This window comes from Phalacrocorax carbo, chromosome 6, assembly GCF_963921805.1.
Source record: "Phalacrocorax carbo chromosome 6, bPhaCar2.1, whole genome shotgun sequence".
NCBI lineage: Eukaryota > Metazoa > Chordata > Aves > Suliformes > Phalacrocoracidae > Phalacrocorax > Phalacrocorax carbo.
In genome coordinates, this window is record NC_087518.1 from 26,856,934 (window position 1) to 26,929,022 (window position 72,089).

Sequence of the window (72,089 nt, forward strand, 5' to 3'; positions counted from 1 at the left end):
GAACCTTTGCTGCAGATGGGATCCTGAGAATCATTTAATTTTCCTGCAAAATGGCATGTCAGAGGAATAGAACCCTGGACTGAAAAGTTGCTGTGCAGGCTGGCAACATAAGCATGCTCTACGGGTAGGATTAATTTGCCTTAGCACAGGTGTCCAATGGTATCTGAGACTGCCTATGGTATTCAAGACTTTCAAATGGGTCTAACAAAGGACTTGTGGGATAGCCTCAGCTTTTCACCCGTGAAGCAGTGTTTGGAGGGCAGGTGGGATTCCTGAGTATGCAAAATGTCATTAGTTGTAAGTATTCAGACATCAGTATTCAGGCAATGGACTCCTCCCACCTTAAGTTTCTTCCATGTTGGTGTCCCTATGTTTGTTCAGTGCCCAAGTTCTGATCTTCTGATCCCCCAACTATCTGGGGGAGTGCTGATCAACACAGACACTGAGGCCAAGAGAGTCTTTCAGGTCACTTTAGAGGAGACCTGCATTTAATCAGATTAATTGCTCTGCCGGCTTAATTGACTTCACTAAGTGGATCTGCACTGACTGTTTCAGGTGTTGAGACACCCAACTCACAGATACAAAGCTTCACTGTATATGCCTAAATCCAGATGTATGCATCTGCAGCTGATTCCCACCTCTGCAACTTAAGATGACTTACCTCAGTGCTTCATGTCCCTGTTACCCCCATTGGCTGATCTTTACCAGCAGCATAATTTAAAAAAAAATGGTACTTAAGATGGAGCCAGGAATTACTACTCCAAGAGTGGCATAAACCTTCCTAAGTTTTTTGTAATCTCTGGCTTTTACTTCTAAGTTACAGCTGTTTGCTCCATGCATGGCCAAAAAGGATCTATGGAATGTGATTTATTTTTCTTAAGACTGATGGCTAAAATTATTGTATAAATCACCCCTTGGAGGGATCATTACTCCTCTCTTCACTGAAGACAATTCCTGAACCACTACCTTGGATTTATACTGTCTACTGATATGAATCCTGTCCTCAATCATAGAATCATAGAATCGTTAAGGTTGGAAAAGACCTTTAAGATCAAGTCCAACCGCTAACCTATCACTGCCAAGTCTACCACTAAACCATATCCTCAAGCACCACGTCTACCCTTCTTTTAAATACCTCCAGGGATGGAGGCTTAACCACTTCCCTGGGCAGCCTGTTCCAATGCCTGACAACCCTTTCGGTGAAGAATTTTTTTCTAATAGCCAACCTAAACTTCCCCATGAGCAGCTTGAGGCCATTTCCTCTCATCCTATTGCTTGTTACTAGGGAGAAGAGACCGATCCCTGCTGTGCTGGTTTTGGCTGAGAAGGGGTTAATTCTCCTCACCATGAGGGGTCGGCTGCCTTTCCGGCTTCCCGTGCTCTGCCATGTGGCGGGGGGCTGGGAGGGGCAGGGCCATGGTGAGGGCAGCTGACCCCAACTGGCCAATGGCATGTTCATTCCATACCATGTGACACCATGACCAGTATATTAAGGGGGGGCAGTTTGCGGCTCAGGAGCGGCGCGGCATTGGGTTGGTGGGCGGTGGGCGGCTGTGACGCGTGCGGTTTTTTTCGGCGGTTCGTTCCCCTCCCCCCTCCCTTACTCCCCCCACTTCCCCCCGCCCGGGGTTTTGCGCCTCTCATTGTTCTCCTTTACATTGCATTTCTGTTGTTGTTGTTTTTAATTTTATTAGACTGTTCTTATCCCAACCCACGAGCGTTACCCTTCTGATTCTCTCCCCCATCTACCGGTGGGGGAGTGAGCGAGCGACTGTGTGGTGCTGAGCTGCCAGCTAAACTGTGATACCTGCCTCGCTACTACCTCCTTTCAGGTAGTTGTAGAGAGCAATAAGATCTCCCCTCAGCCTCCTCTTCTCCAAACCCCAGCTCCCTCAGCTGCTCCTCATAAGACTTGTTCTCTAGACCCTTCACCAACTTTGTTGCCCTTCTTTGGACACACTCCAGCAACTCAATGTCCTTCTTGTAGTGAGGGGCCCAAAACTGAACACAGTACTTGAGGTGCAGCCTTACCAGTGCTGAGTACAAGGGCATGATCACTTCCCTACTCCTGCTGGCCACACTATTCCTGATACAAGCCAGGATGATGTTGGCCTTCTTGGCCACCTGGGCACACTGCTGGCTCATGTCCAGGTGGCTGTCAACCAGCACCCCTAGGTCCTTCTCTGCTGGGCAGCTTTCCAGCCACTCTTCCCCAAGACTGTAGCATTGCATGGGGTTGTTGTGACTGAAGTGCAGGACCTGGCACTTGACCTTGTTAAACTTCATACAATTGACCTCAGCCCATTTATCCAGCCTGTCCAGGTCCCTCTGTAGGGCCTTCTTGCCCTCCAGCAGAGCGACACTCCCACTCAGCTTGGTGTCACCTGCAGACTTACTGAGGGTGCACTCAATCCCCTCATCCAGATCATCAATGAAGATATTGAACAGGACCAGCCCCAACACTGAGCCCTGGGGAATACCACTTGTGACTGGCCACCAACCAGATTTGTCTCCATTCACCACCACTCTCTGGGCTCGGCCATCCAGCCAGTTTTTAACCCAGCACAGAGTGCACTTGTCCAAGCCATGAGCAGCCAGCTTCTCCAGGAGAATGCTGTGAGAGACAGTGTCAAAGGCCTTACTAAAGTCCAAGTATACAATGTCCACAGCCTTCCCCTCATCCACTAAGCATGTCACCTTATCATAGAAGGAGACCAGGTTAGTGAGGCAGGATGTCCCTTTCATAAACCCATGCTTGCTGAGCCTGAACCCCTGGTAGTCCCGCGCATGCCTCGCAATGGCATTCAAGATGATCTGCTCCATGAATCCTGTCCTTACTTTGCAGCTCATGCAACTGCTGGACTTGACAACATAGGTAATATGGAAGATACCTTGGGACTTTGACAGAAATCTTTGAACCCTTCTGAAACTGCAGAAGAAGCCTGGATACCCTAACGTATAAATTGCCATTAGGCAGCTATGTGTAGGGAAGTGAATCAAAGCTCCACAGTGTTGATATTAAAGATAGGTAAGATAAATCATATCCACTGCTGTCTAAACTTTTTACCAAAAGGAAAGAATCATAATCCCAGTCAACTGAACAAGCCAAGAAAGAAGGCATTTCTGTGACAAACAATTACACTACTAGAAGACCACAAAGGATCTTCCTAGGGAAATCATCACATGTCATCTTGGGAAGGGAGAAAACTAGAATAATCCAAATTAAATAGCACAGGTGTAACCACTCACACAGCAAAAGATCTGAGAAAAGGCTAGGCCAGCATCTTTTAAAGTAATTGCTAAGTGGAAGCAATGTTAATGGCACTAAATTAGCATTTTTTTTTTCTCCTTCAGGGTAGTTAGCGTTGAACCTTTTAGTAATATATAATCTACTTGGAAAGGCAGGTTATACATGCATATAACCAGCATACAGGCAACAGATCTTTTTGCTAGGTACAGGTTAGTTTAAAAAAAGGCTACATACTTGAAATGTTAGAAAATAAGATGTGGTTTTGTTACTTATGAGACTGGTCACTGTGACCTGTTGCATTGGGTCTGCCTGGGATGAAGATAATTTTCCCCATAGCAGCCCTCATAGTGCTGTGTTTTGTATTTGTAGCTAGAAAGGTGTTGGTGACACACGGGTGTTTTGTCTAGTGCTAAGCAGTGCTCACACAACATTAAGGCTATCTCTCCAACCCACCCCACTCCAAAGGCCAGTAGGCTGCATGTGGGCAAGAGACTGGGAGGGGACATAGCCAGAACAGCTAACCCAATCTGACCAAAGAGATTCCGTACCATACCGCAGCCAGCCAAGGTCAACACACCACACCTGTGCATAAGAAAACCTCCTCAAAAGAGAATACATCTCAAAAGGAGGAGTCTTTGGCTAAAAGGTGATTTATAGGGATTAGTTGACAGAACAATAATCAGCTGATGTGATCTGAAAGATGTTTCTGAGGGTTTGTAAAACACAAGGTCTTTCTCTCAGGAATATTTTTCTCAATCTGCATGGTGAATACTTCTCTCTTCTTTTAGATCATTACAAAGATGATCTGAAGTGTGGCATATGACCCAACCCTCTGACTTCCTGAAGGGGATGAAAATGTGTCTATTAAGACAAAATATATTGTCTTCTCCCCAGAAGAAGAGGTTTTCTAGCCCTTGAAATCTTCTCTAAATGTGCTGTCCGATTAAATTACTAGAAATAGTCACTTTATAAATTTAAATTTTCTATATTATTGCTATGGCTGCTTAAAGTAAGATTTGGTGATAGATTCATGTCAGGACTCCTGTTAACTTTTAGTAGTAATTCATACTTTTTCCATTGTAATAATAATAAATCTGAGTATTTTCATCAAAATCATAGCACAAGAGTCCAAGGAGTATTCATCTCTAGAAGTAAGAGATCTAAATTTGAGTAAGTACTTTAAGCTCTGTGTATTGTCAGTAGAAAGAGCAAGAAAGGTCCACGAGGTGATTTTCAGACTTCCCTTCATTACCTGCTTAAGATGAAGATGGATTATGCCTACCAATCCTTATTGTCATCAACTGATTAGAAAAACCTGCTGTGACTTGCACATGTTTAAGGCACCTCATTTAGGGTGTCTGGCCACATTAAATGCCTGATTTGGTTGCATACATACAGGTGTCTTGTTCCTTTTGAAATGTCTCAGGGTAACCTGATCAGGTTCTCATTGTGGCTCAAGAAGATCAGATACAAAAGGAGAAGAAGGAAGGATCACTGCTTCGTACTCAAGAACCTCTCCTACAGTGTGGATTCATTTGCCTTTACTTGCTTATCACTGAGTTTGAGTATTATCCAGAAAGGCATTGTAGACTTCATCTTAGAAACCAGTGGAGAGGGGTAGCAGGCAATTTGGAGTGGAGATTTACTGAGCCTTGATGAATCCTCTTCTTTGGAAGAACACCCAGTAAAAAGGGAACACTGGCTGATTTCAGGAGCAAGGGTTTGGAGACTCTCACTCATTACTTTTTAGGGGTTTTCTGTGGTGTGGTATTATCTTCCTTTAAAACATTTTTGTCTGTTTATAGATAAGCTACAGATGGAGATTCAAACAACAGTGATGGAGTTCATCCTCTTGGGTGTTGCTGATGACGATCAACTTCAATATGTGCTGTTTACCATCCTGTTAGTCACCTACATCTTGACTTTAACAGGTAACATTCTCATCATCACAATCACCCCGATAAACCATCCTCTTCAGACTCCCATGTACTTCTTCCTCAGGAGCTTCTCCTGGCTTTAGGCAACAAAACAATTTCTTGAAGGTGTTGTCTCACTCAAACTTTTCTCTACTTCGTGCTAAGTACCACTGAGTTTCTCCTGTTAGCTGTAATATCCTTTGATAGGTGTGTGGCCACCTGCTAACCTCTAGGCTATGTAAACATTATGTATTCACAAGTCTGCAGCCTGCTGGTGATTACTGCCTGGATTGGTGGGGCTGTCCTCATTCTTTCTCTATCAGTGGTATATTTCCAGTTGTCATTCTGTGGTTCAAACCTCAGTAGTCACTTTTATTGTGATAGCACACCAATGACTGAGCTTAAATGAGAAATACCAAGGCCCTAGAGTGCATGAATTTCTTATTAGCAGTGTTCACTCTGCTGGGTAGCCTAGCTATTACAGCTGTATCCTACATCAACATCATTACTGCTGTTGTCAAAATCCCTTCCATGGCTGGCAGATAGAAAGCCTTTCTACCTGTGCCTCTTAACTCACTGTGGTGTCTATGATGCATGGCAACTGCATCTTCATGTACCTCACACCCACCCCAGCCAACAGACTGGACCTCAGCAAGGTGGTATCTTGAACACTGGTGCTATCTCTTCTGCTCAATCCATCATCTGTAGCTTGAGAAGTGCACAGCTTCAGGAGGCCTTAAGGGAGAACATCACATGGAGTATAGTTATTTCTAAACACCCAGGAATTTGAGGTGGTGATGAATGTGGATGCAATGGAGAACATGAAAGAAAATAATTTAATAACATTCCTGTCTCTCTGTAGACATCCATCCATGTACCTATTCCTATCTATCCATCCAGCCATGCATTCATCAGTCCATCTACAAGCAATTGTCAATAAACTTGTAAATTACTGAAATCTAAATATGCTTTCTGTTCGTTCTCCTCCTTTTTTCTTCCCACAAAATTTCTGGTTATCTTTTCTCCATGTTGAATGATTTAGGATAGTGATGGCTAGTCCACAAAACACTGTCTTACTAGGTAGTCCACCTCCACGTGAAGAACGAAGGGAAATACAAAGGGCTTTATGCAAACAACGTCACCATGCAATTCAAGGAGCTGTTTGTACAAATAGAACAGTTCCTTCCTTCACGGAATGGAATCAGAGAGCATGGAAAGGTATGGGTCAGAAGGAAAAATAATGTCATCAGCTACATATGAACAAATGCCTGAGCCTTCTATCCTCATGAGTTTCAGTGATAGGTAGCGTGTGATAGATTGGCCTCTGCCATATGCCTAAGAGCCTCAGTGGTTAAAGGGTATTGGCTACCACTATGATCCAGTGAGGGAAGATGGCAAGAATGCTAGATGTTTTCTGAAATAAGCTGTATTTTTTTTTTGTTAACTGATGAAGGAACCAGTGTTCACTTTGTAACATTTGTAGGTTTTAGTAGTTCATGTCATGCTTGCTGGAACCCATCTTATATAACGTTTAGGAAACTGCAATGGGAATAATCTTACCTAACATCAGTGACTGGATTCAGCACCTGATTTGGACCTATGTATAGGAATCTAAAAATAGGCATTAGGGTATGTGTTAAGATGGCCACCATTCCTGGCCTATGCTGAGAAGACAACAACAGGAGTAATTAGAAGGCATTGCAGACAGCAAAAGGGGTGTAATGTGTGTATATAGTTTGACCTGACTCAGGGCACTATGAGAAATGATAGGACACTATTGATATTGATAACAAATGGGGAATATGAGCTTAACAGAACTAATCAGCAAGGTAGAAATTACCAGAGCAACCATATCATAAGTATCAAAGAAGTCTTTAAAGGTAGAAAAACCTAGGCTAATGAGGAAAAGGTAAGCAGGGGTAGGCATTTTATTTGAGAAGGGTAGCTAGTGGTAAATGGGAAGAACTTGGTAGGGGAAAAGAACATCAGGTGAAGCAACTCATGTGATGGTGACTGTTCAGTACATCTGTCAAGCAACTCTGCTCCTGATCAGTAGAGTTTGGAACAAGAGAAGAAACCTGCTGCTAGCATGACCATCCTTGTGTCTGACACCTTCCTGGTTGAGAGACTGTCGTGGTTTAGCCCCAGTCAGCAGCCAAGCACCACGCAGCCGCTCGCTCACTCCCCCCTGGTGGGACAGGGGAGAGAATCAGAAGAGTAACAGTGAAGTAACTTATGGTTTGAGATAAAGACAGTTTAATAGGTAAAGCAAAAGCTGCATGTAGAAGCAAAGCAAACCAAGGAATTCATTCACTACTTCCCATGGGCAGGCAGGTGTTCAGCCATCTCCAGGAAAGCAGGGCTCCATCATGCGTAACGGTTACTTGGGAAAACAACCGCCATCACTCCCAGTGTCCCCCCTTCCTTCTTCTTCCCCCAGCTTTATATACTGAACATGATGTCATATGGCATGGAATATCCCATTGGTCAGTCGGGGTCAGCTGTCCCGTCTGTGTCCCCTCCCAGCTTCTTGTGCACCCCGCAGAGCATGGGGAGCTGAAAAAGTCCTTGACCAGTGTAAGTGCTACTTAGCAACAACTAAAACATCTCCGCATCACCACTGTTTCCAGCAAAACTCCAAAACATAGCCCCATACTAGCTACTACGAAGAAATTTAACTCTATCCCAGCTGAAACCAGGACAGAGACCTGGTGTCTTTTTCTTAAATTTAGTGAGGGAACACCTGGGGGACGGGAAAGGCATTCTGACTTCCTAGTGAAGAACTCTCTACTGTCATCTTGTGCTACTTTAGATGCTCTGGACTACAACCTGAACAGGGCTAGCAGATTCGGCTTAGGGGCTCTGCAAGATTCAGCTCCTGTACAGTAGGAGCTGCAAGCCAAGCTGAACATATCAGAACATCTCCTTCTGAGTTTCAAATATGAGTTTCAGACATCGCCCTTCTGAGTTTCAAATACAGGTTCAATAGAAGTGCTTTAGGGTGTTAGAGTCATTGTCATAGTTTGGGTGATACAACACAGGATGCACCATATACCTTCTGGAACAGCAGCTGGAGACAAAATGGAATAGCCTGGGACATCTAAAAAGGTAGTAATTCCCCAGGCAAAAATATTGCCCCATACTCTTCAAACAAACCATCCACCAGTTAGTTCTTGAGTAATAAAGAGAAGTAAGCACATTCAAGGCATTTTTCATCTGAAAGATAGTTTGCTTAGCATCTAGGGATTCATGCCATATAATTGCTAAGAGGATGTCAGAAATGGCTGTATCTCCCCCCTAATACCAAAGCACCTTAGGCCGCTTGTCTAGGATTTGCAAAATTAATTCCTCTCTCCTTTCTGTTCAGTAACTTTTGGTGGATTTTTGTCCCTTGGATTTGCTAATCATACTTTGTGTCCTTTGGAACTTTTGTTATTAACAGCAGCTCAGGGAAACACGAATGAATAGCTTGCTTTTATTTGGCATCCTGTACATTAAAGACCACAATATCCTGCTAGTATCTGCTCACTACAACATTGCATTGAGACTATCTGTTTAGATATCATACTGCTGGGTGCACATTACATAAAATTAGTGTTAAAATTTTAACATTAAGGGTTTTTTTAACATGTAGGGTCATCAAGATGGTATTGTGACAATTCCCAGCACTTGGGATCAGGTGACGTTTCTCCCACAACCAGGACAAGAAGTCTTCCAGGAGCCAACATTCAGCCTGAGATGCAGTGTCACCCTCCAGAAGAGTGTTCCCTCTCCCTCTGCCCCACATAACCCTGGGATTTTGGGGGAGAGCCTACCCCACGGTATCCTAGTGGAAGAGTTTCTAGACTAGCCCATGGCAGCCTGCACTGTGTCAGCAGGAGGATGCACGTACAGACTTACAGCCCAGGCATCTTTGGTAACCCATAGACCTCTCTGCTCCTAAGTGTACCCAGACACTGAAGATGATCCTGTCCAACTCAGATCCTCCTGTCTTCTACAGAACCAAGGTGTTTGGTCCCATAGTCCTCACTGCCCTCCGCCCACCTGGAAATTTAGAGGTCTGTAACCCAGCAATCCCACTGTGTCTTTAGAACACTGTTTATTTGGACTCGCACTGCTCTACCCCACCTCCTTCACACTGAAACCTCTCCTCCCTTTGCTTTGAACCTGTGGTCCCCCTGTTTTACTTTTAGAAAGCCCAAGCATCCAGGTTGCCCTTCTGTCCATCCATAGACTCAATATAATAATCTCTGTCCTGCCTTCACAGGTCTGTGGACACCTTCTGGGCCATTGTGGAGTAGGACTTGTGAACCAGGGCAAGGGGGTGGGCTGAGAAAGGGAAAGGACTAGAGCACAGTATTAGCTTATGAACAGGGAAATTTGAAGAGAATTTTTTGTAGCTACAGGAAGGGTGGGGGGCAAGTGCTGGCTCTGTGGCTTTTTCTGTTGTCTCCAGGTGGATAACACGGTCCCTTCTTCTCTTCTCTGGTCTTCACACCTCTCAACTCATGCAAAGATGAGGCTATGTAGCCTTCTGACAAAATGCAGCAAGCTCAGCAAGCTGAAAGGTGGATGAGAAGAGTGATCTATGCCTGGCCAATACAATCCCCCTCTCCCACCCACTGTCCCCACAGGCCCTCTACTAGGAAGTGGATAGGCCGAGCAAATGCCAAAGTCCCTGCAGAGGACACTCCTGTGGCCCACATGGCATAGCAGGCATGGTGGGGAAGGAGGTCAATGTGACCACTGCAGACTCTGTGGCGGGGCATCTCAATGGCCATTAAGGATCCTTTCCGTGTTCCTGGTGAGGAGGGGGTGCAGACACTGTCACCCATCTCACAGTGACAGTGACAATTTTTTTCCCTCATTTCTTATATCTTTACCTAGGCAGGTCAGCTCTCTTGCTAATCTCTCCCTCCTCAACATTCGCATTGCCATGCTGCCAGATCTTGTTGATCAGGGTAGTTCACAGCTTCAGAATACATACGGAGTGCTTCTACCCAGCACTTGTAGAATAATACAGGAAAGCAGCCTGTGGAGGCCATGTTCATCTTCCACATAACCACTAATGCTGCTTACTACTCCTTCCATGCTCACATGGCACACACAGAAGACTGCATTTGAGAGAAGGTGGTGCTGGTCCTAGAAAGGGATATTGTAGGGTGGAATTTGGGTGGAAGGGGATGTTATGGGGTATGAGAGCAAAGCCACTGGGGTGCAGAACTGGATGCAAAGCCTGGGAGTGATGTCTAAGACTGTGAGCAGCCCTTGGTCCCTTCTGGCCATGATTTTTTTTTCCCATGACAGGCCCAGGAATTGAGTGGCATTTGACCAGAAATACATGTTAGTGCTTGGGATGAGTGAGGGGAAGGCTTGAGAATTTTTACGATGTAGTTGGACATCCTATAGCCTCCTGTACTCATACATAGCAATTTTGGATGTTACTTGTTCCATACTATGAAAGAAGGGAGCCAAGTACTTGGAGTGAAACAGGAGGACTTAGAAAGGAGGTGTGTTTCTACAGCTACAGTGGAGCCTCTGGGGCGGTTTCTGTCCTTGTACAGGTATGTACATGTGTATTCCTGTAGCTGAGTGGGGTAATGCAGTGCTTTTGAGTACCAGCAGGGTCTTAGCTGTTTCCTCTACTAAGCACAATGCTGATGAATGTGTGCTTAACCACACACAGCTCTGCAGTGATAAAGGGAGGGATGTGAGACCCATTGTTTGTCAGAACTGGTGTCTTCCCAAGAGAACAGGTTCTTTCACAAAGGTTCATGTAAGAAGCAGAGTTTGTCTAAAATAACAGTTCAGATTCAATACACTCTTTTTCTTCTGGCCAGCCAGTCAACAAGTCTTGCACAAGTTGTCAGTGTGGTCTCTCAGCAATACCGCTTTTTCATTTTCTATCTCTGAATTTTTCTATCCTGTCACCACTCCACAAAAGCACATCCTTGCCCAGCCATGTCCTGCTCAGATGATCCAATATGCGAAAAATCTCCATATTTCAACATCCTAAAGCATTTTACAGCTGCAAAGCAAACACTTTGCTGAGGCTTGAGAGGACAGAAAGGGTGTGAAAAGGCGGGCTGGATTTAAAACCTGTCTAAGGATCCTGAGGTGGCTCCCGGTTGGTACTGGAAACGCACAGGATCTCCGCTTGGATGAGGTAATGCCTTTCTTCCTGAAAGAGTGGGTAAGTCATTTGGAAAGGCAGTTGTATCTACATGCTGATTTCACAGGAAGAAACAAAGGAAGATGGGGGATAGCACTGCTAGCCAGGAGGGATTGCATGCCCCATGGGCCCTTCACCTGGAACACCAGGTTCATGTGGAAATGATGGCACCTACAGCTGAGCTGGACTACCCAGAGCTATGAAGGAGGAGCAGCATCTTCTCTCTGTCTGTAGCCCAACACAGTGCATAACCAAATCTCTGGTTGGCCACAGGCAGAAATGGTCCGCTGATATTTTTCCAGCATAGTGTCTTTCTGAGTGAATGAGTTGAGTTGGTGGGAGTATGGATAAGGACACTTCATATCACCCTGACATCAGCATCTGAAGGTGCCCCCCCTCCCCAACTGTGTTACTTCCTTTTGCCATCAAACAGCCACCTGTGTTTCCACCTACTCCTCTACCTGTTTGTCCTTCCACTCTCCATCCATCCATCCATCCATCCATCCATCCATCCATCCATCCATCCATCCATCCATCCATCCATCATGCATCAGGGACAACTCTGTAATTCTGCTTTCTGCCCTTATCTGTCAGTGAACTTTTGTGCCCTGTCCACATCCATTGTGATACACTCTGAAGACTCCTGTTCCTGCCCCAGCCACCATCTTGCTCATCCTGTCCCAGAGAGTGTCATCTCCTCATTCTCGTGCTCAGGTGTTCCATCCTGTTCCCAAGGAGGCTACACACACAAACGAGTTTGAACATGTTTTTATTGGTGTCCAGAAAACAGAGCAGGAGGTAGCACTGTCGGGCAGCAGTGGGAAGAAGTGAATAATGTGGACCTGTGTGTACTTGGGACCTGCGTTTTTACCTTGCCATGGAGACATTCTTCAGCACAGAAGCCTGTGCCTATGCTGTGAGGGCATCTCTGACTCCTTTTCAGCTGCCCCTGGAAGCCTCTGAGCATTAGCAGATGTTTGATGCATTGTGGAAAAGGGGCGCTGAGCATTTTAGTCAGAGGAGGGAGAGACAGGGAGGTCTTGGAGGACAAACTTCCTCAGCTCTTCACGCATCCAAGACAAGAGATTCCTGAGAATGCTTCAGGGAAGATGCAACATTTGTGTCCATAAGAAACAATGCCTTCCCACTGCAGACTAATGGGTCACCAGAATCACCCTGTAAGGTAAAAGGAGTGAGAGGGGTCACACATGTCAGAATACAGCTCCCCCTGCGCTAAGGAAGAAACTGGCCCTCTTGCCTCCCTCCATGTAAAGAACATCTTCTTTCAACCACCTCCCTCCAGACCCAGCTCTGCAGGGCTTGTAGATGCCTTACTACTCCTCTAAGCCAATCCATGAAGCAATTCACTCCTGGAGGCCATCTGAGATTCAGAAACTGCCTTCATATCCCTGAAAAGAAGAATCTAGTCCTACTTTAGACATGTGGGAATATTTGAGCCATCCCACTGTGTCAGGACATTATAACAAAGGATTTACATGAGATCTGGAGTCTGCTGGAGCAGTGGCTAGGCTGGGTAGAACAACCCCAGGTGTGTAAAAAGGCACACAATGCTGACAGTTGGGCAGTGCACCCCAGTTCAGGGAGTATGTCAGCTTCAGAGTTCCTAAGAGGAGCCTCAACATATCATCCTGAAGAACCTAGTTAATTTTAATCCCCTTTGTCCCCCACCTGAGTCCCAACCTCATGCCAAGCTTGGGGCCCAAAGCAACACTTACACGGAAAATCGATTTTTTGCCATTCTCATCACCAGCACAGATCATGGGCACAGGTTGATAGTGTTTCAAAGGCATCTCACACATTTCCTCACGCGCTACATCTTCAGGTCCATCTCCATCAGCACATTAGTTGTTTTCCCTGTTATTGATGTTTCACCCCAGCCAGTCACTTTGCACATAGTTCCTGGTAGCACATCCTCATTGTGATAGGGCAAGGTGATAAAACTCACTTTCTTATTCAACTTGGCATTGGGCTGCAGCTGCCAAGCAGAGAGAGCATAGGAATGGGAACAAGTTCATGGGGTTGGGGAAGTGAGCAGGGGGAGATCCCTCAGGTGGCAAGCATGTGTGGGAGTATACCTTCAGCAGCATGATGTCATTTACAAGGGTATCTCCTGAAGAGCTGGGATGGATGACCCAGTGGCCAATGTGGAATGCCTGCTGGCTCGGCTCTTTCTTATTTATGTTGTGGGCTCTCAGAGGGACAGTGATATTCACTTTCCTGCGAGAAAATACCACCACGTTCCAGCTGCACTGATCACAGCCACACAGTCCCCATGTCAGGTGGTTTGAGGGAGGTAGAATCATACAATCATTAAGGTTGGAAAAGACCTCTAGGATCATCAAGTCTAACCATCAACCCAACACTACCATGCCTCCCAAACCATGTCCTGAAGTGCCACATTTACACGTCTTTTAAATACCTCCACGGATGGTAACTCTACCACCTCTATAGGCAGCGTGTTTCAATGTCTGACCACTCTTTCAGTAAAGAAGTTTTTCCTAATATCCAGTCTAAACCTCCCCTATAGAACCATAGAATCAAGGTAGTCGTGGGCTGTGCCTCCCCAGAGATTAATTCTCAGCAAGTTGCCCTCTGTAACCTGGGTTCCTTCCATGTGCAGATGAACGTCCCCTACCCCATGCTGACATAAGTCTGAGATGGCCCATTCTGAAGATAAAAGGGAAGCTGGGAACGGGAGACAACAGCCTCTCTTCTCTAACAGTAGCTCTGAGCCATGATAGAACTGTAGACATGGAGACCACTGCTGAGGACTCCTGTGCCCAGTGGCACACAGCCCCAAGCAGACAATTCCTCCAACTCACAGGGGATGGCTTGGCTCACAGAGAGCCATGGTGTGCCTAGAGAGACACAGAGCACTCTTTCACCCCAGACCAGGACTGTGGCTCTTCATGACTGTGTGAGACTTGAAAAAATCCCATGTACAAGAAAGACAGGGCCTTACGTTTTTTGAGCCACACAATGAGCTGCTGAGAGCACTGCATCCTGGTGAAACAGGAATGCTCCACATCAGATTCATCTGACACATTTTGAATTAAGAAATGAGCCATGCAGGGCCTGGAGTGGGCCTTAGCTTCCAATCTGCCAATGATCCTTCCTGGAAGAGAAATGAGAAGTGTTAATATCACATATACCTCTATTTCCTATCAAGTTTGGAGCTGCATGAGGGGAGAGGATCATCCTCTGATGTCATATGCAAATGATGCTAATAACTCTCCTTCCTTGGGCTGTCCACAGCATTGTTTATGCACAATGGGGAATAAAATGAGCAACACTTCTGGGGGATGAATGACCACACCTGACTCTGGCTGTCTGAAAAGCTATCAATGGGCATTACACTAGTACCTGTAATGTGCCACTGGTTTCAGGCACAGTGTGAGCTGAGAGATATGACTAAAGCAGACAGTAGAGATATAAGAAGAGGCAAGGCAGGTACGAGACAGTTTTCCTACTCAGTGCCCATTTCTACCCTTGCATGTCCTCGTCTAAATCTCATCTCTTTGTACTCATGAGCCCCAACCCATGGCACAAGAAGAAAAGCACTTGCAAGCAGAAGGAGAAGCAACATCTTCTGCCACTGTCCTGAAGAGCCAAAAGATTTGTTATGGCCAGGCAGGAGACATGTACAGAAAGGCAAACTATACGTACAAAGTTTGGAGCTGCAACAGGAAACCTCAGCTTGTTGTTTGCTGTGTTTGTTCTTACAAACCCCAAGCTGTGGTTTGGTGCAGGGTTCATGTCACAATCATGTCACCAAAACATGATGACATGCTTTTGTCACCGTCCTCTCCAAAATTTGGAGAGATCTGGGCTTGTTCAGAACACCCAGAGTGCTCAGTACTCAGGCAGCAGTGGGAGGAGTGGGATATGTCCGATTGAGTGCATATCTCATTGGAGACCCTTGGCAAGAGCCTCCTTGGAGCCTAGGTATGGGTTGGGTGGTTTTGTTTTGGTTTTGGGTTTTTTTCTTTTTTTTTTTTCCCTGTCTTCTGTTAGGAACAGTGAGAGCTGAACCAAGCAGGTGACCTGGTTCTTACTGGAGCAGCTGACTGCCATCAGAGGTACCCTTGGGATATCAGAAATCACTTGTCAGAGTAACTAAGGCACAGGACCTACTGGAGACTCATAGCCTCCAGCACTAGTCTTCTAGATAATCAGACAAGTCCACAGCAGTGAGGAAAGTCTGAGGTCAAGCTTGGAAGTCAGTCCATGGACCAAGGTCCAGGTCAGCAGGTTACATGACCAGGCACAAGCATGGCTGAGACACAGCTGGAGCTGGAGCTCAGGTGGTGACCAGAGTTGGACTCTCCTCTTCAAAGCAGCTTCCATGAGAAGGGGAGCAGCCCTGGATGAGGCCTCTCTGACGTTCTCCCTGGGAGCACTGGCTCCAGTGTTACTAGAGGGAAGGGACAGAGCCCTCAGTTGCGCTGGCTCTAATTTGGCCATGAGCCTAGACAGTCAAACCTCCAGGATGGGGGATGCACTTAAGACACTGACACTGAGGATGGAGACTGGACAGCCTCACCAGGCAACTGATTCCAATGCTTCGCTGTTCTCATGGTGAAAAAAAGTTTTTCTTACACGTAGCCTGAACCTCTTTTATTTAACTATTTATTTCTTAATGTCTACCCATTATCTTTATCTCTCAATCTCCCACCATTTGCTGCTGTGAAGATCCTGGTTCCGTCTTCCTGATGGTTGCTTGCAGGTATTGGAAAGCTGCTGTGAGGTCCCCCCAAGTTTTCCTCTTCTGTCTGAACAAGTCCACTTCCCTCAACCTCTCCTCAGTGTAGACCTCTGTGGTACTCCACTTGTTACAGGTCTCCAGGTAAAGTATGGCCTACTAAGCAGCACCACCACTCTCTGAGCCTGATCATCCAACTTGTTTTTACCCATCCAGTTGTCCACACACTCAGATCATAGCATCCTAGCCTGGATAGAATTTATCCTGGGAAACAATGTCAAAAGCCTTGATAAAGTCAAGATAAACAACAATCACTGCTTCCCCCCATCAATAACTCCAGTCATTTTATTACAGAAGGGAACCATGTTGGTCAGGTCTGGATTACCCTTAGCAAATGCTTGCTGACTGTTTCAACCCCCTTCCTCTCTTTCATATGCACTGACATGCATTATAAGAGGACATGCTCCCTGATTTTTCCAGAGTTCTTAGAAAACCTCTGCTTCTCCTGTTTACTAGATTTCACCTTTCACATTTTATTCTTCCAGAGCCTGCCAGCATGACATCTAATCTGAGTTAATCTCCTTCCTGGAACTTTTTTAACTGTCTGATTTCCATCCCACCGAGAGATAAAGCAGATAGCTGCAACCACTTTGCCTTCTGTGATGTATGAGATATTGTGTTATCAGAGGAACGCAGACTCAAACTGAGGAGACATTTCAGACAACACCAGGCTGTAGAACTAAATGATAATAAACATTTGAGCAATCTCCCACCCCTCTTCAGTATTCTGATGTTTCCAGGAAAGGGTTGGTGCTTTCAGCAGTTCCTCTTTTGGCTGGTAACTCACAACAACTGTAAAGTAAGAGACTGAGTCTTCTCTGTGCCCATGAGGAGCTTTTCTGAGTATAAGACAAAGTAATTCTTTTACAACCACCCCAGCATAGCTTTGCATCCTAGAACTCTTGGGAAACACCTGAAATCACAACCCCAAGTTTCCCTTCTCTGGCTGCTTGGAAAAATCTCAAACGCTAGTGAGATAGTAACACCATAAAGGTGTTGGAGCCAAGCAGAGACAAACAGAACTGTGACATAAGGGAGCATGAGCGGAATGCCAGGGTGGTGCATCAGGAAATCAGAGTCTTTAATATCACTGACAATAAAATCAAACATTCCAAGCCAGAAGATACTGTGCAAGGCCTATGACCTCTTGAACTGGCCCATGCAATCACACTACTGAGCCCATGGGCTGGGGCATTGTGTGAGGGATTTTAGATGGTGGTCTGTGTAGGGCCATGGAAAAATTACAAACCTTTGTGTCCTTTGTGTTGGGCAGGGCTTGGTCAGTGGAGTGCACAGCTGCACTAAGGGTACGCTGTCCTGTGTATGGGGCGGGGGGGGAGGGCAAGGAGCCCTCAGCCATTGGAGTTTTGACTCCCCATGATAGAGGCAGCATGTTGGCGTGTCCTTTGTGTTGGGTGTTGTCATGCTCTTGTTACTGCTCAGTGCTGTTTGTGTGGCTGTAAACTTATTCCAGCTGATTTATCTTTATGCTATAGTTTAGTGTTCTGGTGCAGGTTGACCTCATTGGAACAATTGATACATCCAGTTTGGTATTGTGGTCATCTGAGGTGCAGCTTTAATTTGTAAGATGTTTAAACGGAAAGAAACAGGGGGTGTAAAGAACCCCTCCAGTTGATAGACCTGGCTGGACAACAGAGCCTTGGTGTACTTTGTGGGATAAATTAGAGACATGTACTCATGCGGGACCCAAACCATGGGGGCTTTGGAAGCTATGGAGGTGTTAAAGCACTGGGGGGATGTTTGGAGTGATGGCACTTGTCTTCCCAAGTAACCATTCACAACGGGTTTGAGATAACAACAGCTTTGATTGGAATGTGCTAGACTGAATTTCTAGCTGTTATTGCTGTTTAGCTATTAATCGGCAGGCTTCTGTGTTTGCTATGGGGCTTGCCTGCCTTACTGTATATATATACACACTGTATGCCTTAAAGTCTAGTGCTCATTAGTGGCTGCTTTTTGCTTTTTCTGCTTGCTGTACTGTTGTACTGCTTATCACCTTACTCTGCTGTGCCTGGGAATCTTATGATAACAGCAATGGCCAGGTGCCTGGGCTGGCAGATGGCCAGGGCCCAGCTGGCCCTGTGCTGCTGTACTGGACAGACTGGAACTCCAGTGTGGACTTGAGTTAAAGGGACTGTGACCTGTGGATGAGTCCATGTGGGAGCAGGACACCCTGGAGAGTCTGCGGCCGTGGCTAATAGATATGTAGATATGCAAATGCTTATACTACTATTCTCTGTCTGGACACAATTGAAACACACTATGGAACACCAAATGAAATACTATCAGATAACGGTTCTCATTTAAAAAAACAATAATGAAGTAGAAAAATAGGCTGCTGAGAGAGATATACAGTGGGTGTGACATTTACCTTCCCACCCACAGGGTGCAGGATTGGTGGAATGCCTTAATGGCCTATTGAAACAACAACTGCATAGATTAGGAGGAACAAAGGACATGGGATGGCTAGATCATCTTCCTACCTCCATGAGTGTGCTGAATAACAACGTGGTGGCAGGAGATAAAACACCCCTCTTATTGATGAAAAATTACCAAGCCAGCATAATAAAAGTACCACTCACTCTGGTGCAATATGATAGTGGCACTCAATTTACATTAACCACCAAGCAGGGATTTTTATCTCTTCATTCTGCACAGACATTAACGGTTGCTGGCGGACAACTCCAGTGGTTCCCTCTGGACATAAAAATAACTGTACAAGCAGAACAGACAGGGTTTGTGTTGTGGTTTAGCGGCAGCTCAGCCCCACACAGTCGCTCGCTCACTCCCCACCGGTAGATGGGGGAGAGAATCAGAAGGGTAACGCTCGTGGGTTGGGATAAGAACAGTTTAATAATTAAAATTAAAAGAAAACAACAGTAGAAATGCAATGTAAAGGAGAACAACGAGAGGCGCAAAGCCCCGGGGGGGGGGGGGGGGAAGGGAGGGGAGAGGGGGAACGAACCGCCGGAACAAACTGCCCGCGCCGCAGCCGCGCGCCGCCCGCCGACCCGACGCCGCGCCGCCTCCGTGCTGGCGCTGCAGCTGCCCCCACCTCAATATATTGGTCATGGTGTCACATGGTATGGAATGAACCTGCCATTGGCCAGTCGGGGTCAGCCGTCCCCACCATGGCCCTGCCCCTCCCAGTCCCCCCGCCACGCGGCAGAGCGCGGGAAGCTGGAAAGGTAGCTGACCCCCACAGTGAGGAGAATTAACCCCTTCTCAGCCAAAACCAGCACAGTTTGGTTTTTTTTCTTTTTGTTTTCACATTACATCCAAACCATGTTGCCAGCAGCTTTAATGTAATAAATCCAATACACAGTAGCAATTGATGGCCTATCTCCTTAGGCCTGCATAATACTACACCAATAAGTCAGAGTATCCCTGCAGGCCTTTTGGCATCTGTCTACTTTTGGATGATGCCTCCACTCAGTATTGAACCCAACCCTGTATCGCAGATGTTTGCAGGAGCACATGTTTGGTATCACCCCCCTGAAGAGCCAGGACCAGTTGCAGCTGAAGTGGTGGCTGCTGATGACTCACAGGCCATCGCTATCTCACTTATGGGTTAATCGAACCAGTTGTGCGTATCAGTGCAACAACTACAACGAATGCAGAGAATGAAAACAAAGAAGGGGGGGAAGGGGTGGGGTACATTAACTATGGTTTTGTCTGGTTTTGCTCTGACAGCTTTGTGCATACACATTTCCCCCATGAGCAAAACGTATGGGTGACATTGGCGAATGTAACTGGACAGGATACCCTTTGTCTCAGCACAACAACTCCCCAGAATCCATTCACAACATGCTTGGTGGGAGTACCCCTCACCACAAATTAGTTCAATGATACAATTAACGACATGCTGTCTGGAGTGCTGCCCAAAGGTCTACCTGTAAAACAATGGGACAGCTGGCAGAGTTCTTTCTCATTTGTTACTTGATGTAGATCATATACACCATGCTACACTTCAAAATCGCGATGTTATTGACTTTTTACTTTTAGCTCTTGGACATGGATGTAAGGACTTTGACGGTTTATGTTGCATGAACTTAAGCGACCACTTGAAGTCCATCCATGCACAATTACAAGAGATGATACACTGATTGAACCAGCAATTAGTGGAAGCAACTGGATGGAACCTGTTTGCTGGATGGACATGGGGGTGGGGTTGGTTAAAAAAGTTATTACTGATCTTGTGTGTAGGTGGCATTTGTCTGCTATGCCTGGTTTGCTGTATACCATGTCTAGTCAGTATCATTCAGACTATTGTTGATACAGCTTTACACTGCACAATGGTACGGGTTGTGGAATACTGTCGTGTCCCAACTACAGACCATGCGGTGGCATGTGTGAGGGATTTTAGATGATGGTCTGTGTGGGGCCATGACAGAAAAATTACAAGCTGAACACAGCTGTAAGAACATGACCTTGAAGAAGGGAACTGGGAGGATTGTTATTGAACAATATACTGTTGCAATCCGGGGGCCGCTGTTAGCCAGCAGAGCATGTACCTGGGAGGCGTTGTTGCATGTGCTGGCCACACGTGCGGGAATGCCTAGTCAGTACTTTTCCACTGAATCTGCTGAGGGTATAAAAAAGTGTGGCTCAAAACAGAGGAGAGAGGACACAGACCATGCTCTACGAACCTCAGGGGATGCCCTGAAGGTGTTGCACCTAACTCCCTTCTCCGTGATGACCCTGCTAATGGCCACCCTCCTGCTCAGCGGTGTCTTGGGTGTAGTTGGGTTGGTAAGACTCTCATAAAGGGAAAACAATATGGGAGTAACTGCTTATGCCAGGCTATAATAGAGCAATAAATACTGTTGTGCTTTTTAAATATCGTGTGTTGGGTGAAATTTGTGCATAGGAATCCTGCAAACCTGATACAGGCATGTTTGGGCCCTGCATGGTGGTGCCATTATGGAATTATTATTCTTTGTGCCTGTGTATTTTTCTGTTCAAAATATCAGAAGGGTCCGAGTCGACATACCTGTGTTGCAAGTTACCACGGCAATGTCTTTAAGGTGAGCACTGAGAACATGTACTGCCTCTCTTGGGATGTGTCACGAGACATATGGGAGGTGACAGGCCTCAAGACCCACTCAGACAATCACAGAGGACTGTGAAAAGCAGAGAGAGGCAAACCTGAGCTGTCCCATTCACACCAGCTACCTGGAGGCATCCCTAGAACTGACTGCTCCAAGACTCACAGGGAAATCTCAGCTTGGAGGTACCTGGTTGATTTGCTGTAAAGCATAGACTAACTGTGCATGCATGCTTTGTTGGTGCTCAGAGGACTAGAATGTGGGCATGAACTGGAGGTTAACTTCCATGAAAATGAAGGCACATCGTCTGTCCCTTGCTGTGAGTGGAGTAGACTAGACCAGAGGTTTTTGAAAGACTGAACTTCAGCAAGGTAAATCCAGGCACATCTTTCCACTGCTGCAAATGACTTGAAAAGCAAGTGGTCATTAGAAGTACTGAGGACAGGAAACTTTTTAAGCACTGCAGCTGATACACAGCAGAGGCAGAGACTTCCTTCTTTGGTTGTGATCAGAAGGGAAACTTCACTCCTAATGCCTGCGAGTGGCAGAGCAGTGAGTAGCTTTGGCAGAGGGCAGAGATGAGAGACTGAGAAGGCAGAGCTCCAACTGGGACTCCAGGTTCTGCTGCCCTTGCTCTTCCTGGCTTTTCACATACCCCTTCCCCTATTGATTCTAGTTTAAAGCTCTCTCAATCAGCTCCACCAGCTTACATCCAAAGACTCATTTTCCCCCTCAGGCCCCAGTACACCTTGTGTCTCAAAGGCTCTTCAATGGTTTAAAACCCTGAATTTTTGGCAAAGGCACCAGTTCTGGAGCCAGATATTGATAACCTGGCTTCACCTGTTTCTTCCAAAGTCTACCCCCATTACTGGGAGAATTGAGGAAAACACTACCTGCACTCCCGAGTATTCTAGCAGTCGTCCCAGGGCTCTGGGAATCCCCTGTCTGGAGTAGGGTATTCCCCTGGGGTCATACTGGGCTTATAAAAAAGTTATTGAAAATTTTGGTATTCGCTGTAGTAACATAGTTATACTAAGTTAAAAGACTGCATGGAGTTCTCCTCCTACAGAAACTCTGGATATAACCATCTCAACACATTTAGTTATGAGAACTTTGCATTCAAATACAAGCCAATCAAATGAGTATGAGATGTCCTAAGTTCAAGAGAGGCATGATCAATACATGCAGATTGTTGCATGCAGATTGCTGTAGATTGGTTCACATTAATATATGGGGGGGGATTTGGGTTGGGTTTTTTTTAATTGACAGCTTCTCTCTCGTAGCAGTGGGCAAACAAGCATGAAGACAACAGTCAACTCTTCTTATTTTTTTGATGTATCAGTGCTACTAAGACTTGAAGATTTTCAAACCTCAACTCCTCTGGATGACAGCAACGATTTTCTTTAAATCTTTTTTTTTTTTTTAAACATTTTTACTCATTTAAACATTTAAACATTTTTAAACATTTAAAGCTTTAAAATGCTTCCAGTACCTGGACTGTCACTATCTTCTCCCTGTCTCTCCCAGCTTTGTATTACAGACAGTATGCCCTTTCTTTCCTTTTCTTCTTTTCAGCAGAAAACAGACGGAGATGTTTTTGGTCCTTCTGCACCGATAGGAAACCTGTTCCAATGGAGGGCTATAGAAGTGCAAAAACAGGCAGTATTACTCTCATCTAGTTGGGGAGGGTGGATTTGAGGAATGAGGCAGGGCCTGATTTTTTTGATTTTAGTTCTCATCCTCTCTTACAAACCTTTTTGTCAATGAGCAAACCTGAATGACTTATAGTGCCTACAGACACTATTATAACCAATTATCTAAGAAGAAATGCCTTGTTTTCCATCTTCTGAAAGCCTGACAATTAAATTTACTAGCATAAACAATGCCTAGAAAAAGTAACAGATTTAGCAGTTCCACAAACAGGTAGAAATGGAAACTACCTCCAGAAAATATAATCACTGCATCTTTTAAACTAAGCTCCAAAATTAATAATTAAATAAATAGACAATTTATTAATAAATAAATGAATTAAAATTAAATAAAATTAATAAACAGAATCACAAAATCATTTTGGTTGGAAAAGACCCTTAAGATCATGGAGTCCAGCCATTAACCTAACACTGTCCACCACTAACCCATGTCCTTAAGCACCAGATCTTTTAAATACCTGCAGGGATGGAGACTCAACCACTTCCCTGGACACCCTCTTCCAATGCTTGACAACCCTTTCGGTGAAGAATTTTTTTCCTAATACCCAATCTAAACCTCCCCTGGTACAACATGAGGCTGTTTCCTCTTGCCCTATTGCTTGTTCCTTGGGAGAAGAGACCAACACCCACCTTGCTACAGCCTCCTCTCAGGTAGTTGTAGAGAGCAGTAAGGTCTCCCCTCATCCTTCTCTTCTCCAGGCTAAACAACCCCATTTCCCTCAGCTGTTCCTCATAAGACTTGTCGTCTGGACCCTTCACAAATACACATTGGAGGAGATCTTTTAAGATCAATTTCCATATGACTATGCTTTTCTGCAGTTAAAAATGATGCAGTAACGGCAGCAAGCATATTACATACTTGTCTTGCCTCCTTACAACCGTCACATACTGGGACAGCAGTTTTGTGCCTGGCTTGAGAAGTTTGTTAACGCTTGACTGAATCTTTTTTTTGCAAGGGACATAAACCTGTCTGACTGAGTGGTGGCCAACCAAAAGTAAACACCAGGATAAACTTATATGAATACAGGAGGAGGTTGTTCAGTGTCTTTTGCTCACAAGTTCTATGCCCCCCTCTGTAGCAAAAGGTGGTTTAAAAGAAGAATTAGGTCTGTCCTACTAACTGGGTGAGAAAAAACCCTGAGCAGTAGCATATAGATAGGCCACAAGAGACCCAAAGTAAAATAAAAGCAGATCCACTGAACACTAAAGGAAAAGAGTAAAAGACCCTTAATTTTGACGTAATTCTTTCCATGAACATGCATCATCAGCCTTCTGTTCATAGCCTTTCAATATTACTACAGAAACTGTGTCTAAGGGGAACACTTTCAAGTAGAAGGACATTGTCTCAATCCTCATCCATTTCTCCTAGATCCCTAAATGGTGGAATGGTTTTTTGGGTTTTTTGGGGGTTTGTTTTGGGTTTTGGTTTTGGTTTTGTTTTTTTCTGCCTAGCCTTCTGCTCAAATTCTTTCTTCCTTTTGATCCTCCTTACACTTCTTGGAGAAAGCCTCTGTCAAGAAAGGGAGTGTTTTTTGGGAAGATCTGTAGTGAAAATGAACTGAAAAAACAAAACAAAACAGTTCAGAAATGCATCTTTGTGACAACTGCAGGAAGAATTGTGATGCATATGTGCTCAAATCTGTGATACGATCATCTGAGGCAGCAACTTTAATTTCTTGTACATGCTTTCTTTAAGATTTTGGCAGTTTCCAACTCTAAGTCTTGGCTTGCACAAACATCTCTACATGGCTTTTCTAATCCAATTAAAATTACTCAGTTCCTTGACTTATACCAATCCCTTTGTTGCTTACAGTTAAAGGTAGAATCAGAACACTGAGGGATTTTCCTACTGTTAAGTCCTTTTTGCAAAAACTCATGAAACACAAAAGCAGTTTGCAGTTTACATTGGGGCATGGAGTAGAGTGGGAAAGCATCCCTTAGTTGTCTCCTGCAATTTGTAATGTTGCAATTTGAACTGAGATTTTCTGTTATGAATTACTTGAGATGTAACAGTGGATAAATAGTGACACAATAAGTGCTTTCTACTACCCTGTGTGTTGCACTGTATCCTTGGCAGTCATCACTTTCCCCTTAGGACAGAAGGAAAACTTGCCAACCTCTCTTAGAAGTCTGCTCTAACATGACATTACTGTAATATTTCATTTCTGGGCCTGGTTCTTTCACCTTTCTTTCCCAGTGAAACTTTACTGATGCTTCTGCAGTTTCTTCTCCACCTGGTAGCTTATGTTTAAATCTTGGAAAAAGGCAGCACCACATTGAGGAAAAGGCACCATTTTCCCTTTGCAGCTTGCATTAACCAGCTTGCATTAACGACAAGAGCAGAAGAGTCCTAATCAGTCGGTACCAGTGATTCACTATCCTCCTTCTCAGAAAGGTTATTCTGACATCAGTTATGCTGGCTGCAGTCAATGCCTGGAAAACAGCTTCAGCACAGGTATTGGTTGCTTGGGAACACAAATGCTATAACCAAAATGTTCCCCCTTCCTCCTCCTTTCCCAGAGCTTTTATTGCTGCGCGTGATGTCATATGGCACGGAATATTCCTTTGGTTGGTTTGGGTCAGCTGTCCCAGCTATATGTCCTCCCAACCTACTGCCCACCTACAGCCTACTCTCTGTGTGGGCATGGGGCGGGGGGAAGAAAGAAAGTCTTGATGTCATGTAAGTGCTGTTCAGTAAGAGCCAGAATATTGGTGTGTTATTGTGGTGCGTTCATGTTGCCTAAGGGAAAAATTCCCACACAGTTGCTCTCCCATTTCCCCTTCCCAACAACACGGGGAGAAAATGGAATTAAAAAGCTTATTGGTCAAAATAAAGTCAGGGAGATCACTTATCTTAATACCGTCAAGGGCAAAACAGGCTTCAGCTGGGGAAAATAAATTCATTTACTGCAAATTAAAATAGATCTGGGTAGTGAGAATCAAAGACAGAAATTAGAGCAACACATTCCCTCTCCCTTTTTTCCAGGCTTAACTTAGAGAAACATAGAATCATTAAGGTTGGAAAAGACCTCTAGGGTCATCAAATCCAACTGTCAAACCAACACCACCGTGCCTCCTAAACCATGTCCTGAAGTGCCACGTCCACATGTTTTTTTAATACCTCCAGGGATGGTGACTCCACCATGTCTCTGAGCAGCCTGTTCCAATGCCTGACCAGTCTTTCAGTAAAGACATTTTTCCTAATATTCAATCTAAACCTCCCCTGACACAACTTGAGGCCTTTTCCTCTCATCCTATTGCTTGTTACTTGATAGAAGAGACCAACCCCCACCTCGCTACAACCTCCTTTCAGGTAGTTGTAGAGAGCAATAAGGTCTCCCCTCAGCCTCCTCTTCCCTAGGCTAAACAACCCCAGTTCCCTCAACATCTCCTCATAAGACTTGTTCTCTAGACCCTTCACCAACTTTGTTGCCCTTCTTTGGACACACTCCAGCACCTCGATGTCCTTCTTGTAGTGAGGGGCCCAAAACTCAATATGGTATTCAAAGTGCAGCCCCACCAGTGCCAGGTCCAGGGACACGATCACTTCCCTGCTCCTGATGGTCACGATATTCCTGATAGAAGCCAGGATGCTGTTGGCCTTCTTGGCCACCTGGGCACACTGCTGGCTCATGTTCAGGTGGCTGTCAACCAGCACCCCTAGGTCCTTCTCTGCTGGGCAACTTTCCAGCCACTCTTCCCCAAGACTGTAGCATTGCATGGGGTTGTTGTGACTAAAGTGCAGGACCTGGCACTTGACCTTGTTAAACTTCATACAATTGACCTCAGCCCATTTATCCAGCCTGTCCAGGTCCCTCTGCTAGCCTTCCAACCCTTCCAACCCTTGAGCAGATCAACACTCACGCACAATTTGGTGTCATCTGCAAACTTACTGAGGGTACACTTGATCCCTTCATCCAGATCATTGATAAAGATATTAATCAAGACTGGCCCCAAAACAGCCCTGGCAAACACCACTCGTGACTGGTCGCCAACTCCGTTCACCACAACTCTGGGCTTGGCCATCCAGCCAGGTTTTACCCAGCGAAGGGTACACCTGTCCAAGCCATGAGTTGCCAGGTTATTTAGGAGGATGCTGTAGGAGACAGTATCAAAGGGTTTACTAAAGTCCAGGTAGATAACATCCACAACCTTTCCCTCATCCTCTAGGTGGGTCACCCTGTCATAGAAAGAGATTGGGTTGGTCAGGCAGGACCTGCCTTTCTTGAAGCCATGTTGGCTTGGGCCTGATCCTCTCATTGTCCTGCACTTGCTTGGTGAACACACTCAGGATGAACTGCTCCATAATCTTCCCTGGTACTGACAGAGTTAGAACTGTTGTGACTAAAACTTGTTGCTTTGAGGGAATCAGAAAGGCTTCAAGACAAGAAGCTCCAAAACAAATTTATGATGTTGACATTTGATCTTAGAAAAGCAGATGTACAGAACCATAAAGATAAGGAACTGCAGAGCAAACACTAAACCAGAACAGATTATCCCTCAAGGACAGTATATACGTGATCTCAGAACTGAGTTTGCATGAAAGCAAAAATTAACTAGCGGACACAGTGAGGAAGAGTATATCCTTCATCCAGAGACCCCTGACTACCACCGGAGACACCAATAGGCATGTGCAAAATACATTTGCATAAGATAATGAGTTCTCAGAAAATTAATGAATATGTATATTTTTTCTCAGAAAACTAATGAATATGTATGTAAAGGTTGTATAAGTTACACAACTAACCCTGTGTGGGCATGCATATTAGAAGGAGTGATAGTGATCCCCTGTGCATCCAGCACTGCAATAAAGAATACCTGCTTAATAGTCATTCAGGCTATTGAGTCCGGATTTTGGCTTTTCACGGCATCAGTATCAAGGTCAGGCTGACCGGCCTGCAGTTCCTTGGATCCTCCTTGTAGCCTTTCTTGTAGATGGGTGTCACATTGGCAAGCCTCCAGTTACCTGGGTCCTCCCCTGACTTCACTCAATTACTCCTGACTCCTCTACCTTACTCAGACCACTGCCCCAAGCAGCACAGAAGCTGTGGAGCATGGGGGTGTTATGGTCAATACATAACCATTTTCTGCTGTTCCTTCCTCCTCAGCTTTTCCCCTTCTTCAGTGGGGTCCTTCTTATGGCCTGCAATTCCTTCAGGAAACATCATGCTGCTCTGCCATGTGGTCCTTCACAGGATGCAGGAAATACCTGCTCCCATCCCTCCTTTCCCTCTGACCATGGCATTCGCAGGGTTGTTTCTCAGTCTCTTTTTTCCCCTCCTCCTCTGCCTGTCTGCGGTTTTCTGCTCTTACATCTATTTTCCCAGGGACACCACCAGCTTGGCTGATGGGGTCAGCTGTGCCCTGCCATGGGTCTATTTTGGAGTTGTCTGAAACTGTGTCCAGCACAGGGGCAGTACCTTATCTCTTCTTACAGAGGCCAATCATGCAGCCTCACATCTCCCCCCACTCCAAAAGCTTGCTGCGTAAACCTAGTAGACAGTTATCGACACTGTTTTACCCACAAATACAAAGCACAGCACTGTATGGGCTGCTCTGAAGAAAGTTACCTCCATCCCAGCCAGACCCGTTGACTATGTTGCACAGACGGTCACAGAGTTTATTAAAAAGTAATAATAATTTATTGGGATCCTTGCTCACAAGGTGAATCAAAATCTCCCAGAAAGGATGCTTGGCCCCTGTTGAGGTGGTGATGGGACTTTCTGTTGCAAGAGCCTTTGCAGCAACATCTTCAGGTGCATAGGACGAAACTCACCAAAATGTTTTTCTCCTGAATTATTACACTGAGCTGGTCTATGGTGCTCTTTGTTCACTCCAGCACATACATGATCAACCTGAAAAGTAGATGGGTACTGGACCTATCAATGAGTCTAGGTTTGGCACCATGGTCCAGGGCAGGCATTGTCTCATCTATGCTGAGACTAGCATGGCAGTTGCTGGACCACACAGGAAATTAATTACTATGTAGAATGGGTTTGCACAAAGCTACACCACAGTTATATCTAAAAGAGGATTTATAAACTGAAGAAGGGTTTCATCCTTCTACCCCATAACTACATTTCCCTGCTTCTGGCCACAACTGTAAGAAAAGCCTAGGAACTAGTGCACTCAAAACCACACCAGTATGTGTTTTGGAATCTCAGTTCAGGGAAATCAAATCATTTGCCTACTGACAGGCATGTAGTTCTGTCGAGATGCTCTTTAGAAACCCATCTAGTCTTCTGGTTCAAAAAGGCACATACCTCATAGGTTCTGTGTCATTGTACTTATCTAATCAGTAGAGGTTACATTTACACCTTCTGTATTTGCAAGCTGGGCCCAAATTGTCAGTAGGGGCAGAGCTAAATATATTCATAACCCTCCTCTCACTTTGAGATAATTTTTCCTTCTTCTAGACCAGAGAGTGAAGTCAGAACTATGTAGCAGAGAAAGAACACTTTGTGGAGGTCTCCCAGCATGTTTGTTTTTGGTACCAAGTACACAGCAATCAGGGCCCCATAGAAAAGTGTCATCACAGTGAGGTGACAGGTTTCTATGAACAGGTAGAAAAAGCCTTATGCCTTCCTGTGGAGGATGAGATCCTGAGGACAGTGTTGCTGATGTACACATGACTGTCAAGAGGAATGGGGGTAGTGTCAAAAGGGAGGCCAAGATGAACATTACAAGCTCAGTCCAGTGGGTATCACTGCACAAGAGCTTTACCAGCAAAGTGAAGTCACAGAAGACATGATCAGTTTCATTTGAGCCACAGAAAGTTAACAGTGGTGTCAGAGAGGTGACTATGGCACTAGCCAGCAAGCCATTTATCCAAGATCCACCAGCTAACTGGAGGCAGCACCTGCCGTTCACTGTGGTTGTGTAATGCAATGGTTTGCATATTGCAATGTACCAGTCATAAGACATGACAGTCAGGAGACAACATTCTGCACCTGCTAGCCCAGTGAAGAAAAAGCACCGCAGAAAACAATCATTAAGTGAAATATTGTATTTGTTAGGAAACTTGGCCAGAATTCTGGGCAGGATGGTGGAAGTGTAACAGGTCTTCAAGAATGACAGATTACTCAGGAAAAAGAACATGGGACTATGAAGGTTATGATTAGTCACAACCAGCATCATGATCAGGACGTTCCCTGAGAGTAGGTCACTGGAAATGTCAGGAGGATAAACTCAGGATGATGAATTCCACAACAGCTGGTTCATTCCCCTGTTCTGCTCTTCTCATGACAATAACAGTTATAGTAAAATCTATTAAAATATTTTGAGGTTTTGAGAAGGGTATACCAACTTTTAATGCAGGAATGCTAATTAAGATTCCGGAAAGAGGAATCTTCTGTATGAAATTCCCTGGAAAGGTTTCAAATAAAAATCCTGGTTTTGCAGGAGGGTATTTATGCCAGCTCCTCTGGGCTTGTGCAGATCGGCCTTTGATGGGCCAGCAGGCTATTATTTGGGCTCCCTTACTGCTGTTGTCTCTCTCAGCTCCTTTGTGGGTGCACAAAAGAGCTTTAGCATATAGCACATATAACACAAAAGGTTACAGTGTATCACCATCACCCCATGGCTTCCACTCAACAACACTCTTACATCTTTCCATGCCTATATTAATGTGTGCAACATGTACTTTTCCTATTACAATGTTAAAATACTATTATGAATGAGTACCACACATACGATGACTGAGTACCACACAGTCCTCATAGTGTTTCTTGCATTTTATGCTGTAAAAATACTAAAGAAATGAACCACAGTGGCTGTGTCCAAGAGTTATACAGTAACAACTTGTATAATCCCTGCAGACAGTATTTGCTCTGAAGGGTGTGGATGCTGGTTAGTTGCAGCAGTTGGCTGTTGGACCAGTCAATGGTCTCTAGGCTGGATGCTTTTAGGAAAATACATCTAACCAAACATAACTTATTATGCATTTTCATGTATGTATACATACCAATATATACACCGGTATGTAAAAATAGATATGCATATGTATGTATGTGTATAAATCTATATACATGCATAGTCTCTCTCTCCCTCTCCCTGTATGTGTATGAATCACCTTTTTGTACCTTAATGTTGGTCTGCACTTTCTTTATGGTAGAAATGCATTTCTGATTGCTTTCCCATTGCCAAAGAAATCAGTAAGCAAAAAACCTCAGAGTTTCTGAACTTCATCTGTTAGGTATTTAGATCTAATCCTGTCACTCTGGATGGGTTACTGTCATCAGAAATGAACATCTCTGAGAGATACATTAGTCTTCTGTCTGAAGACAATGATGAGAAATGATACTCCTATAGAATGATTCCTCTGTTTATCTTTGACAGGTACCTTACAGCAGGATTGCCTTCCAGAAGTGACTGTTTCTTCCCATTACCCATAAAGGGGTCATTCTTTGATTAACTTAGGCTTGAAGGTCAAAATTTAGGCAGTTAAAATTCAGTAGGATTTGATCTCTTGGAGATGGCTTATCCCAGCTAGCATCTGCAAATAATAGGAAAGCAAACTAGATGAGAACCCCAAACAAGGATTATGATTATGTTTCTTTTTTTTTTTTCTTTCCTTCCTTTTTATTTCTCAGTGGTAAAAATATTACAAAGGAAATAATAGTGATTTTGTTGGTGGTGTTTTTTAAAACCTGGAAAATCTGGAAATTTATGAAGAGGGTGAATAAGGAAAATGTACTGGACTTATGCATAGGCAGACACACTTTTGCAAGAGTCGGGATATTTATTCAGCTGTTGTTTAACTGAAGACAATATTAATTGTGTTTAACTTTACAGATTGTCTGAAACTTCTGAAATTGCTAATAGAAAAATTATAAGGTTGTGAGTCTTTCTCATAAAATCTTTCTGCCAGTAGCCCTCCTTAGTGTTTCCCTTAGGTCACTGTTCCTGAGGCTGTAGATGATGGCACTGAGCATCAAAATAATGACTGTGTAGGAAAGAGACACAAGTTTTTTGTTATTTGGTGGAGGCTTGACTTGGGATGTAATTGAACTAAGCAGGTTGCACAGTAAAAGAGAGTAACAACCACAAGATGAGCAGCATATGTGGAGAACACCCTTTGCCTGCTTTCAGCCATGGGCATCTGCACAATGGTATAGATAATGTAGATGTAGGAGACGGTGATTAGGATAAATGGTAGCACCATGATAAGCAGAGTGGCAATGAACCCCAGAAGCTTGAATATGTAGGTATCTGAGCAGACCAATTTCAGTACAGGTGAGATGTCACAGAAGAAATGGTTGACTTTGACTTGCAGAAAGGCATGCTGAATAGCCAACCGGTGAGCCCAACTGCTACAGGGAATCCAGAAAGCAAAGCTACTGCTGACATTTGCCTACATGTCTTTTTGGTCATGATGATAGCATAGGGTAATGGGTGACAAATTGCTACATATAGTTCAGAAGCCATGATCACTAACAGGAAACACTCAGATATGATAAATAGTATGATCAAGTTCAATTGCAAAGTACAAGCTGTGAAAGAAGAGGTCTTCCTTTCTGACAACAAATTTATCAACATTTCGAGCACAATATCTAAGCTGTAGCAGATGCCAGTCAAAGACAAATTCTTAAGAAAATAGTACATGGGTGTATGAAGGGCAGGATCAACACTTGATATGAGGACAATGAGGATGTTTCCCATCATAGTGACTGTGAAGACCAAGAGAACTACTACAAAGAGTAGGAGCTGGAGTTGGGCAAGTTGACCGAAACCCAGCAGGATGAAGTGAGTTACTCTTGTGATGTTTCCCAAATTCAGATCTTCCTCATTCTCCATCTGAAGAAAAAATCAGTCCAGCAGTTTAATCCACTGTGATGATGTTGCAGATGAGTAGCTTCATAAATTTACAACAGAATGATAAAATAAAATGGGCTGATTGCAGTTCAAATAGATTTATAAGCCACCTGAACAGACTTCAGGAAATAACAGTATTTTCCCGTTTGAAGCTCTAGGTATTCATCTACAACTTGACACATAAACATATTCAGAAGCACACACTCAAATACCTTTCAATATTTAAACCACTCACAAAAACAATCACTCAGAGATATGGGCATGCAGTTATATGTACATGCATGCAATCACACAGAAACACAAGTGTGTTTATGCATCTGAATGCAAAATCCCCACTCTTCCTTCCGTCCCCCTCATGCTTATGCCTAAAGGTGCATTAACGCACTCACTCTCAATAGTTACAGAAGCAAATAAACAACCCCTCTATGTTCTTATCTATAGGAACAACCAAAGCTATATTTTTGCTCAGCATGGGCAAGAGTTTTCCCCTTAAGTAGTCCTAATGAAGACAGCTTGGCTGCAATCTATACAGGATGTGGGAAGAATATCTCTAAATTGTCTTTCACTTCCACTTTATTTTTAGCCCAAAACAACACCCCATCTTTTGCTATGCTGAAGCTGCCAGTACTGAATAATTTTTTTCAGGTAAAGTTCTGAACCTCGCAATGAGATCAAAGGATATTTTGATCTATGAGGTTGAGGGGGAAAGACAGAGAGATGGAGGTCTCCACTGCTGGTATCTGCAAGACATCCTGATTTAAGCCACATGGTGAAGATATGCTGATCTTTACTGCAAAACTTTTTTTGTTGTTGCTAGTATTTTATTAGCATCAAAATAAAAATTCCTTTTTTTTTTTTAATTTCCACTCGCATTAAACTTGGCTTGATAATATCATCTTGATAATATCATCTTTGAAAGACAGTGGCAATGAGCAGAATTCCCAAATGACCGGAAAAAGAAAAATTTCACACACATTTTCCAGACAGGCAAAAAAGAGAATACAGGACACTATCCAGCAAGATTATGGAGCAATGATCCCTGGAAGCCCTTTCCAGGCCCAGAAATTACAAGAAAGCGATTGGAAACATCCAGCATGGTTCACTCTAGGGAAAATTATGCCTGAGCAGCCTGGTTTGCTAAAAGAACAACTTGGAATTTCTTAAATTAACCATTTTGTTTTGAAAATGCAAAAAAACCCCACCCAAAACACCAATATATTAAAAACCCAAACCCAACAAAACTAAACAAAACGGAACCCTATGGTTTTATTGTGACCCTCACACAGAAACAGGCCACAGTTTCTAGTCCAGAAGGGCTCAAATCCATCCTAGATGTACTGTGAGGATTAGAGAGTAAACTGTTCTCTTCTCCATCTATGTGTTTCCTTAAGTGGCATCTATTTAGATCTCTCCAAATGGAAAACCAAGATAGAAATAACATATAGACAGCTAATCTGAAGGAGCAGCTAAGCACCATACAGTTGATCACTCACTTCCCCTCCTCCCAGCAGAATGGGGGAAGAGTCAAAGTGAGAAAACTCATGGGTTGAAATAAAGACAGTTTAATACGTAAAGCAAAACTGCATATGTGAGCAAAGCAAGAAAAGGAACTAATTCGCTACTTCCCATTGGCAGGCAGGTGTTCAGCCATCTCCAGGAAAGCAGGGCTTCATCTCACAGTTACTTGGGAAGACAAACATCAGAACTCTAAACATCCCCCACTTCCTTCTTTTTTACCCCAGCTTTTATTGATGAGCAAGATGACCTATCATATGGAATATACCTTTGGTTAGTTGGGGTCAGTTGTCCTGACCCTGGCCCCTACCAACTTCTTGTGCAAACCCAGCCTACTTCCTGGCAGGGCAGCGGGAACAGCAGAAAAAGCCTTGATGCCGTGGAAGCACTGCTCACCAATAACTAAATCAATGTGTTATGAACACTGTTTCAGTCACAAATCCAAAACAGAGCACCATATGAGGTAGTGTGAAGGAAATTAACTCTATTCCAGCCAAAACCAATATAACAGTGGAGGCTAACAGAGGAGCAGTGTCCTCACACAAAACAATTGGCAGTTTGGGCAAGTTCTGAGAGCTGTTTTATTAAGTCCACATAAGACAGAGTGAAATCCATCCTGTTAACAGTACCTATAATCACAGCGAATTATCTCCTACAAGGTGATTGATTTTCTGGTTGTACATAGGAAGATAATGGCATGTAAGGGCAAGGAATCACCCCAGTAAAGTCTGCCTGTGGACATTTCAGTAACTCTAGACCCCATCGCTGCTTTACCTTGGGGTGGAATTTATGTACCTTGACTGACTGCCTGGTGCCTTTAAAATGACCTATAATGTATCCTTTGGCTTCTAGCTGCTGCTCCAGAAGGATATGGTTGTTCTGTAAATCCTATGTATGACAAATGAGGTTGGAGAAGACCTCTGATATTCTCTGATTCGCTTCCATTTGGAGCGTGGCTAACTTACATCAGATTGCCTAAGGCCTTGTCCAAGCAAGCTTTGATTATCTCCAGTCATGGATTCTATTGTCATATCTGCTAGCTTTGGACCACTAAACTGATCTATGTGATAGAATGAAGTACATACTGGAGAAAAAAAATCACTTTGTAGGTTAAGAGACCCATGTTGGGACCCATATGTTGGTGTCTATGTGTAGGATAGATGTTGAAGGTCCTGTTACTGTCATTAGAGTTCTTAGGTTAGATTCAGTTGACTAAACATAGGGGTCTGATGACACTTCTGAGTCTGTGGGATGATCGACATTTGTCAGAATATTTCAGCTTCTCCAGAAGGATGAAGGTTTTGCATAATCCGTGGATAATATCTGATAGTCTCTTGCAGATGTGTCAGATAACCGAGGTAAACTAGCAAGGCACTGTACACTGCTTTCTAGACATCTGGCTTGTTCCTCTAAGGTAAGGGAAAAAAAATGCCAACCGTGACAGCAGCTACATCATACTATTCTTTCTTAGCTTTACTTTATTTTAAGTTATTCAGAAACGTTAGCCTCAAAAGACACAAGAAAATGTTCTCCTTGCCACAAGCTTTAATGAAATATACAAAGAGTGGCTTTAGTTAATTTATTGTGTATTTATTTCAAAATCAGCAGCACTAAAACTGACCAGGCAAGCCAGAAAAAAATGAGCCAGCATCCGTGAATAAACTCACAGAAAGCATATGAACCTCATTACTAAAATGAACAGATATTTGCTTTATACTGTCTGCTAGAAACAAACAAACAAAGAAAAAAGCATTCAAGGGGATAATTGCAATAGCAGTAAGAAGTTACAGAATTGCTGCTCTGAGTGCTCAGCAGGGCAGCGTGAAAGAGAAAAGAAGCAAGTTTAAGGGTATGGAATCCACCAGGAATTATTTCAGCTTACAGTGATAAATGACTGGAAGTGTTCCTGAAATAGTAGCTTATATTACTGTATCTTACTCTGGTTTTAACAAAAGCTTTCATTGTACTTTCTTCATACTCCTCTGCTAGGTACTTGTAGAAAGCAATAAGGTCCTCTTGAGCCTTCTTTCCTTAGGAAACATAGGAAACATTTGAACAAACATAGAGATGGAGCAGCCATAAAGGCAACCCAGTGATAATGGAAAAATACTGACGGAGAAGGCCATCTGCTTGGCTGGGAGGCTGGGACATCCTTGATATGCACAGCTCAGAGCCTGAGATAAGCACAGAACCAAGAAACCACAATTACAAGCTGACCTTCTAGGAAAGCAGAAGTCAGCAACAACTGTTCCAGGAACTGGTGTCCCAATTATGTATCTACACAACTCATGCCTACTTACATATCTACACCAAAGATATAAAAGTAACTCACTATCTACCCAAAGTGAGCTTCTCTGTGAAATCTCCCAGACAGATCATACCTTCATCTGGGGTGCCTGGCTGACTCTGGACTCCGCAACATGGATCATCTGCAAAGTGAGGCTTTTCGGTTGTTGAGTGGCTCTACTCCTGGGAGTTATTTGGTGAGTGCCATACCAGTAACACCTCAAACAATATGTATATAGGTGTGTATATAGGTAAATTATAATTAATTTATACTTTATTTACTAGTGGTAATTTGTAATAAAGTAATCAATGGAAACAAAGTTTCCATGCCCTTGTGTATTACAGAACCCTACAAACCCACGGTCACAATCTTTATACTCCCATCAGTTAGGTATCCCTCATAGGTTGTGACCGTGACATTAACTGATGTCAGAAGTGGGATTCTGTAAATACACAGGTCATGGATAAGACTGTAGGAGAACAGCTAAAATGCAAGAACATAAGGGATGGAAAACATTGAGGTGAAACAGGAGATGGATCACTGAAAATAGTCTTGACTGGAAGACACTGTGAACAGAACTTCATAAGTGGCATATAAACTTCCAAACATAAAGCAAAAGAAAGCAAGGGACCCTTCACTGGGCTTCTCACAGAGACATTAATGGCCACAGGTATTTTGCTAAAAGGTGCTGAGCAATGAGTTCAAGATACTGAACAGTGAGCTAAGGATGCAGAGGCTTTGAATCTCATAGTCACAGAAAAAGCCAACAAATTCAGCGGTTAGAAACTAATCTTAGACCTCTGGCTTTGCAAAAGCTAGAGAGAGAGTGTAGTCGCCCAGTCTCAGAGAGTGAGATTATTCAAAAGATCTATGCACTGGGAGCTGTTGAAGAGGAGGATGATTCTGATATTGATATTGATTGTGACAATGGGCCTTTTGCCCCCATCTCAGCCACACTGTTACCTGAGCCTGATCCATATGAGGTAACAGGTGTCACCACAGTGGCCCTTTTGCACCCTATTATTAAAACTGCCACAGTACAAGACCCAGTCCCTGCCAGAGCCACAGGAGGCATCCCCCAACCCCGACGAATTACTGAAAGGCAGGCAGGTTGAACATGATACTCTCTGGTTATAATCCTCATTGGCCAGAGATTTTGCTTCAGGTACAGGCCTATACATTCCATGGCCTGGTAGAAGCAGGGCTTCTCTTCCTGACCAGATTCCAGCTGGTACAAACTGGCATAGGGTCCAAGGTCTACATTATAGTGGTACAAATGGTTTGTGTTATTCATTAGAACCTAATTTTGTGAAACAGAAAAGTGGATGCATGGCCTTCTTTTACAACTGACATCAAGGCCTTGGTCAGTAAGAATGTTTTGGAAATGTTCACAGTGGCTTTTGAGGAAAATGTTTTGTTGTGAGATGCAAGATACTTTGTTGAAGAAACTCATGTAGGCAAGAAAAAACCCCAGAGACTGAAGTACACATCAGCCCTTCTCTTGAATTATTACTATTCCAATGAAGAAGAATTAGCAGCAATGAATTACTTGAAAGGTAAGATATACATCTCTTTTCACCAGCTCTCTGTTAATAGTCTGGTATGCACATTAAAAAAAATGAATATTGAAGCATGGCCATACTGGGACTAAACCTCTATTGGATATCAGTAGTGGCCTTTTAAATTCTGATTATTCTGATTCTTTCTACCCTGGTGAAAGAGAACAACCCCTCCTTGGAAAGAACAGGTATTGTATACGTTTAATTAGCATGAATCTAGACTCCTTTAATATTTAACCTAGGCTTAGGGCTGGGATATCTTGGCCATCAGCAATTACCCATTTAATCAGGGACAAGCATTCCTTTTAGAAGAAAATTATGGAAAGTTGGCAAGAGAAAATAGCTTTAAATTGTCCTTGCATAACATATGACCATGGGTAAAAAGGGCTAGGGTACTTAATCTGTAAAGACCATCAAGACCCCCAAAGAAAGGAAGGCATGTGCAGAACGATCTGAAGCACAGCCAAGTAGAGTGACTTAATGCCATTATGCAACCTATGTAGATTAGAATGAATATGCATCAGGTAGGCAGAGTGTGTATGGACTTACTGTATAAATACAATGAGGTAGCCGGCTTCGGTGTGCTTGATTTGTGGAAAACAACCAAGCACCCAGGCTTGCACAACCCTGAAATAAATTAGCAATGTCTCTCCTTAGTGTGTGATTGCACACTGGGCGATGAAGCCGCATTTCGGACAACACTTGGTTTCCCCTCTATTTCCTAATTCCTCTTCTGGTTGCTTCATTGTCCACATTCTATGACACTTGTGTCATGGTTGTTTTACAAAATGGGTGTTCTATGTACTTCATGCTAACATTACTCTGCAAAGTATCTGTAAGGACTAACTTCAATTTTTGAGACTTCATCTCTAGGTGATAGCTAAAGAGGATCGTCCAGGACATGAATCAGAAAAAGGGTAGGATTCATCTCACCTGACTTTAAACATCTGCATTATAGATTTCCACAGAACAGCTAGTCATGAATGCATTTCATAGTGGAGTTAAACAGGCACCCCTGGAGTGTCTGAATTACGGTTTAGAAGTGGTACTCTAGAGCGTGATCTAATGCAAAACTAGGAAAGTTGTATTTCTTGAGGTTACTGTGAATATTAGATCAAATTAGACATTTGTTTTTAACTGAAAAATACACCACTGGCTCAGGAAAATCAACCGGTAAATTTCTCTGAATTTGATAAATTTCTTCCACAAGAAAAAATACTTCAGATTTGTGGTTACTATTGTGAAAAAATGCTAACAAGAACAATGTTTCTTCTTAGAAAACAGAATATTTTGTTCAGTCAGGAGTTTGAGGCCTTTTTAATCTGGAAGAACTGAAATTTTTGTTTGTGTTCCTTCCTTTTCGCTTTCTTTATTAGGCTTATAAATACTGCCTCTTTCACCCTGTATTTAAAGTGTAATACAAAAATTAGTTCCCTGATGTTCTTTACAGTGCTCTTAGGTATTGGCTCAGAGTGAACACTGGCTAGTCTGTAGAAAGCTGGGTCATCTGTATGGATCCCATATACTGATTTTCTTGCCATGAGAAATATTCTTACCCTGAATGTGTTTCACTTTGTATGCCAGGATGATGATGAAGTCCGTCTGTCTCACAATCTCTCAGAAGGTGAAATAAAAGCCATTCAGAAGAGAAGAAAAAATATATCAGAGTGCCTGAAAAGTCATCATCAGATTATTTGTGACCAGGTAAGCATTGTCAGTCCTATTAAGGAAAAAGGGATAACACTCCAGTGATGTGAATGACACACAGTGTCATTTGAAGTGAGGTCCAGTGCCTCGGAAGCATAATCTGTCATCACAAATTTTCCAGTGCATGCTTTTGGTCCTCTGCTTGGAAAAGGATTCAGGCTGGGAATCTCCAAGAATTTAAAAGGGAGCAGGACGTTGAATTTTCAGTGGAATTCCCAGCTGTAATTCCTATGTCTATCAGCTAGTTAATAAGTTAATCAACTTGCCTTTGCATATATTTTTATACATCAGTATTTTTATGAATCTAGATGTATGTCTATATATGAATATATATGCACCATTCAGAAGACACACACAGTTAACCACCTGGATGTGTTTGTATCCTAATAAGCATGCACACAGCTGATATCTGTGCATTCTTGTACACACATTTGCCTCAATGTTCAAACCCTGTCATCCTCAGATGCACACCATCGCATATAATCATACAGCAACATCAAGCCCTATGCTTTTTCATATGCTGTGAAGACAGACATACAAGATAACCCTGCACACATCTTTCCTTAACTCCATGCTCATTTTATCCTTGTGGCATGCATGGTGGGTTGACTCTGGCCAACAGCCAAACACCCTGCTTGCTCACTCTCCTCTCCCATGGGACAGAAAAAAAAAATACAAGGAGGGTGAGAAGAGTCATGGATCAAATTAAAGACAGTTTAATAGGGAAACGAAAAGTTGAAAAGATGTGTGTACGGGCAAGGGGATTTACTCACTGCTTCCCATCACCAGGGAAATGTTAGCCACTTCCTGGAAAGCAGGGCCTCAGCACACATAACAGTTACTTGGGAAGACAAATGCCATAAGCACAAACATCCCCACTTCTTCCTTTCCCTGAGCTTTTACTGCTGAGCACAATGTTACATGGTATGGAATATCCCTTTATTCATTTTGGGTGAGCTGTCCCATCCCAACAGTGCCCTCTCCCAACTTCCTACCTACCCCTAGCCTGCTTACTGGAGGTGGAGTTCAGAGTGGGAAAGAGAGAGTCTTGATGTTGTGGGAGACGGTTCAGCAAGTCAAAACATTGGTGTATTATCAATACCTTTTTAGCCACAAATCCAAAGCACAGCACCATATGGGCTGCTGTGAAGAAAGTCAACTGTTCCAGACAGTTCTAACACAACGTGCTTCTTGAGAAATTTCTGTGGCTGGCTGTAATAGCTCTACCTTTGTCTTTTTTTTGGCGGGGGGGGGGATAAAAAGGTTTTGGTGACAAAAGGGGAAAAGGGGAATACAGGTGACATCTAGAGAAACACAATGAGTACTGCTCAAGTTTTATTTAGATTTTGAAGCTACAGCACAGAAACACAGCCATGACAAATTTTCAGTACCAGGAAGACAAGTGATAGCACAATACAAAGGAGAAATGATTTTGTGACTGTGATGCAAAGGAAAAGGAGAAATAGGGGAAAAGAAGCAGATTATGCAATGCGTTCTAAAGCAAGGAAGCAGGTCAGATGAGAATTGCAATAGCTTTTATCCTTCTATGTTAAGCCTTTGCTCTAAATGAAATATGTTTTCTGTCTTCCACTCCCCAGAACAATGTGCCTAATATTGCTGTTCTGGGATCAGGCGGAGGCCTGCGTGCCATGATAGCCCTTCTAGGGACCTTGGTGGCACTGAAGAAACAGAATTTCTTGGATGCTGTCATGTATCTGTGTGGAGTGTCAGGATCCACTTGGTAGGTACCTGTTGCCTGGTGTGATTGTGAATTTTTTTCCTGTTCCATAGATTCAACATCAATTCCACACTTTCTTCATTGTTCAGAACTCCCTGTAGGGCTCACAACAGATGAACCGAGTGGTAGGTGAGGTATTTGCCTGTGCGATGGTAGGAGGCACAGGGAATATTTGTGACGTTAACTACAGCACAGCAAGACTGACCTTTCATTCCCAGAGAGGAAGAAGTTAGTGCTCTCAGTGGTGATTCAAACAACTTGGACATTTGCTCTTACTTTCTGGAGGAGGCAATTCCCCCTGTTGGCAGGCCATGGGGAGCAGGAAAGTGATAAGCAGCCAGCAAAGCATTGAAAACTTCTAGGTAACATACTACTCAGAAGCAGAAGGCCTTGTTTAAATAGAGGGGCCCATGCCACTAAGCTATATCTCTCAAGAGTATGGCAATGAGTCAGGTGCCTAAATGTAACTATCTAGTGCCCTTTCAGGTACTTACTTTGCTGACCCCCTACCAGTTTGGAAAAGCACTGTCTCCTGCACATACTGCATCAAATCTACCAAATCTGTGGTGATGTCACTCATCCTTGTGGCAACTTAAATGGCATTATGGTCTTGAATGTTTATACTTCATTTACTTTTCTAGGCTTACCTTATATGCAATGAAAAGAAATGACATTCAAGAACATGAGCCGATGTAGGGGAATAGACAGGGATCAGCGACCGGAAGATCACGGGATGTGACGGAAAGATAGACTCCTCCCCATAGGAGTGGCAGGAACAGGAAGCTCAAGAGCTATATAAGCGTGTGACGCAGCTAAATAAACGGACATTTTGCATCCATCATATTGATGTCTGTGCATCACTGTCCCCAGGGTGGGTAGGGCCCTGTGTCCCGGAGATATGTGGCCCAACATAAGTTCTCCCATAGAAGCATACAGCAACAAGCCATTTTACCTCAAGGCCCACATGCAGCATGTCAGTGACAGGCCAGGATTATTTGTTACACTGAAGTGACTGTGGGGGCAGTCTAGCTTATAAATCACATATAGAAATCTGCCCTGTAAGCATAGAACTCTGTCTAAATTTAGGTGCCTCAATATGCATATCTGTACGTGACATACACACCACTCCTTCCATTTTATTTAAGGGGATAGGTTTACGTTCTTTAAAGGCAGACTTCCAGTGACAGTTCAGATGCCCTAGGAGGAAATCCTGTCTGGCTTTCAGCAGCTGGTTCAAGAGGACAGAGGTCTTTCACAGATCTTGTGTTATTGTCTGTCACATGAGGGTGGAAGTCTTGAACACTTTAGGCCACCTCAACTGTCACTGTCTATGGTTAGGTACTGTATATGGTGTCTGCAGTAATCCAGAAGATCTCCTTCCTTGCAGATAGTCAAGACATATGCTGCTCTAGATGAAGAAAGTAATGCTGTACTCCTTAATATATATCTGAATTAGCCTGTGAAGTTGGTCTTGGAACAGAGTGAGCCTTTACATCTCTGCAGGTAGCTAGCATGAGCTGAGAGCTATAAATTTACTGAGAGATGATGTCATTCTGCAAGGGTACCAGCTTTATTGGTCCTAATAACATGCAAAAAAATGTCTCAAGTCTCTAGTGCAAAATGATGACATGATATAAATAATTCTACGTGTTTAAGTTTGTTCCAAGTTCTTTGATGGATTATCTGTGTCTTGGCAGACTTCACTAATGCTACCTGCAAAATCTGTATTCCTGCAGCAAGTTACCCTTAATATATGGCAAGTACCCAGCTGATATCAAGCTTCAGGTTATCTAACTAACTAAATTACATTATCCATATGCAGCTGGGAAATAACTGATCAGGGAATAATAACACCATTCTATGATGTAAAGTGTCTTGCTTCTGTAGAAGCCTGGGACTTCTTTCTCCTCTCATACATTTTTAAAGACACTCCTGCATGGGATTAAAAAAAAAAAAAAAAAAAAACCAGCAGCAAAGCCCCATTCGTTTCCACCTGTGCTAGAGATAAGACTTTCTTTCTCTTTAAAAGGTGCATGTCTCTCCTATATGAAGATAGGAAATGGTCAGAAAATTTGATGTTCTTGGAAAAGGACCTGTGTGAAAAGCTCAATAACTTACACTGGAATATTATAAAAGCAGAGGAATCCTTAGAGGAAGCATCAGAAGATGAACTTTACTCACTCACCGACTTCTGGGCCTCCTGTATTGTATACAAAATACTGAAGCAGGTAAGAAGCTAACTGCAAACACCTTGGGAGTGTTCTGAAGATCTCAGAGTAATTGCAACTAAATTTTACTTTGGTGGGTGGTTTTTTTGAGGAGTTGTGTAAATTGAAGAAATATTTTAGAGCAGGCCAACTTACCTCTGGATATGGAAAGATAGAAGCAGTTAATCTAACTCCTTGGTTAATCCAGTTTCCTAAGTAGGGATGTCCTTGGTGGTATAGCAGAGGGGAGGGGCATTTTATGTTCCTTCAGAAGTCCATACTTGTCTTCCAGTTCGATGAGAATGAGCTGGCTGACCACAGGGAGGCCTCAGAAACTGGAATAAACCCTTACCCGATTTACGCAGCAGTGGATAAGGAAAAACTACAGGAAGAAGGTAGAAACTCACCAGGTAAAATACAGGCTCCTAGTCTAACTGTATCTTAAATACCATGCATTAAGTTCCTCTAACTTAATGGCAGGCATTAACTGTGCTGACATCCAATCACAGTTTGTCAGCCTACGTCTTTGTTTATAAGTAATGGAGAAAACCATGCACTCTCAGGGGCTGAATCACATTCTGTAGAAGTGGTTTTCACAATAGGATAAGATGAGGCATCCCTAGAATAGAATAGGCTAAACAGATTAAATAAAGCAGATCAATAAAACGTATCTTCAAAATGTAGAAGCCTGAATATAGACATCTAGTGCCATCCTGGATCTTCCTGACCTCCATCTGAGTTCTCAGCAGTGTGCAGATCTCTTGTAAATGCTCCAACATATCTGTCAGCCTCATGCTGAACTCCAAAATAACCCAGTGCTTCTAAAACTGAACTAGGCAACTAAACCCTTTTTCAGTAATTAGGAAGGCGGCCTTCACAGGGAGAAGTTTACTTTCAAACAACTGACTTTTCCCTCACTACAGTTTAAAACTCTGGCTGTCTGTCCTACCCCTACTTGCACAGAGGACAAATTATGTCCTTCCACTTACCAACAGTAGGCTTTGATTTAAGGTGATGGGACTTGATTTATAGATCAAGCACAAGCTGGCCTGGAATTGTGATAACCCTTGAAGGTCTGAGTGAGAACTGGGAACTTCATTCTGGAAAGGAAATATGATCAAGGAAGGGATTTTGAAATGAAGAGTAGGTGGCTTTGCAGTTTAGGCAGGTGGATCCAGGATAATAGTCACCACCAACAAAAAAAATTTGTTGCCATCAAATTTTATTTTCCATACATGTTAAAATTGTTGATCTTTCTCTGGAGCAAATAGACTTGACTCAGTTGTCCACACAGAGGCCTGAGGTTCCATTTGAGATGCCTTACTCTTCATACTTTGTATAGTATGCATACTCTGCCTACTTCACCTACTTTTCTAAAAGAATATGAGTGCTATTTCAGTCCTATGTCATAACTGTCGGCCCCATGCAGGTGACTCAGCTCACCATGGGTCCCTAGGTACTATGGGTTCCCAGTTACATATCTGTGGGTACTTGAATCAAGCCCAGTCTCTTCTCTTCATTGATGCTAGAGAATGTTACAGAAGACAGACTCTGTCACCTATGTATATACATTGAGAGGCCCTTGAGATGTTGCGCACATCTGAGAGATCTGCACAGAGCTGTATAATATGGCATGTGATCTGTGGGAAATCAAAACTTTTCTGATGTGGCAGCTGGAGGCCAAGATAGGAAGGGTACCAAGAGCATATCAAAGAGTGGATGGCAGAATGCTTACAACTTAGTTTGTTCCTCATATGCCAATTCATCTTCGTTAGCAAATATCAGGTGATTTTAGAAAGGAAGAAGAAAAACAATGAAAATGCTACTTTGGGAGAGTGAGGTCAGCTCTGTTTATGAATATTGAGTGACAATGCTGTTTTATTTTTCTCAGGGACTTGGTTTGAATTCACTCCACACGAGGCTGGATATACTGCCTTGGGTGCTTTTGTGAGTACCAAATACTTTGGAAGTGAATTTGAGAAGGGTAAGCTGAAGAAAAAGAAGAGTAAAAACATTTGCTACATGCAAGGTGAGTCTTTCTAATTCTGCTTTGTAAAAAAAAAAAACAAACACCAAAAAAAAGAAACAGGTTTAGCTATTCTGCATCTTTCTGTAGGTAACGAGAATGCATCTATTATTCCATGAATGCATGCATAATATTGTATGAATTCTGGAGAACAGTTTGTCTCACTTTAAATGTTCAAACTGGAACATCTGCATGCCTCTGTACACTCCTCTCTCTATATTGACCAGTTTTCTGTGGTTCTTATGGCAAGTTAGAGACCTACATTGTAGGTTACTGAAGTTAATAAAATAGTTCCAACCTGGATATCTAAATGTTCTGTAATCCCAGCATGTTCACTCTACAGGGAGAGATGCTTCACAATTACATACATGCTACTGTAGCTCCTATTTTGTAATTTGTTTCACTCTGTTTCAGTCCAGGCCCAAAGTTCTTTCCTTCCCTGCCTAAGTCATATAGCTGAAAATCTCATCTCATCTGTCTGTGACACAACTAAACATATCTGGCATCCTTAAACACATCCTGCGTTTAATGACTTCATGCCCCAGCCTCCTCAAAACACACCCTTGGTGTCATGCGGGGGGGGGGGGGGGGGGAAGAAAAAAGCACTCTAGTTCTTACTATTTGATTAATTCAGAAGATGAAAAAAATAAACACAACACATCCATGAAGAGTACTTATTCCTCCAGGATGGCCCAGGGAAGTGCTTGACCAAGTGTTCTGAAGCGTGAGAGTACCCATGGCATTCTGGCCTTAAGTAACATAAACAGCTGGTCCACAAACATGTGTAGACCTAGCAGGAGGAAGAGGGAGTAAATAATCTCAGGAGATGTATAATTCTTTCAGTAGACAGTAAGGGAAGACTAGGCAGAGCAGTTTTGATTCAGTCATGGTCTCACAAATTTTGGAAGTTAAGAGAAGAATACTACTGAAACGCAAACTTAGACTGAATTCTTAGCAAGACTATTATAAAGCAAGCACTTGAAGCACATTTTCTTTTTTTCAGGTTTATGGGGGAGTGCTCCTGGAAGCATGGTAGAAAATCTAAAGTTTATAAAAGGTATTACGTTTTTTCTGTTGCCAGTATGCTTAAATCAGTTGTTGTACCCGCTGAAATTGAGTGCATACTTCACATTACCCTTGAGTAATCCCTTCAGACCTCTAGTTCCAAACAGAAACACAGCTGTGCCTAACAGAAGCTCCACTGGTACTCCATTTATCATCATCAGAGGTGACAAGATAGAGGTTGTCCAGTTTTCATCCAAGTCTGTGTAGCTTAAAGAGACAAAATTCCAACTGTAGCAAAGGAGGAGCACTCTGTAGGAATCCAATTGGGAAGTGGAGACTCACAATTGCAAGAGCTGGAAGCTGGTTACTTCTGGCACCAGGAGGAAGGTTTCCTGCTCCACCTGAAGATTTCCAATCATGGAATACAGTTAGTACACTTAGAAAAGATGAGTGATTGCAAGCATGAGGAACTGAGAGCTCTGTCAAATGAAGAATGAGAGACAGGTTAGCCTAAGCACCAATAGAAAGAAGTGGTGAGTGATAATGGCATTATGAGCATGGACTCTAGAAGTCCAATTTTGCTCAGGTGAATCTCTGCCGGTACCACAGGGGAAAGTTTCAATATAATGCCAGTGAATGTAGACGGATCTCCTTCACATTAGATTCCTCATGATGTGGAAACATCACAGATGATATCTTAAACTCTGAGGTAGGAGGCTTTCAGAACTGCTGGTGAAATAATAGAGGTGACTGAGATGATGTCAGGTGTCTAAGACATCAAACACAGTGCTATGAGTGAGCAACAAGACCAGCAGGAGATTAGTACTCTTCTGGAGTGTCAGGCACAAGGCAGGGAGATCCTCCAAGGAATCTAATATAGCACTGTACACCTATGTTTAGGTGCATGGCTAGCTTTCCTGATGTCTTTCATTGGCATACAATGACTGTTTTATTGGAAGTATTCTAATTTTAATTATCCTTCTACTTCTTCGAAGACAGTCTCACCTCACTCCGAGGAAGATTTCATTTACGTGAATACCTGGGGTCATATGGACATGGTAGGTTATTGTGCTTCTGCATTGGATTTTTTAAACTTTTTTTTTTTTAATTTAACATTCTTTTCTGCTTGCCCAATGTTTTCCTTAAGGGACTGACAGGAGTGTCAGCCAGCACAAGGAAATCCAGACATCCTTGTCTCTTTTATTCGTAATGATTTGCGAAATCTGGAACATGTAACTGAAATAACCACCCTGACATTATGGAGGGATTCACTCATGTCAGATGAACTTTACTAATGGGCTTATGGAAAGGTGGTGTTACAGCACTCTTGTGCAGCTGCTGTGGTCAGGGAGTACAAGTAAAGCCTGATTCAAGGCTCACACTCACTTTCAGGTCCAAACTTCCTGCTTGTCCACACTGCTTGTGAGGTAGCACTGGCTCTAGACTGCAATATGTCAGCTGATCTTTCCACCTGGGAAACTCAGGGACAAAAGGGATGGCAGAGAGGGTCTCACTCTCTCTCACTTACTCTCACTTCTGATGCTACAGGCAGTCTGTAGCATCATATTTGCTAACCAGCATTGCTGGTTGACAGTAAACCCCAAAGACAAGAAAGTAAATATAAGTATGGCATCTTTCATGGACCTGTTTTTCTGCTCTCTTTCTCATTTTGTGAAAGTAAAATTTCCCAGAGAATTTTGTCTGGTTTTTGTTTTGTTCTTCTTCCATGTTGAAAAGTTCACCTGAAAAAATTTAGATTTTAATGACAGTGAAACACAAAATGCATTCCCATAGTATTCTTTTGGTAATACATATGAACAAATGAACAAAAAATGGAAGAAACCTTTATCAATGATTGGGATAAGGCGGTCAAGTGCACCCTCAGTAAGTTTGCAGACGACACAAAGTTAGGTGGGAGTGTTGATCTGCTTGAGATTAGGAAGGCTCTACAGAGGGATCTGGACAGGCTGGATAAATGGGCTGAGGTCAATTGTATGAAGTTTAACAAGGTCAAGTGCCAGGTCCTGCACTTCGGTCACAACAACCCCATGCAATGCTACAGTCTTGGGGAAGAGTGGCTGGAAAGTTGCCCAGCAGAGAAGAACCTGGGGGTGCTGGTTGACAGCCACCTGAACATGAGCCAGCAGTGTGCCCAGGTGGCCAAGAAGGCCAACAGCATCCTGGCTTCTATCAGGAACAGTGTGGCGAGCAGGACCAGGGAGGTGATTGTGCCCCTGTGCTCGGCACTGGTGAGGCCACGCCTCAAATACTGTGTTCAGTTTTGGGCCCCTCAGTACAAGAGGAACATTGAGTTGCTGGAGCATGTCCAGAGAAGGGCAACAAAGTTGGTGAAGGGTCTAGAGAACAAGTCTTATGAGGAGATGTTGAGGGAACTGGGGTTGTTTAGCCTAGGGAAGAGGAGGCTGAGGGGAGACCTTATTGCTCTCTACAACTACCTGAAAGGAGGTTGTAGCGAGGTGGGGGTTGGTCTCTTCTCCCAAGTAACAAGCAATAGGATGAGAGGAAAAGGCCTCAAGTTGTGTCAGGGGAGATTTAGATTGAATATTAGGAAAAATGTCTTTACTGAAAGATTGGTCAGGCATTGGAACAGGCTGCTCAGAGACCTGGTGGAGTCACCATCCCTGGAGGTATTAAAAAAATGTGTGGACGTGGCACTTCAGGACATGGTTTAGGAGGCACGGTGGTGTTGGTTTGACAGTTGGATTTGATGACCCTAGAGGTCCTTTCCAACCTTAATGATTCTATGATTCTATGATTCTAAATCACATCAGGTTTCACTCAAATCATCATTACTTTTCTTATTTCTTTATATATTTGTTTGTTTATTTTTACATTCAAAATGGAAATGAAGTATTTGAAGTATAGTAGAAAATTCCTGTTTACTCCAAACTATATTTCTGCTTCTCCTCCTGCTACTTATTTTCATGGAACCTTTCTTCCAAGATGAACACATAGGCTGTCTGAATCCTGGTATGTTTGTGCAGCTGTCCAGATGTGAATGCTCAGTGTTAGGTGTTTTTATTGTCAACAGATATAAATAACTCACTTTGGTACATCATTCAGCTCACCAGCTTAAACAACTTCTTTAGAATAAGAGGAATGAGGTCAGTGTTTCTACAGATTGCACTGAATGCATGAACTACATCTTCACTAATTCATGTGTCAGTTAGGGTCTAATCAGAAGTTCGGTAAGATAAATTCCACTGTGATGTAACTTTTATCTTATCTTTCCTAGAGAGTAGTTCAGATACCTTAGTGGCTTATCAAGCTGCAATTCTTCTACTAGACCTTCAGCTGTGTGCTGTAAGTGGGAGTGATCCTAAGGAAGTCTTTGAGAAACTGCTGAAGAATTTGTCAGGCAAGTGAAAGATGCTGAGATTACTAAGCACTTGTATTCTCAGTAATGTTGTTTTACAAATGGTGATTCCTTTCTTGTACATTCTCCTATTTTCCTTTTCTTCTTTTCTCTCTTTTATAGAAGTCAAGGAAAAAAGTGAATCCCGACAGCTAAGCATAGCAATGCATAACACTTGGGCAATGAAGACAAAGGAGGAAAGAATGGAGAGCTGTGCTGAACTGGGCAAACAGATAGAAAAGGAATTTGGAGGCAAGTATTGTAAATTCATGCTTATCATAGCAATGAAGCCCTCCCAGTCCCAGGTAGAAATGCCTAACTGTATTTGTAGTAAAAAGTTGCCCTGTGGGATGCCATCTATCTGTTTCTTTAATGTAACTAGTTTTTGTGCTTTTTCTCCTCTTGATCTTTCTCAGAGCATCTTGGAGAAGGTGGTCCTCTAGGAATAGTGTTCAAGTCACCCCAGGAAAATCTCCAAGGCAAGTTTATTTCATTTTTAATATCTTTGATTGCTCTTTCTATTTTATGTGCTTTGAAAAATCTCCAGCTTTGGTGTTTTGTGAACTTAAATTCCAGTTAAATCTTGGGTACAACCACTGTAGGAAGACCTGGTGAAAACCACATTACAGCATGCATGCCAGTGATATCCTCATGCAGGGACTAGCTTCCAATACCCACAAACCTTTCAGGTCTTATGAAAGCGCTTAGAATTTGCCTACCTAAGTAAATAGAATGAGAGAGCTAATCCTGAACAATCACTGTTTCCCATCTATCTTTGCTCCTGACTGAGCCTGTATTGTCAGCAAGACTTAGGCATGCTGAACTGATGATGTATAAGGATCTTGACAGATGCAGGTAGTGGACTACTGAGTGGATTGCTGTTGAACACCTAGGGTGCCCTCATGTCAAGTGTCATATGGAACTTCCATCACTAGAGAAATTTTGAAATAAAAAGTCATGAACCAAGACATCCTAAAGCAAAAGTGGGTTTTCTTTAACTGGCAACTCCATTCTTACTGCAGTTAATCGGCATTTCTGCCCTTTTATCTAAGCCAAAGGTTGTTTTCAATGAACTGAACTCATTTAGCTTATATCTGCAATATTTAATAGACTCAATTGTGGGTGAAATGAGGATTATTTGGATTTGCATCAAAGACAGCAGGGGAGGTCTAAACAGGATACACATAAGTTGCAAAGTAAATTTTACACTGAAATTCCTCAAATAGATTTGCAGTGTTTAGCTGGTCTCTTTAGATCCAGGGCTCTGCTAGTTCCATCAGCCACAGTGTATAAGCAGGTTTTGGCCAGTTCCTTCCAGAGTGAACCAACTGGTGCTCTGAGATTAAATCTGGACATTGCAGACAGGTCTTTTTTCTCCCCAATTACTGTTCCAAGGAGCGTTTTCATAGACAAGGCCTGGATTATGTCCGTCTGCACAGTACAGTCCTCCAAACTCTTTCACTGCTCTGATCTTCTCATGCTTTCTCACATGGCATCTTGAAGTTGTTGTGGTTTTCCACTAATATCTCCCACCTCATACAGGTCATTTGACTGGGCTGTAGCATGGCTCTCACTTTATTCGGGGCACTTTCAGCTCGAAAGAAGATGAAGAGAAATAACAATTCTTCTGAACCACAAGAATGCTGTAGGAGGCCCAGAAAAGATCAAGCCTGAACTCAAGTACAGCACTGGTGTAACTAGTCCACTTCAGAGCCTGTGAGCCTCAAGCTTGGTGAATACGCCAGCTGGTGTAGGGCCCAAGTCCTGTATAGTTTATGCCTTCAGTGGCTTATTCAAATCTGTTTCAGCTGTACTAAGAGTCCATCGCTTAGTGTTAATTATAGGAAAGCATGGTTCTTTCTTTTCTGAAGCACTCAGGCCTTGGCCCTCAGGCTGTCTGTACACTTCTGCACATATTTCTTCTATCACCACACATCTCCCTCAGATTTTGTCACACCAATCAAAAAGTGAAGTTCTCTAGATTCAACTATGTTCTGAATTGTATTGTCTCTTCCCAGGCTCACTGTGCCGTTTCATTAAGGTGATGTTCAAAACAATCCAATGTGTGTCTACCTGGAAATGGGGGACAACTAATAACTTCCTCTACAACTGCCGTAAGAAAATCCAATGAAATCATGATGTGTTTGTATTCTGAAAATACAGAGTGGTTATGTTATCCAACTAGATCTATGGGGCAGAGTGCATGGGGTTTAGCAGAGCTCTTATGCTGTGCTTGTGTGATGTTAAACGAAGAAAACTCTCTTTGCCATTTACCTTCTTTAAAGAGCGAGTTAGATAGCTTTTGTTTCCAGGATCCACCCTCTTTTAACAGCATCTTAATATGGGCAGCAAATAAACTAGACATAAACAGAATTATTTCACGCTACTGGAATCCAGATCTGCAACACCATTGCAGATACATAAACTCAATTCTGTCATGTAAACACAAGCATCTAATGTCACATAAACTGCCCTTGAATACAAGGGACAAGAGCATTAAGTTGGAAGACACAGAATAAAACCCTTAGGACCACTGTGCCCTTTTGGAGGAGAATGTGGAGGACACAAGAAGTAGCCTAAGGAGTTGGAACTGGCCAGCTAAGTTTATGAAGTTGAGTTGTGCTCCTGATGCATGACCAGTAACATTGGTCTCCAGATACCATTGCCTGCCCTAGCTGGGTGTTCACTTATGATAATAGCAGCTTTGGCACTTAGTGTGTAAGTAGAAACCTGTATTTAGACAACTGCAGTTAGGTGTCATGATCTCTAGCTGGCTCATTAATTCATTTTTTCCACTCAATGATCTTCTTATCTTAAAACTATGGTGCTTAGGGGTGTGACCTCTTGACCTTCAAAAAACCCATCAGCAATTCTGGTCTGCAGCTGACCACAGTCAGAGAGAGAGGTTGGTCAGAGGGATTTGGATTCCTCTTGTCAGAACACATCTGGATATCTGGTTGGGCAGGAGTGGCAAGGAAAGGCAGGTTTCAATATATTTTTGGGGTGAAACATCAGTGAAGACCAAAGGAATCTTTTGGGGTGGGCGTGTGTGTGTATGTATATTCATGTATGTCTTTATGAAATCTCATTTATTTTTTTCATTGGATTAGATAACTTTCAGCCCTCTCACCTGACCAAAAATGAAACCATATCTTTGATTGATGCTGGACTGGCAATAAATTCTGCCTACCCTCTGGTCCTTCGAGCACAGCGGCAACCAGATCTGATAATTTCCTTTGATTTCAGCTCTGGAGATCCTTTTGAGGTACATGTGTAGTCATGGCTTTGGAGAACCTCCTTTGGGGTCATTGGGCTGGGGACTGCAGAAATGCATTGCAATCATTGTCAAAGCAATTTTCAGAGACATATCTGAATGGATTCTGACAGGTTGGTATGCTGATCATCTAATTGTTTGGGCTTCTTTTCTAGGCAGTTAGCAGAAAGAGATAACTGAAGAATGTGATCCATTTTGTCTGTCTTGTTTACAGGTGTTGTATGGTAATCTACCAAGGTTATCAAGCTGTCAGACTGTCCAGGGTGCATCAGGGGGAAAGTTCACAAGTTTCTTAGACTCCCTTTTTTCCTTAAGGGCTGACCGGAATTTTTCTGCCTGTATGGCATATTACTCCTTCCTTTAGGGCAGTTGATGGCAATCATCAAAGAGAACCTCATCTCGGTGAACATGATGAGGAAACATGGTGTTGACGTTGATTTCTTCCATATTTTGAGGGGAAGGACATTATACAAAACTATCACCATTCCTTGCTGTAGTTTGTGTTCCTTTCAAACATAATATTTGATTTGGAACTTCTTTTGGAGGTTGATTCAAGTTGATGAAGTTTAGTAACTCATAAGAATCTAAAATGTGCTGGGATCTCAAACTGTTGCTTCTCTGGGTATTTTCAGCGTGATCACTTTAGGGACAGTGGAGGCAGCTGCTCCCAGAGGCTCTGGCTTCTTTGAGCATCTCACAGTAGGCATTGAAAACAGATTAACTGATCTCTTCAAGTCCCCATTTCCATTTGACTACAAATAAGACTGTCAGGGAGCAGTGAGGGCCAGCTCCTCCCTAAGCGACAGGGAGCCAGGCTCAGTAACATGACTGGCAGGGCAGGGGCCTCACCAGCCAGGTGCTTTGGTTTTGAGTTGCAAATCCAGGATTTACAGCACCTTGCAGCACCTGAAAGAGACAAACAAAGCAGGTCAAATTGGAAAGGGTCAATGGGAAATCCAGATTACCAGGCAAGTCCATGGCTAAAAGGCAGGTCTGGGGTCAAGCTTGGAAGTCAGTTCATGGGTTGGGGTGTAGATCAATAGAGCCTATGGCCAGGCACATCTGTGGCTGAGCTGAACACTGCTACTTGTACAATATCAATAAGGCCCCTGGGCCAATGGGAAGGGTACACATGGAGGCCCCAGCGTCATTAAGGCCTATTAGTGCATTCAGGACCCTGACAGTAGCCTTCCATCCCAGCATAGTGTGTCCACATGCTTGGGAGGTCAGGGTTCAGAAGGGCCTTGCTGTGGAGTGACGTAATTGCTGTGGTTGTCAGTGGGCTATTCAGGTAACACAGGGACTGGTAACTGGAAAGGGGACATGGCACGAGAGATTTGGCATTGGGTAGGGGGCTCAGGCCAGGGTCCAGGCTGGATTGAGAATGAAAAGTGTAGAGCAGGGGGTTCTCTGAGCTGCCCCTGGCAAGCCTTGGAGGGCTGGCAGGCTTGAGGAAGGACATTGCTCAGGAGCCTGGGAATGGGTTGGCACTGTGGGGCTATCAGAGCCCAGGGCCATGCTCACCCCTCAAAAGGAGTCATAGTGGCAAGGTCCTGCACAGGTGTGGGCTGGGCTCCAAGTCCTTGGCACAGGGCTCAGGAAGGCCTGAACTAACTGCCAAGGGCCAGCTGCTCCTAAGTGAAAGGGAGCCAGGCATGATAACAGAGCAGGCAGGGCAGGGCCTTGCCAGACAGTGCCCAGTTTCACAGGATGCAAGTGAGACAAGCAGGGCAGGCTTGGAGATGGCAGTCACATTCAACTAAGGGTTGGAATCATCAGGCAAGTCTGCTGTGATAAGGTAGGTCCAAGGCCAATTTGGGAAGTCAATATGGATCAGGATTGGTGGCAGGTAAGGATAAAGTCTGCTGAGGGTAACCAGTCCAGTGATCACTAGGCAGTGATCACTGCAGTGACAACACCATTTCAAGGTCAAGCTGGGAAGTCAGCCTTTGCATCAGGGTCCCAAACAAGAGGGCTAAGACATGGACATGACTGTGGCTAAGCAGGAGACCAGCACATCTAGAACACAGCTCATGTAGGGGTTGACGACCCAGGCCTGAGATTAAATGGAGATCATGGGACCATGGGACAGATCTCATCCTTACCAACTCACACCTCAACAAGAATAAAGGTAAAGGGTATTGGAAAATGTAATTCTCCAGCGAAGATGAGCAGAAACCCTTGCCAGGGGTAAAAGAAGCCCCTATCAGAAGGCAGAACACCTTTTAACAGACATTATTTACAGCAAAATACCTCTTTACATTTGAGGACACCTCCTGTTAGTATCTGTAAGAATTTTGCTCAGTTTCCCTTTGTGTAGGCTTTTTCCTCTTAATATATTCAATTTCTGTTCTCCTCTTCTAAACAAATTTCATCACAAATTAGGGTAAATGTACAATACTATTTCTGTAATTGCTTCCATTAAAACATATATGCCTAGGGGATGAATCTGGGGAGCTTGAGTTAAAAAAGAACTCGCGAGGCTTTCAAAATGTTATTACTGGTTTGTATCATTCGAATAAGATGTTGTGAGAGGTTTGATTGTCTTTTGTGATTACAAGAGTTATCATGCCTTTAGCTGCAACTCCATCTTTTCCCAACAGTGATTAAGGAAAAGGGATAAATCTGTAGACTCTAACCCCTGAAGCAATTTGGTGGGGTTAAAGAAATACCACCGTGTCAGTAAGCGCCTGTCTATGGGAGAGGCCAGCAGTGTTCTTAGTGCCTAAGGCCCCATCTTTGGTTGTGAAGTGTGTTCTTTGTGGAGGGGTTGTTGGAATGGATTGTGTAAGATATCAGTTACTCTGGGATGCTTACATAAAGTGGCTGCTGTTGACAACCCTTGTGCCATCTAGAGCAGACCCATTCAGAGAGAGTGAAAAAAGGTTGTTTCTTCTGAACTCCTGAACAGGTGGGAATAATATTTCTCTGGGACACCACAGAAAATCTCCATTTGTGCAGGCTCCCAACACAATGCCTACCCCAGTCAATGATTTCATGCAAAATCATGCCAACATTAAAGTTAATGTGTGCCTCAAATCAAGTGGGTTGGTGTCTCCTCAGGTCACCATAAGCGACTCATAGTGAGTTGTTAATTTGTTAAAATGGTAGAGCAACAGGGTGGGTTGCTTTGGAAAGTAAAATTTGTTCTGAAAGTCTGTGAACCTGGCAGTGTCTTCAGACTGTTTTATAGATGCCAAATCCCTTTAATTTTGACATCTTTCAACGTCCACCACATGGCCTTTCTGGGTGTAGCTGTAATTTGCAATACAAAGGTTCTAGCAAAGAAGTGACCTCAGAAGTGAATGCTTGCTTTTCATTTATGTTCTAGACTTAGTCTGCTCCTCAGAGAATGCTTGAGGGAAACTTAGACTTTTAAATATATTATATGTAACAGTTAAATATAGTCTAAGAAACTAACCATACTTGTTTTGCAGCAATTAATTTTATTACTGGAGATAGGTTCAATTTTTTCTAGAAGTTCAAAAACAAGCAAACAAAATAAAAAATGCATGCAATTTCTCTGTGTCTCAGACTATAAAGGAAACATCTACGTACTGCCAGACAAACCATATCCCATTTCCCAAGATAGAGGACCAGGAAATGGATGAGAACAACCCTTCTGATTGCTATATCTTTCCAGGAGACAAGTCATGCCCTACAGTCATGCACTTTCCACTGTTCAACAACGTGAATTGTGCTGGTAACATGTACTTTATGCTGTTTTTGTCTCTGTATATTTGCATTTCATATTCTCAACTTCCAGTACCAAGCATTTTAGAGTCCTTTACTTAGTGCTGCTGCCACAAATGCACCCAGAAGAAAAGAAACAGGGCAGGCTCTATGTGTAATGGAGAGAAGCTTGCATGAGCACAAATGTACTCACCCTCTCAGACAGGCAATTTATGTCCTGAGCTATGGGGATTTAACACTCTTCTTGGTTTGTTCTGTAAATCAGTGTAACTAAATTGTGGCCCTTCTACTAAAGAGGAGTTGGGGAGGCATCACATTCAGAAGCCAGAGCAACCAGCTACTACTACTTCCCTTTATAGTTATCGGTGAGGAACAGGCAGGTCCAGAAAGATTTATCCCCCTTTCTATGGTAACTGATGAAACAGGTAATGAAAGAGGCACCTCCAGATTCTGACTGATCTCCTCCTCTCTCTCTTCACTGGCTACAGCAGGATCTTAATATGATAAAACACTTGTATGTGAAACTTGCAGATCTCCAGGAATTAATGTTTTCCTCAAGGCTGTGCTTGTCTTGAATGATCTTATGGTTTTCTGTTTGGCATTACATATTTTGTTTACCTTTTTTCTAGGTAAAGTAAAATACTACAGAGATAAGTTTTCCACTTTTCATACATCCTTCACCGAGGAAGACATCAAAGACCTCCTTGAAAAAGCAGGGTTGAATGTATCCAACAATAGTGAGAAGATTCTGCGAGAGATAAAACAGCTTGTGCCTTCCTTTCATGCCAGCAAGTTCTAATGTGTGTGTGGGGGGGTGGGGTGGGGTGGGGGGGCAGGTTTCTTCAGTACAAGATAATGAATTTATGAATGGCTATAAATGGTATACTTCACCGCACTGCACTTTTTCACTTGGCCATTTGGTGTTAGTCTTTGGACTGCGCTCTGAACAACTGTAATGTGGATTTCTCCATCTCAGCTACTTCTTTAATCTCCTCTATAGTCAAAAGAACAAAAAAGGTGCTCTTAGGGAGTGAATCATTTGGCACATTTTAAACACATTAGTGAGAATAGGATAGTCTGACTTTCTGAAGGGCTGAAGAGACTCTCTTTAAAATTGGCTGAGATGGAGACAATGATACTTGTAATGACATTCTAAAAATAACAAAACGATCTTAAAATAACAAAGATGAAGAATAAGGGATGAAGAGAAGAGAGAGAGAGGGAGAGAGGCTTTCCACAGGAGAACAGCTAACCAGACAGCATGACAATTGATACAGAATTAGACAGATAAGTACTAAATAAACACATTATAAAGGAAAAAAGAGCCACTATGACAAAGGAAGAGGAATAATAGAGGAACCGTGAAAGAGTTGAAGAAAAGTCCAATTGTCAGAGTGTCACAAACGATGCTGGTGAGACTGGAGTGGCTCTATACAAGAGGAGGATATCTGTCTATAGGAATCAAATGTGTACTAATGCTCGGCTCTGACTTGCTCATGACACCAGATTTTATAACATCTTTAATTTTCTGTATTACTCGCTTCTTCATTTTTTCCTGCATTTTCTGTGTATCATATTTAAAATGAATTGTTTATTAAATATCGGAGCTATAGCTTGTTCCTAATGGCAGCTATATTTAGCTTTGTGACACAGTATACTGCATAATCCCAGTTAAAGAATGACTCTGTAATACCCTGGCATTGAACAAGTATATCCATGATAATAAAAAAAAGTCAACCTCCTCAGAGCTGTCCTGAAAGTCTTTAACCTGCAAGGGTTTTCTTGTGTTCTCTCGTGTTTTCTTGCCTTCAGGCTGGATTAAAACCCAGGAAATTCAATGTAAAACAAGAAAACACTTTTTGTTTTTACTGTCAGGGTGGTCAGACACTAGAACAGGTCACCCAGAGCAATGGTGGAGTCTCCATCTGTGGAGATATTAAAATCCTGCTTGGACAAGGTTTTGGGCAACCTCTTTGAGCTGACCCTATGTACTGCTTTTGTCTAGGAGAGAGTTCATTTTCTTCACAGCAGCTTGCATGGTGTGTCGTGGTTTTGTGTCCAAAACAATACTGATAATAAAATCATGTTTTAGTTATTGCTGAACAGTACTTACACAGTGTCAGCAATTTCTTATTTTGTTTTACCTATTACACAGAATCACAGAATTACAGGTTGGAAGGGACCTCAGGGATCATCTAGTCCAACCTTTCTAGGACGAGCACAGTCTAGACAAGATGGACCAGCACCCTGTCCAGACAACTCTTGAAGGTGTCCAACGTGGCCGAATCAACCGATTCCCTGGGGAGATTATTCCAATGGTTGACTGTCCTCACTGTGAAAAATTTTCCTCTCGTGTCCAATCAGAATCTCCCCAAGAGCAACTTGTATCCATTCCCCCTTGTCCTCTCCATGGGACTCCTTGTAAAAAGGGAGTCTCCATCTTCTTTGTAGCTACCCCTTAAGTACTGGTACATGGGGATGAGATCCCCTCTGAGCCTCCTTTTCTCAAGGCTGAACAAACCCCGTTCTCCCAGCCTATCCTCATACGGCAGGCTTCCCAGTCCTCTGATCACATTGGTGGCCCTTCTCTGGACCCCTTCCAGCCTGTCCACATCCTTTTTATATAGCGGGGACCAGAACTGTACACAGTACTCCAGGCGTGGCCTGACAAGCGCCGAGTAGAGTGGGATAATGACTTCTTTATCTCTGCTGGCAATGCCCTTTTTGATGCAACCCAGCATCCTGTTGGCCTTCTTGGCTGCAGCAGCACACTGTTCACTCATGTTGAGCTTCCTGTCCACCAGGACCCCCAGGTCCCTTTCCACAGAGCTGCTCTCCAGCCAGGTGGATCCCAGTCTGTGCTGCACTCCCGGATTATGTTTTCCCAGGTGCATGACCTTACACTTCTCCTTGTTGAACTTCATAAGGTTCTTGCTGGCCCACTCCTCCAGCCTATCCAGATCTCCCTGCAGAGCAGCTCTTCCTTCTGGAGTGTCTACTTCCCCACTCAATTCAGTGTCATCCGCAACTTCATCAGGCTACACTTGATGCTGTTATCCAGATCACTTATAAAGATATTGAATAACGTTGGGCCCAGTATTGATCCCTGGGGGACTCCACTTGTGACAGGTTGCCACTTGGAAAAGGAACTATTTATCACCACCCTTTGTGTGCGGCCTGTCAGCCAGTTCCCCACCCACTGCACAGACCACTTGTCTAGGCCATAATGCATTACTTTCTCCAGGAGGAGACTGTGGGGGACTGTATCAATGGCTTTGGAGAAGTCCAGAAGACACTGCCTGTCCCATGTCTTTATCTCAGCCCACAGGGCTTTTGCACTTTTACCCTTCTGATTCTCTCCCCCTTCCACTGCGGGGAAGTGAGTGAGTGACTGTGTGGCGCTTATCTGCCTACCAAGATTAACCCAAAACAATCCCTCCTCATGCCCAGAGTTGAGCTCAAAGGGTTCAGGATAACGCTGTATTGTATTGGAGTGTGTTAGACCAAATTTTTAAGTGTTAGAGCAGTTCAGCTATTAATTGGCAGGCTGCCATGCTTGCTACAGGGCTTGCTTGCCTTAACGTATGTTAGAGGCTAGTGCTTGTTAGTGGATTCTTTCGGTAGATTTGCTCTCTCTCTGGTTTAAGAAGGGACACCATGTGAAAGGACATTTGACATAACATGCATATTGGAAGAATGAGTAGGAGTTTTCAGTGTGAGCATAAGCTGCAGGTTAACAAAACAGCATGGCCATAATCTAAAACTAAGGTAGAACTTCAGCTTCCTTGAATCACTATTGAAAATCTGGCACTTCCGGAAGAGACTTATTTCATGAGAAGACTGATGTTGAAGAGGCGACACAGCTATTCAAGTGGAGTTGTCTACTGTCAGTAGTAGATTCTAAAGACAAAGGTGCTGGAGATGACTGCTGAAGGTCCAACAGCTCTTCCATGAATGGAAACCCAGGCATGAGTTGACTAAAAAATGAAGAAAAATTACTTAGTTCTGGAAAGTACCATTTTTGATAGTTTCAGACTACTTGAACAGACTTTCTCCATAACTCTTACTAACATGCTTTCCATTAACAAGCTCATTGTTCCACTTCTACCTATATTAGATCACCTTAGTTCCCTTTTCCCTTAAGCCTTGCAAAAAGGAGTTGGTTTACTTCCAGAATGATGTCAATGTGTAGAGACTGCAAGGAGTTTCATGAAATCAGCCATTCCAATCTCTTGTATCAGGAATGCCTTATCTTTGGTAGTGTTGGTCTAGGTTAGCCTTAACACTTTGTTCCATGTGGTATCCAGAGTGGGTATGGCAATATCACAAAATGCTTAAGAGCCAATTAGGTACGCATCATGGTGAATAAGTTCATAAATACAAAGGAGCTGCTTACTAAGCAGATCACAAAGCTGATATAAATGTCACTTTTGGGGACTGGATGTCTGTTCTGTGCCAGGGGGTGGGGGGTGACCTGAGAGAAATGGTGCAGGGGTCTTTCTGGATCCCAATAAGAAAGGCCCAACAAGAAACGGCCTAATAAGATAACTGCTTTAATAAGGCAAAGTAAGAAGGGGAACATAGATAGTGGGTAAGTCTTATGTCCCTTCAGAAGCTAGGCACCTGCCTTCATGCAGCATCAGATGGAGCTTAGATGGATTTTCCCACGATGTGCTGCACAGAGCTGATCCTGTTCATAGAGAGAAGCTCTCCCTTTTGGTCATTCAAGCTACTGTATCATTTCCCCACAAGAAAACAGCTCTGTTCCTAAGGGATGATCACACAAGAACTTCTTGCTGCTCTGCCAGATACAGGCAAGGACGTGTAGGGGACACAATGGCTGATACCAAGTGGGAGCTGCCTTCAGGTCCCTCTGCTGCAATGAACTCCTGAGTTTATCTTGCAGGCAAGGGATTTGTGCAGCACAATGCAGACCTGAAAGCCACCACAGTTCAGCAAAGGACAACAGAGCACAGAGCCTCCTCAGGTTCTGTGGATCACTAACTCCTAAATGTGCAACTGTCTCCCACTCAGGATCAACACAACGGTTGGCCTGCAAGGTAGATTTACTCTTTCTCTACACAGTGATGTATTCAGTGTGAACTGTATTGTTTTCATAGCCATAACCAAGTCCCATTTTCACTTTTTCTTTCCTTTGTAACAAACATCCCAGTTGGACCAGTTTCCCCACATTTATACAACTGCAGTTATGATGTCTGCGTCAAAGAGAGTCATCAAGGCTATGGGGCTGTGGAGGGTGGGTCCAGGGGAAAGTAAGATGAATGGCCATAACTGGAAGTGAAATTCAATGTAAGATGATGGCAAAACATTGCTTCCTGTTGCTTTCTTCTCCTATTGCCTCCTTCCCATCCTCCTCTTGGAGGTGTCCCTCTTGGATTGTTATTTATAGGAGCGAGATGATTGGCTCTGGTCAATATTTTACATTCTGGCCACATTTCTGATACACAAGTCAGGGAGCAGATCGCCCAGTTGTGGACAGAGATTGCCTGGTGCCCAAGTTGTTATGACCAAGATAACAACACAGTAGGGCTTATTCTGAGATCCCAGAGTGGCCTAGGGGGCTGCACCACCACACATGGCCAGGAGACTGGAGCATTGTCACCCTCTACTCAGCGCTGGTTAGACCACCTATATAACACCATGCCCTGTACAGGGATTCCTCCCTCCAAAATCATGCACACCCCACCCTGGTGCAGAACAAATACTGATTAGCTGGAGGCAGCTCAGCAAGGGACACTGCTGTGGGGGAAGGACGCCAAAGCACACTCCAACTGAAGAGAGGTCAATGACACATGGTGGCTCAGCCTGGGCAGGAGTGGACTCTGAGACATACAGCAGCCAGCCAGGATCAGCTGAGCCATGTTCTTCCTCCTGTCCTGTCAGCTGCTCCAGCAGAAGTGACCTCACCAGCCTCTACCCCAGCCATGACCTCCCTACTAGCCCCTTGCCATCCCCGCAACCTGCCTTTCCTCTTCCCTCCTCAGCTTTGTCTGCACTGTCACTTACAGGCATGGAGCAACCCACAATGCCACCTGCTTCTCCTGACCAGCTTCCTCCAAAACACATAACCTCACCAAAACCAGTAATGTCATCTTGCTGTGCCTCTTCCTTTTGTCTGCCCCGTCCATCTTTCTCCCAACCTTTCCCTCCAGTTTTCACAGTCCCTGCCCTCCTCCTGCCTTTCTTGGGCCAAGGAGATCAGAGTTGGGGAAAGAGGGCACAGAAGTATTAAAAGAAACCTGCTCTTGAGTCCTGCAGGTTGATTCCTGCATGTAAAGGAAGCACTGTTATCTCTGTAAGAAAATATGCTCCTTACTACTGCAACACTCTCACTCACAACACACTGTGTTTGTTGGAAAGGGATAAAATGAATCCATTCATTACCCACAACACTCAAAAGGCTTAAACACGGACCCAACTGGAGTTTTCCCTAGCCTATTGCAGAAGGGGATAAGGAGCCACCAGCAACTGCAGTGGAGCCAGTGTCTGTATCTTCAAACCCCACTGGAGAACATACTCTGCACTTGCTCGGCAGTGGGTGAAGAGGCATAAGCCAGGCAATATATAAAACAGGGCACTCCAGTGTTATTTGTCAGCATGTTTCTGCTGCCCATGAGTCTGGAAAATGGAGAAGCAAGAGCTTCTGGTCTACCAGCAGCTGGCCTATCATCCTAAAATGCGCATCTGTATTCCTTCCCTCCTTTGTGCCTGGGGGCGATCATCCCAGTACCCCTACAGTATTCTGGGGCTTGTCACACTACTTGTGCGAGGGTCCCCTGCTCCTTGGTTTACAAGTAGTGGTGGTTTGGACCATGACCCTGGATCTGCAACAGTGCACAGGCACTGACTGCTCTTTTGTGTGCCTTTGTGCCTGAGCCCACCCAGTTTCCTGGATGGAATGTCCTGGTTATGATCAAGCTGCCACAGTGTGGTAGGGTCCCTGTATATTAGGCACATGGGCATGGTACTGTGGGTGATGGATTTCAAGTCTTGCTGGTACACTGGTGCTGGGTACAGTGCTTTGTGTGAGGGTCCTCCAGATACCTCTAGTACCCTTAAATAGGTTCATACAAAATGTGCATCCAAATCTTTATCTTCCTTTTATGACAGGGCCATTCTCTTTCTGCTATATTTTGTTTCAACCTGATGAGGAAGCATGAAAACCAAGTGGTCCAGCAGGCAAGCTGAGGAGAGCAGCACTTTATCCCTTGATTCTAATATAGATTGCAGTGGCTGGTCAGGACCACTGTCGGGTTTTCTGCTCTCTGAGGAGAGGCTGCCCCTCCTACAAGGCAACTGTGCTGGTTTTGGCTGGGATAGAGTTAATTTTCTTCACTGTAGCTGGTATAGTTCTGATGGCACATTGATGCTTTAGTTGCTGTTAAGTAGTGGCTAAGTGTTGCTAAGTAGCACCTACACTAGTTAGGGACCTTTCCAGCTTCCCATGCTCTGCCGCCTGCACAAGAAGCCAGGAGGGGTGGGGCCACAGCCAAGACAGCTCACCCAAACTGGCCAATGGGACATTCCATATCATATGATGTCATGACCAGTATATTAATGGGAGGAGTTGGCATGGTGGGGAGCGGTTGCAGCTCAGGGACTGGTGGCATCAGGTGGGCAGGTGGTGAGCGGCTGTGTCACATGTTGTTTGTTTTGCTTGTTTATTCCCCTTCCACCACCCTGCCCCAGGTATCTCTTTCTCTTTCTTGTTATTTTCCTTGTCATTACATTATTATTGCTGTTGTTATTATTACTGTTTTATTTGAATTATTAAAGTGTTCTTATCTCAACCCATGAGCTTTCTCACCCTTCTGATTCTCTCCCCCATCCCACCTGTGGGGGACTGAGCGAGTGACTGTGTGGGGCTTAGTTGCTGTCTTGGGCTAAACCACAACAGCAACTTTGATCACCAGGACCTGCTTGTCTTCGATTCTGTGGGAGTGAAAAAAGCACAGCTTGGATCTCTTGCTTCAGGGCACACCCAAGGGAGTGGGTAGTCCGCATGGCTCAGTCTGAGCCATATACATCCACACTGATAACTTTTATGGAAACCACAATAGAAGCGATCTTGTCTATGAAATCTTGTTGGCAGTTTGCAAATCCTAATAATTGTGTCACCCCTCACACAGTAGAAGGGGGCTGCCACCTTAGGTTTGCTTCAGTTTTTTGGGGGATTGATAACACAAACCATTGAGGTCAAGCAGATACCACATACACTCTACCATCTGCTGGCAGAAGGAGCAATTCTTGACTTTGGTGTAGAGCTAGGGCAATGTAAATAATTCAAGACCTCCCAGACATCACCTAAAGGCAACTCCTCATTAGTGGAGAGTATTAAAATTTCAGCCAGATAGACCACAACACAGTATTCAAGCAATTCTTTCAGAACATCATTTATGAAATGCTGAAAGCTGGCTGGAGCATTGCAGTCACCAAATGTTATCGCCAGATATTTACAGTGGCCATCTCTTGTGTGGAAAGCTGTTTTCCATTCATTCTGCTTCTGTATTAAGAGCAAATCGTTTGCCGTGCAGCAAATTTGCCCTAAAGCCCAACTTTTTAAATCAGAAAGATGTGTACAGACAGTTAAAGATCCCAGGGATAAGATGTAGCGGATGCCAGTTCTTCATCATGATCTTGTTCAGCCCCCTGTTACCTCTGCAGTGCTGGAGATACCTGTTCGTTTTTACATGAAAATGCAGGGGGCCCAGCAGTGGAGGAGAAGGGCAAATGATACCTATATAGCAGCTTGCTCCTGATGAGAACTGCTGTCTCAGAGCATGACCCAGCACAGATGCACCCAGAGGGCAACTCCTTCCTTGGGATCAAGTTGACAGGGCCTGAGTATAGATGATGGGGTGGTAGTGTTTCTGAAGCCTTCTTTTCAAGGACATCTGCAAAGTTCCTGTACTTGTGTGGGAACATTGTTGAATGAGGTCCTGCTCCACTCAGGGTTTGTATGTTTCTTGTGGGCAGAACTGGCCAAATTTCTTGAGGGCACATAAGATGGCTACAGGAGCAGTCCCTGGGGGACCGAAAGACTCAGATGAATCTTAATGTGGTTTTCTGTCTAGGATTTGGGGAGATGGTGGAGGAACACCAGCATCAAGAAGGTTGCTATCTCACCCAGAAAGAGAATGTTGTATGTTAGTGATTGGTATCAAAAGCACCAAGAGTTTCTCCTGCCCCTCCATGCTTGATTACCACCCTTCAGCAACAGTGAGACTACCAAGTGTTTTGGGAACATGTGGCATTCCCAGTTTTAGCACCAGCCTATCATAAGTCATCAACTAGGACTCTTACTACAAGGGGGCTTAGATGGCTCCTGCTTTGAGACAGCTAAATTTGGTTATGAGTGCCATGATCTTACAGTACACCAAGCTTAGTCAACATCAGGCTGAGAAAGAGCATCCCAGGACCTAAAGAATATGTAAGATGAAGTACAGAAACGTCTTCAAGCATCTCCAGTGTTTAAGAACAGATATTAATAAGGCATTCTGAGAGAAGGTGTCCTGCTAATACTCCTGAGGGAATGTTTTTCCAGGACTGCTCCCAGGAACTATTTTTTTTTTTCATGTTTTTGTTACTTCTCTTCAGGAATTTTGACTCCTTTTACACAATAACATTAAGTGAAAGGTAATGATGTCTGATTTCCTTGCTTAATTTTTTTTTTTCTGAGAGAGAGGAGAAACTTCAACCTGTGCCGTCAGTGCTAAGACCTGGAGAAGCATCAGACCAGGAAGCAGCAGTCAACAGACATCCTTGAGATCACCAAGCAAAGCATGAGTGACCAGATGCCTCAGACCCAAGAAATTTACCATGGAATCTTCTGGGAAAAGTAATGGGTCTGCAAACCATGCCCAGAGAAACAGGAGAAGTGCCGGCGTAGACTGGGATGACCTGGGTGTTTCTGATTATGTCTTTTCTCTGGATGAGATTGATAGGAGTGATTCCTCACATCCCCTGGATGTTCTGTGTGCTGTTCTGAATTCACTAGTCAGCCTCCTCTAGCAGGACCTCATCTCCAAAATGGCCATGGGTGAGTTTGATTTCCCACTGCTTCTCCCTCCCCTTAACACTACCAGTGCACCCACCTGCTCTAGGCCATGAGGGGCATTGTGAAGGACTGGAATCTGCATTCCCTGCTAAAGAGTGGAGGGTTCAAGGAGGAGATCGCAGTGTGCACATCCATGCCAACCATCTCCTTCATGTGGATGAGATACTGCAGTTTCTTCAAGTCCAAGTTCCTCAACACTGCTCTCAGTCCATCCCAGCACCACCATAATTTCTTTTTCTACCAGGAGGAGGAGATGAGCAATACATCCCAGGAAATTGCAGATGAGCTGAAAGAAATTTTATGGTACTTCCTTCCCAGAAGGGAGAAGCCAGATCTCTTTCCAGAGCCCCTTGCATCTATGAACGTTTGTGGATACATCAGATCACATTTAGTGCAGGTTTGCTTTCTAACATGGATCTCCTCAACTGTGTTAATACTGACTGAGAACCCTGGGGAGACAGAATACAAGCTCCTATCTCGTCTGTCAGGGTCAACAACCAAATACTACTTCATTGTCAGTGTCCAAGATGGGACTGCTAAGAAAACACAGGAGTTCCTGCAGGAATCTGCCTCTGCATTGCGCTTGACAAAGGCACATCTGTTAGTAAACACTGGAAGCATGAGAGAAGCAAATTTGTTAAAAACCTCAAATCTTCAGTAGCAGAGACACACAACAATTCCTCCAGGCATTGACAGCAAGGAGGAAATTGAAAGCATGACTTAGGTGGCCAGTAATCTGAAGATCCTGGTGGACAAGGAGTGTGAAAAACATGACTGGCAGCACACTGGCCAGAGAGATCATGCATGCTGGAATAGCACATGGGGGAAAGTAAAAACAGGAGGTGCTGCAGCTGCAGTGCAAGCTCTGGAAGAACTTGGCCAGAGTGGAGAGTGAGCTATGCCAGATGAGAAAGATTACAAATCTCTGCTAACAGAGAAAGTACAGGACCTACACAGACAGCAAAATCTTTGTGATCTCACCACCAGTTTAACTCATTTTATAGCTGCAATAAGTTTGCTTCCATAGCGGAGAAACATTATTTCCTGAAATGACTGAAATTCAACTTCAATCCCCTTGCCAGGGAGAAGATTTCCCAGCTGAATATAAAGTATAATCAGGAAAATGAGTGATTAGGGGATAACAGAAAGTTGCTAAACCAATCTGATGTTGGATGTGCTTTCCCATAGAGCTGATTGATGGAGATGCCTTCAACATCCCACTGCAGTGGGTGGCTGATGTGCTGGCTGGAAGTCCAGTGTTGTTGCAGAGCACAGGGAAATCCATCCTTCTCCACACCATGTTTGGCCTGTAGTTTCCTATTTAACAACCTGGGGAACTAGAAGTATAAAGATGGCTACACAAGCCCATATAGTTGTTTTTTTTTTCACTAAATGGACAGAAAACACAGTTCTTTGGCCTTGAGTCTTCTAAGAAATACACATGCCCTCTTTGCTTTGTTTAAAATGACTGAGCATTCTGAAGTATTTGAATAAACACTGACTATTACCTGTTGCAGTTAAGGAAAGTTTTTGAGGCATTTGATGCAGTAGCTCATCTTCAAAGCCTCACAGTGACTTCTCATCACTATATATTGATTCATCTTTTAAAATATGATTTGTAATGTTTGAAAAAGAAGAGATGTTTCCTAGCATTCCCAAATAGTTTGAGCAGGATATCTAACTAGAACATCAGGCCTCAAAAACAGCCAAAGCTTTTGATAGGGACTGTCAGTGTGATGAAAGCTATTAAAGGGCCTAGGTAGGGTTTGAGCATGACACAAATATATTGCTGCTCTGGCATGTAACTGAATTGAGACCATGAGAAAAAGAGGTTAAACACAGTTGGTCTATTTGGGAGTTATCAAGGAAAAGAAGATGTGGAAGTGGCAAAAGGGTGGATGCAGGGAAAGGAAGGAGGGAGAATAAGGTGTAAAATCAGGTAGAGAAGAAAAAGCGAGGAGATTTATCAAAGAGAAGTGTAAATGCCCACAGATGGGCATAAGGCCAAGATTTGCACCTGGGTTGTCTGGGACACTGGAGGGAGGGACCCCTTGACAACCTCACTGGACTTTCTAGCAGGCCTCTGCCCAAAAGTCATGGTGTAGAGGGAAGGACAAAGGAGGGATAAACCTGAATGGAGGGATAGGCTTGTAGCTCAATACTAAATGCAGGATTAAAGGCAATAGGATTGAAGATTAATAGTCCTATTGTGAGCGATTTATGAGATTTCTTCATGGTAATATACCTGTGTATCAGTACTAACAGTAGTCCTACACAACAGACTTGGAACTCGGTATTACTTGCAGCAACATCCTGGTGAGGGGATACTATGAGTCAATGAAGGAATTATTAGTTTCCTAAATTTGTGTTGCTTATTCAATAAATATTTTAACCTTCTTGATCAGTTAAATTTCAAGTCTCACCCTAAAAGGGGATAGTTTGACTTGGAGCATCAGCTTGTCTTAGACCTCCCAGTTTGGGGATTCAGCTGAGTGATATTGAGAGATCAAGGCTAAAGAAGGGTAGAAAATCAAAAGAGAAAGGGGATTGAAACAGTCCTGTGGCCAAAGAAGGCAGGGGTTTGCTGATGCAGGCTATGTGGAGCATGGACCGGCTCTTTGGGATTATAAATTTATTAGCCAGGTAAAATGGGAAGATTATATCTCTCCACAGCATCCAAAGGGAGAGAAAGACCCCCTTTGCATTTTTCAGTTCATTCAGAACTGAATTCAGAATTAATATTCTTTATTATCATTGTGGCTTTTTGTTGGGCTACAGATGTGGCCTCATCAGTGCTGAGTAGAGAGGCAGGATCTCCTCCCTTGACCTGCTAGCTTCCTAATGCAGCCCAGGATGCTCTTGGCCTCCTTTAATGCAAGGACTCATTGCTGCTTCATGTTCAGCTTTTCCACTAGGACCCCCAGGTCCTTTTCTGCCAAGGTGCTTTCCAGCTAGTTGGTCCCCAGCTGGCACAAGGGGTCCTGTTGCTTGCCTTGTTACTTTATACTTCCTCTGTCTGTCTTACGTCTTTCTGGAGATAAGTTGTGTAGAAATTTCCTATGGTAGAAGTTTTATCTAGATCACTGTATTTAACAGAGCAAGTAGAAAATTTGCATAAATTTGTCCAATCACCTTTATACCCTATTTTTTTTCTTTTAATCTCCTCAAACTCCTTGAACAGTGAATTTGAGAAAGTAATTATATGACATATGATAAATATGAACCTTTGTTAAAACAATTTTCTGGTTGCTTCTGGAGTTATTTTATAGTTTCAGAATTGTGAGAAATAATGAATAATTGGGATATATTGATTTATCAATTAGTATATTGATTTAGTGTGGTCAGATTGATTAATTTCCGTAATCAATCTCATGAAACAAATAACTAAAACATTCTCTCACTCCAATTTGTGCTTTGATTTCTTCCTTTTATTTTATCCACTGACAGTAACATTCCTTAAAAAAAGCCCTCTTATGTGATGTATTCACTGAGTTGTGATTGCACTGGTTACATGTACAACATGCAATTCACTTATTGACTGATATTTTTATTCTTTATTAATATCCTAAACAACTTTGATAAAATGTAGACTTTTGAAAATGAGACTTATGCAATTATGCTCAAAAAAATTAGTTTATTTTAGTTATTGCCAGACAAAATTCTGACTTCTTTAATTAGGCAGAAGGTTACTTACTGTTGCTGTGTTTGAACACTCATCAGTGGTTCTTGGGAAAGATCTTTCAGAATATTACACTTTTCAGAAAACAGTATTATTTGTCAGTCTGTTGTTTCAGTTCTGCAAGTGCTCCAACTAATAAAGCCTTAACTTGAAACCTGAGTAACCCCCTTGATTTTAGTGTGGTACATTTCCTTTAACTAAAGCTATATTATTTTTATTTTGTCTCAGTCAAAATAGGATGAAATCCTTGTGTTTGAGTTTGCACTGTCCTCCTTTCTATTGTTTCCTTTTTGATACTTAGTAATTTCAGTAATGTAGTTATTTCAATAATTAATTGAACAGTCTTAAAAAGAAACAGCATTGAATAGGGGTATCAATCCTCTAACAACTGAATGATTGCAATATAGAACAATTGGTATTGCAATTAAGTATGAAATTAAATATCCCTATGGAATTAAATGTCCCTATGGACATTTAATCCAATTAGTATTCCTCAAAGTTACATACTAAATAAAAAAAGTGTCCATTGTGTTCCTTATGTTTTCCAATGTTTTTCTTTTCTCAGTGGATGAAATCCACCCCTGTAAAGAGGAGCAGTACCAGATTCCTGCATTACTAAACTGTTATGAACCACAATTTGTGAGTTTAAAAGAATGGTATAGTTTCAGTGACACTGAGTAGCCAGTCAGGTTAATCTCCTTTATCTGAATTACAACTTCTCATGGACTTAAATTTGCATGTTTGCATATTTTTATATATTATATATGTTTAAATGCATAATTAGATAATCTATACAGCACTGGGATTATATTTTCTGTTATGTGATCTGGCTCATACTTTTCTGTGTCCTAGCACTTGAACAGAAATTCTTTTGTGAAGTTCCACAGTGACATCCTGAATGTATCATTACTGCTAGATACAAAACATAAATTTATGTAGGTGTAGGTGTTTATTTGAGCCTGAAGAAGACCAGCTTTCACCAATGCATATTCTATTACTTAAACTGTGGATTTGTCTTAACGTGGCTGGCAACCTTTAGTCACGTCCAAGTGATGTGACTTGAAGTATCTTCAAGTGATAAACCTGTAATCCATAACATCGCTGTATATATATATATATAAAAACTAATACAATCCTATTTTGATGAAAAAGTAGAAGACTAACTTGCAGCTAGAATATTACCACTGTATGACTATTAAGCAGTGCAAACCCAGCTGGTCTAAGGAAAATAGT

General features: G+C 43.3%; 3 protein-coding genes and 1 pseudogene across 3 annotated transcripts; 2 read left to right on the forward strand and 2 right to left on the reverse strand.

The window, feature by feature from the left end:
• Nucleotides 1-12,348: 12,348 nt before the first annotated feature.
• On the reverse strand, nt 12,349-27,159 carry LOC135314116 (mast cell protease 1A-like). The gene is given in 9 exon segments (XM_064455756.1): nt 12,349-12,419; nt 12,422-12,481; nt 12,484-12,514; nt 13,075-13,173; nt 13,176-13,334; nt 13,435-13,576; nt 14,322-14,388; nt 14,391-14,474; nt 26,793-27,159. Coding segments are annotated over 9 exon segments (1,080 nt in total).
• Nucleotides 27,160-31,748: 4,589 nt separating this feature from the next.
• Nucleotides 31,749-32,694, reverse strand: LOC104042841 (olfactory receptor 10A7-like; annotated as a pseudogene).
• Nucleotides 32,695-36,587: 3,893 nt separating this feature from the next.
• On the forward strand, nt 36,588-58,841 carry PLA2G4C (phospholipase A2 group IVC). The gene is made up of 15 exons (XM_064454354.1): nt 36,588-36,710; nt 39,658-39,777; nt 41,379-41,521; nt 43,548-43,746; nt 44,018-44,135; nt 45,617-45,754; nt 46,755-46,808; nt 47,752-47,814; nt 50,013-50,135; nt 50,256-50,384; nt 50,549-50,611; nt 52,151-52,246; nt 53,243-53,397; nt 56,941-57,109; nt 57,729-58,841. Exons 1-15 carry the CDS (start codon nt 36,648-36,650, stop codon nt 57,896-57,898), a joined length of 1,803 nt encoding a protein of 600 aa, XP_064310424.1. The 5' UTR covers nt 36,588-36,647; the 3' UTR covers nt 57,899-58,841.
• A 7,364-nt stretch (nt 58,842-66,205) lies between these two features.
• Nucleotides 66,206-68,308, forward strand: LOC104048906 (up-regulator of cell proliferation-like). Its single transcript, XM_064455655.1, is given in 7 exon segments — nt 66,206-66,266; nt 66,838-66,921; nt 66,924-67,001; nt 67,004-67,206; nt 67,272-67,777; nt 68,165-68,190; nt 68,193-68,308. Coding segments are annotated over 7 exon segments (1,074 nt in total).
• Nucleotides 68,309-72,089: the final 3,781 nt, after the last annotated feature.

Bases quoted from the DNA above. Each gene is read 5' to 3' on its own strand.
- PLA2G4C (XM_064454354.1), top strand. From the start codon at position 36,648: ATGGATCATCTGCAAAGTGAGGCTTTTCGGTTGTTGAGTGGCTCTACT. The intron at 47,815-50,012 runs GTAGGTTATTGT...TATCTTTCCTAG, and splicing joins CCTGGGGTCATATGGACATG to AGAGTAGTTCAGATACCTTA. The intron at 52,247-53,242 runs GTAAGAAAATCC...TCATTGGATTAG, and splicing joins TAACTTCCTCTACAACTGCC to ATAACTTTCAGCCCTCTCAC.